The following is a 72089-nucleotide window of genomic DNA, read 5'->3' on the forward strand; positions in this document are numbered from 1 at the left end:
AGCATTGCTGAGTGAATTGGAAATTCAGTGGGACAGGTATGGGATGAGAATCAATATTAATAAAACAAAGGTTATGCGATTTCCTAGAAAGAAAAAGGCCAAGCTTAACATTAAAATAGGAGGGCAAAAACTAGAGCAGGTGGAGCAGTTTACGTATCTCGGAAGTGTTTTGGACCAACATGGTCAAAGTAGTTGGAAGGTATGGAGAAGAATTGTGTTAGGCAAAGAGAATTTTACAAGGAGGAGGGAGTTGATGACAGGGACATTGAGTAAGGATGTTAAGAAAAGGCTTGTTAAAAATTTGATGTGAAGTGCAGTTACATTCGGTGAAGAAACATGGCCAATGAAGCAGGATGATAGGCAGAGATTGGAGGCTTTTGAAATGTGGGTGTGGAGAAGAATGGCGAAGGTGAAATGGACAGAGAAGAAAACAAATGAGGAAGTACTTGGTATGGCGGGCAAAGAGAGGGGTTTGTTGGGAGGAATCCTATGGAGGCAGGAAAAGTGGATGAAGGGCGCATTGATTGGCAGTGGGATGATGAAGACCGTAATAGAGGGTAGAATGTTAGGCAAACGAGGAAAGGGAAGGAACAGGATAGGGATGTTCAACGGGATGAAGGAAGTATTCAGAGGTGAAGAGGGACTTGATGTAGAGTAGGGTGTTGGATTGTGCTTTGAAAGGAGAAACAAAATATTTATTTTGTAGTTTTGTCCATCCAAAACCTTCTTAACTGGTAGATTACCTATAGTAACAATATAATTTATGATGCCATAATATGCTGGGCATAGCAGTATAGACTTGGACCAAATCCACTCAGCCCACAAAGGGTAACTTGATTAAGTAAGTTGATTGTACAATGAATTTTCATTGGTGCACATAAGTGAGAATAATGGACAATTATTGAGGGAATGATGATCAAAATTATAAAATTAGAAACCTTTGAGGAAAGAAATATTTTTTATGCTCTTTAGTGGCCATATTATATAATTCTAAATTTAATATACACCCACACATTTGTGAGGTATGTGAATAAATTAATTATTAATATTTTTAATGTTCCCTGGGTCTAGGTCAGTGTACTTCGGAAATGGGAATAATAACCATTTTCTGAAGATTTCAGATCCATAATGATATGGATATGAAGAGGAATAAAGAAGTATTGAAATGACCACTGAGATAGTGTGAAGGTGGTCCTTAATGAGAATAAAACATTAAGGAATGTGTCAAATACCTTGGAATTTATTTCAAAGCTGATTTTGGCATCATATTATATTCAACATTTCTTAATGAAATCTTTTGTATACTTTCTGATATGCACAGCAATACAAAGAACACATCACTTAAATAATTCAAGAGGTGTTATTTAAGCCAAAGTGTGATTCACGGAGGGTCTTATACGCACGTGTACATGAAGGATGAGCAACTACTGTCAAATTACTCGAAGACCATTACATAATGACCCATGAGATATCCCTTAAACATGCAACAGAATAGATATTCGAGTTTGCTCGGAGGATTAGGAAAAATTATCCAGGCTTGAGAGTGGAGAGAAGCGGTACTTAATGCCTTGTTTGGTGAAGCAAATTCCTTTCGTTGACTCCAAAAACCAGAGGCAACCTCAGGAGAACCATAAACTTTGATTTAACTGAGAGAGTCTTTTTATAAATTTTCCATTTTCAAAGAGATGTGACAGTGCCTTTTTTAAACTTGCATACCATTAATAATTTATCTCATAAAATTAATAAAATATTTTATATCACCATTTAGAAAAATGTGAGTTATTTTTTTTTACTTTTGGTAAATGATATGAGTACAATTGCATAATAAATGATCGTTGTTTAATTACTGGGTTGGTAAAAGGTAACTAAATCACTTGGCGTAAACACAGTTTTAATAAAGACACCAAAATAAGTTTTGTCTTGGGTGCATTCATACTTTTAAGGTTTAAGCAAATTACTAATCTATATAATCCTCAAGTTCAGGGGAAGAATATTGATTCGTAGACTGTTTTACTTTGAAATATCCTTTGCTTATCCATCAAGTTCAACATTGCAAGAGACAAGATAAGTAGAATAACATGTATGAGTGCTCAAGTGTTCACAGAAGGTGGCTGAGTATGGACCTGAACATATGAACTTGTACTCAGCATTCTCTGTGAATACCTATGCCTCTAAAGACAACACAGCTAAAATTAAATTTTGAGAGTTTTCACAGTAAATCAACTCAAGAATGGGGCAATGGAGAGAATATGGAATAAAATAGACAGATGTGTTTGAAACCTTATTGTTGTGTGAATGACACTTTAAGGGAAGCATTTGGTTATTAAAAAGTACTGTGTTTTCCCATATATATCGCACATGATATCTATACAAAAATGTTCAGATGATCAAAAAAATGATGATGCGCATTATGTAATGAAAAGTGAAAAAATTCAAACAGTTACATAGCTATTCATCTTTATAGAAGAGTTTCACAAAAGTAAATTAGTATGGAAGCATGCCTTTCTAATTGCATTCTATTTTATACAGATCTGCTACTTTTACAGTTATTTCATCTCACAAATCCATGAGAAAAAGAAGAAACATAATTTCTATACCAGACATCATCCATTTTTTCCAACTAGAACGTAACTTTGATTTACAAGTACAAATCTATACAAATTCATGATAACTACAAAGTTCTGGGTGTGCGTTATACATAAGGTGCATGTTATCAATGGGAAAATACGGTAATACTGACTATTCCAATACTGGTTGTCGTTTTAACCATATGAGTGATACTTTCTAAAAAGCATTGATTCTTTGCAGCTGAAAATTTTTCCCCCAGATTTATTTGTCATTGAAGCTCAGCCATTTGTACAGTAAATGGATTCAAGTGTGGTATCCTCTTTTAAAAAGTGTAATGATTTTTTAGGATTTGACATAGCCATTGTTTGCGTGGCATATCTGATTTATGAAATGGCATCTTTTGGTACCTATGTTGCACTCATTTCTCAGACTGGGTCAAGGTGAAACCATCTCAAACACCAAATCTGAACAAATTTTATCATTTTTTATGGTTAAATATGAATGTCATACATTTTCACTTACATGATAATAAAACAAAAATCATGCCATTTTATCTAAGTATAACATTTTATACAGAAATAAACTTTATTCAGAACCCACTTTTATTTGAGCGTTTCAGAGGATGCCCAGAAAGGAATTTAAATTGATTGATTAGCTAATTAAAGCTGAAACAGCCTATTGAAGATTTTGTAGATGAGAAGTTTTTAGTAGCTTTCAACAATTATGATATCCTTGAAAACACACTTTTGAGTCAGGGGAAAAGTTTTACTACAAATTGAAAGTCTAGATTCTCTTGAAAATGTTTCCTAATTAAGTTACAGTAATTGAAATTAAATTTAAAATATTTCGCCTTTCCACATGAACCACTTTTATTACGACCTAGGTTTCGTTATGGTATAACATCATCAGGTAAAAATACAAGTCAAACACAGTATATATAGTTCTGGGCGGAGTGGAAGAGGAGGGAGGGAGGAAAGCAAGGATTGGTTGAGGTAGGAAGAGCGGGCGGAGGAGGAATGGTAACATTGAAAAATTAGCAGGCTGGGACAGGGAATTAATACATTGTTGAAAATATAAAATAACAGAAATATACATTGTTGAAAAATAAATTGTTGAGAGAGAAAACAATTTTATGCAAATATTGTTGAAAAAAAATAAAATAAATTTTCTTGGCGTCGATTAGTTGGCAGAGGAGTGGGGGAATGGGTATTGTGAATGGCGCTGGGTAATTAGGTGATTAAGTAGCAGGCTGGGAGGAGTTAATTCATTGTTTAAAAAGTTTAGCTTGGTGTCAGTTCAATTGGCAGATGGGCGAGGAAAATACAACGACGGGGAACGCGAAGAGTCGTAATAAAAGTGGTTTATGTGGAAAGGCGAAGTATTTTTAATTTAATTTCAATATGAAGAATTTCCACCAAGTGACGCCAGAAACTGTTTCCTAATTAAGTTACAGTAAAATTCATGTAAAATGCAATGGGAGGTTTAGAATCACTTTTCTATTGTTTCGTCACTAAAATGTTTTAACTCATAATTGTAAGCCTAGCATCTCTTTAAGACAAGTTCTTCTATGCCATATACAAAATGCATTCAAAAATCAATGGAGAGTGTAAAATTATTTTGCTTGTCTAAGGATTACAAAATACCTTAGAAGAGTTATTTAGAGATGATGCCATGATATGTTCATAATTCAATTTTAAATAAATTCAAAATGCCTCATAGCCCACATTTAAATATAAATTCATCTAATAAGATATATATTTAAAACACATATTTTAAATGAAGAGTTTACAAAAAATGAAATGGCATCATGTTCCCTGGATTCCATAAAAATGATAGCATAAACACTTTTTTAAATGATATTTCACGGTGAATGACGGTCAGGATGGGCAGTGTTAGGAAAAGGAGTAAAACATGGGTGTCCATTACCATCCATGCTTTTCAATATGCATGCATAAATATCAAAAATGGTAAAAGAACCATGAGAATTCCTGGAGATAGGATCAAAAATCATTTAAGTTTGCAGATAACTAAGCTTTAGTTGGCTAGCCATTTCAAGACTTGCAATCATCGCTGAGCATATTACAAAATCAGTTTGATAGGTAAGAGATGAGAATCAATAAACAAGACAAAGGCTGTGAGACTTTAGAGAAAGAGGAAGGATAATTCAACTATGAAATAGGAAATCAAAAACTAGAACAGGTGGAACAGTTTACCTATCTTTGCAGTATTTTGGAAAAAGATGGTCAATGCAGTCAGTACATAAAAAGAGAACTATGTCAGGCCAAGAAGCTTTTACTCTTTCAGAGTACCCTCCACATAGCACCTCAAGTAGGGATCGGGATACCACTGACAAAATATCTACTGCTGGGATTTAAACCTCGGCCCTCTGGGTGGGAAGCCAGTACAATAGCTCCCGCACCATTCCGATCTGCGGGGAAATATTGGTGCAATGAGCTATGAAAGATGACTACTGCTGCAGCATCTCGAGCAGTTTCTTGGAATTTGTCAAGGTAAAAACAACCTAAGTGTTTAAAAGTTGGCTTTAACCTCATGGTGGATCATGCACGACTACAAATGCCTGTGACATTGAATGTACAGTATTTCATCAAAGCATCTTGTCCCTTTAAAGCCCCCAAAATTTCATATTTTAAGAGGACACCTCGGTAGCTTAACTGGCTAAAGCACTCAACCGAACATCAAGGGATTCGGGTTCGCATCCCGGTCAAGGCAAATGATTTTTACATACTGAAATTGCTGCATCAAAAGCATTACTCTATTGTGCCTCAGGATATTATCAAACAATTTTCTTATTCTTCATGTAATTGTCCTCCATCGGCTTCTCTCTTCAAATCACTTCTCCGTTTAATACTCTCTTTCCATTTTAATACCTGCATTCTTCAGTAGCAACACATTTCTATCACCTTAAACCTTTTTCTTCTGTTCCCATTAACCAAGTTCCACATCCGTACCAAATGGGCTCCTTATATAGCTGTTAACTAATCACTTTGTTATGCTAACATTAATTGCCATTAACAGTAGTTTCTTTGGATGGAGAGCCTTCTCTATTCTAATTGTTTACTAATCCTTCTTGATTCAATGATAACTAGCAATCCTGCTGCCCAAATAGCACAACTCCTCCACCTAATTTAGTGTTTCTTTCACATGGCTTACCAGGATCACCATCCCAATGTCTGCTGCACACTAATATCTTAGTTTCCATCTTGAGGTTTGTCCTTCTTCATCCCCTTTACCATATTTGCTAGAATCTCCGTAAGGACTTTATTCTCTACAAGCAAAACTATGTTGTCCACAAGTTCAACATACAGGGTTTGTCCGGAAAATAAGTGTACTGAGCTCAGGAAAAAAAATTTATTACACTTTTATATATCTTAAGCTAATATTCCTCAAAATAGGACCCTTGTGAGTCGATACACTTGTTCCAGCGGCGTTCCCATTCCTGGAACGCTCCCGCGAAGGCATCATCGGGAACCTCTCGAAGACTCGTCGTCGACCTCTTCTCTGCCCTCCACGAACATCTTGTGCCACCGAAAGATCATGTTTCTGGACATGGCTGACTCCCCGTAAGCCTGGTTAATCATACCGACAGTTTCGGTAGACGATTTCCCAAGCTTTACCGCAAATTTGATGGAATAACGCTGCTCCAAAAACTTCGGCATCGCGTTCCGTGACGTGGGTCGAAGCGTGGAGGTTCGCGTTAACAGAGCTCCTCACTACACCACCGGTCAGAGCCGACTGCCTTTTTCAGCGTCGCTTGCCAACATACCCCCCCCCCCAATCGCAGCCAGTCAGAGCGGTGCTGGGCGCGCCTGGAGCGGCGGGAAAAAATCAGTACACTTATTTTCCGGACGAACCCTGTATTTATCCTTTCTCCTTGAATTTGTATACCATATCTTATCCTTTCCTTGATCTCACTAATTCCCTTCTCAATATACACATTAAATACCAACCTTGTTAATGAGCAGCCTCACTTTAAACCCATCCATATTATAGCTTCTTCCTTCCTCTAGCATTATCTAATCACTGTTGCCTGATCTCTATATATGACATGTATCAATCTTGTCTTTGTTATTAATTTAAATTCCAGTGCATAGCATCATAATCCAGCCCACGATGTCAAAGGCTTTCTCCTGAACAAAGATATTAAGTACTCTACCACGGATCCTAGTATACCATGTTATATTTGAGTCCCTAGCTTGATAAGGCATCGTCTGTCTGCTGGGGGAGCTCAGCAGATGGAAACATCAATAGAATACTCACACTTAAAAAACGGGCATTAAGGGTTATATTTAAACTAAATGCAAGAAAATCCTGTAGGGAGTACTTCAAATGTCACAAAATCATGACCCTTCCCTGTATCTATATGTAAGATGTTGCCGGGTGTTAAGTAGATGTGATTTTGAATGCCTGCACCAAAACCCCTTCATTGGTCAGAAATAGGGATGTTCACAAGTACGACACCAGGGGTAAGGATTATCTTCATAATGGCCATTGCAGAGTAGCAGCACTACAAAAAACCCCAGAAGTTTCAGGAAGACTGCTGTTTAATCAACTTCCTGAAGAGTTAAAAAGGAATATTCCCCCAAGAAAATAAATTCAAAAAAATTTTGAAAAATTTCTTTGTGAATAATGTTTTTAGCGTCCAAGAGTACATAGAAAGAGCCAATGTAGGGAAATCTGTTTTTTAAATCTTTAATACTCATATATTCCATGTACATTATTATTCCTATTAATTTGCATGGATGTTAATGCACCTATAAATGTAATTGAATCTTAACGAAGCCCACACAAATATGTATTGTCCTATGGCGAATAAATCTATATAACCTCTCCACTCTTCAGCATATTTTATTCTCACTATATTCTTTGACGCATGCCAGGACAGACATGATTGTTCTGAAGTTTTCACATTTTCCTTTTTTGGTACAGGGAAAATTTCATTTTTCTTCAAGTCCATCAGTGTTTCCCCTATCATAAACATAACACATATAAGGTTGCATACCTGTGTTAGACCATGGTTTCCTGTCCTTTGAATTAGTTCACAGGGTATATTATTGTTGATCCTTGGTTCCATATTTGCCATTAAATCCTCCACTACAGCATTAAATAAACACCTAAGGATAATGTCTCCTTTCTTATCATCATCAGCAGTATTCTTGCATGCATTTCTTTTCCATGATAATAATCCTCCAAATACTTTCGTATGTCTTGATTTTGTCTTCACCTTCAATCAGAATGTTACCATTGCTATCCCAAATGACATTTATCATTCATCTACATCCAATAAAATGGTTTATCATAGTTCTTGTAAGCTGCTTTAACTTTTCCCTGAACAAGTTCATGCTGAACTTCTTCTCACCGGGTCTCCGTCCATTCCTCTCTGGCTCTTCAAACTTTCCTTCCGATTTCATTTCGTAAATATCTGCAGGTTATCCGTCCTTCCTCAATCCTGGGTTTTTTTTTACTTTCTCATCTCTCTTATTAGGTCCAATATTTTGTCAGTGATCCATAGTTTCCTTTTCAGAGGTTTCTTTCAATCAATAGGTTTCCTCATAGAGACTAAAAATCCAATATTTTTTTCCAGCCATAATTTTTCAATTAATCCAGGGTAGTTACATTATCCCATTTCCTTATCTGATTTTCTGCTGGAAATTAAACCACGTATCAGTTTCCCTCAATATGTCAAACTTCCACTGAGTTTTGATTCCTCTCTTTAGCTGCTTGAATTCAAGATGGCACTTCATTAGCCCCGAAATGTGGTTGCTGTTGATATTTGCCCCTGGTTAGCCTTTGCAGGCCGCTATTTGATTCCTTGACCTCTGCTTCTTGGGTATGTAGTTAATTTGGCATCTTTTTACATCTCCTGACATGCTCAATGTGTATTACCTTCCTGGGTGGTTATGATAGACTGTTTTTGCCAAAACTTATTTGTATTACTCACAAAATTCCAAGTTTTTCCACTCTTTTCACTTCACTTCCCTCCATGTCTTTCTGTTTTACATTTTTGGCTTTATCCCATGATTAAAGTCCAGCCTCCAAGTATAATGAAATCATCTCCTTCCTTTAATTTTTTACTAGCATGCAACAGTGTTTTTCATTACTTTATCATGCACCTGCACTTCATCATCACTGTAGTCTGTCAGCATTCACACCTTTATTGGTACTGTTTCTATGTATCAATGCTTTTCATTTCACCGTAGGAAGCTCTCTATTCTCATTGCAGCCCTCTTCTGGAAGTGTGCCTCCACTCGAGCATTCCCATTCATGGAGCCTGTCTGGATCATCCTCCAGCAGCTACAACTTAAGTCTCCTTCTTCAAGCCATTTCATTTCACTCGCACCTAAGACATACAAAAGACCCCATTCAATGCATCTCTACCTTCACCTTCTCCAACCTCCTGAATGCCACATACATTCCAAGATCCAATCCTAAGTTGATTGACACATTTGACCAATGTATTCTCTCCAGTAGTCCCTACTCACAAATCCAAATGGAAGACTGGTTTACCTCTTTAAGAGTCTTTTTGTTTGAGGGACCATCTCTTAAGTTATTCAATTCAGTAAAAGAAAAAGAGAAAAATGGTGAACTGATGTTCCTTAAGATGGTGATTTGGTGGTTTCCAGCCGCATTTCACATCACAATGTGGCAGCACGTAATGTTTACCACGTCTGCAATGACTGTTAAATGAGTGCCACTCTAAGGACCACTATGGTCCCCAGTTTAACTCATTTAAAAAGGGCTGCTGCCCCCTGCTCTGGGTATTTGGTGTTAGCCACTCACCAAGTCATGGCAACTTGACAGGCTTTCACAAAATTAGCAGGCTGTCTTAATCCAGAATGGTCATTAACATCCTCAAGAGTGCCATTGCTAACTGTCAATGACTACTTATTCATCAAGGACATTCACTTATTCGTCGAGTAAATTCAATAATTCACATCTAACATCTACATATATCCAGAAGTCAACCCACCAACTGCAACTAGGTGGATAGATGGCTTAAAACTCAGCCAGGAGTACTTCATAGATGCAAATCATTTCCATATTGACAAAAGTCCCCTGGAACGCATAAGAGAAATGGTTGATGGATCCACAGTGACACCCTGTAAATATTCCCCAGTGAATTATGAGTGCTCCAATCTAACATCACCCAAATTACATTTAGACAGCTGAAAAACACTGACTTCTTTGTGATGAGCACAGAAGACTGGTAATATGAACTGGTTTTTGACAATGAATGCACCAGAATATTTTGTTTATCGATAGTGAAATATTTACCCCTGGTTCATTGCGATTTTTAATCTGCTGACCCCCTCGATGTTTTGATAGAAGTATAATTCCCTCAATCCCATCCTATCTCCAAATTTCTAAATTCTGAAGCATTGTGTGCAACAATGTCAATAGTTAAATACAAAAATTAGTTTCCCAGTAATATTACATAGTTAAACATGAATGAGATCAAACAAACCACAGTTATCAACTTGAAGATCGGTTTGATAGGCGAGGATAGAGCTTGCCTAGTACTTAGCCCAACACCACATGAAATCTGCACATCAGGGATCGAGGGCCAGTTCTTTTCCCTGTGATGCCTATGGTTTCACAGGAAGATCTTGTCCCCAAAAAACCACACAGCTTTGGTGAAGTTGAGGGTGCCCAGAGGCATCCCCAGGATGAACCTATCATGTTCTCTTGTAACTGAAGCTGCTAACAAATTGTATAGGATAACTTGACAATTGAAAATTGATATGGAATATAAATTTACCTATGATTCAAGTTATCTATAAGCCCAAATTGCAATTAAGAGAAACCATGTCAACAACAGAATTTTTATTAGATAAATATACAAAATGATTCTTTATAATTTAATTAGTTCCTATTAAGTTTTGGGAGCTCCATAAGCATCTGGCATCCTTTCTATGGTATACCTGGAAGTATGAAAATAAACATAAACATGTGAACGACAAACTAAAATTTTACCAATTTTGCTAAAATTATATATTGACAGACTGTGACATTGGTTTGACAAGTTTCAAGAAATTCACATATAGTGCCACATTCATGAAAATGAAAAAAGTTTTGACTTGTTTCTAGGATAGTTAAGATCAATTTACCCTAAGTTAAAATGTAAGAGCACAAATTTAATGACAGGTGTAAAAGAAAACAAAATGCATCATAAGACATGATGTTCTTGCTGGATGAATGCATCAATAAACTTTGTACGTACATCCTATTTGGCGACAAGGATCAAAGGTGAAGAGGTCGAGTGACAGAAAGTAGGTGCACATTTCAACCAGGACACTTCACAACTGATAATGGAGGGGATTCAATTTGTGAAGGAATCTAATGATATTATTTTAAACAAAGAGAAAAATGGTAATCCTGATGATCCTTTGCTGTCAGGATTTGTTTACAAAATTTGTGGTCATTTTATTGCCCTAGGTTGTCAGCTGAGAAGTCTTACGATGAGCACTGCTGCTGAGGTCAAATCAATGCCCATGAACTTTGGAAATATTCCTACACTTTCCATTTTAACAAAAGGACAAACTCCCGAAATACAGCATCTCTTAATGCATTGCAGCACAAAGAGAATGATGGAGTTTTACTATTTCAACAAAGAATGAGATGAGAGCATACATCACCTAAGACAATAGTATGTCTTTGAAAGTGGGCCAAGAAGCCTTGACTGCAGCTCCATAAAATAGAGAGGAGCAGTTTCCAGGCAAAACCATTAGATACGGTCAACTCTTGATTTTCCATGCACAGATTATTCCTTCTGCAGATTATACCTGCTATTCCCTTCGTTACACCTCAAAATTTTAACAAAATCACAATCATAGAGATAATTAAATTCTTTGAAACTGATATACTTTTGATAAAAACACAAGTTTCACAAATACCTGGGCTTTCTCAAAAGTTTTCAATTCAATAAAATTAAAAGTTATCAATATATTATAACGTTTAAATTTAAACATTTTCATACTTTCTTATTATCATTCCCCTCACATTCATTAACCCTGAGAATTACATATTCTCTGATAAGGTGAGCAGATACATAGCTTAACAAAGCAACAAATAAGTCATTGACCAGCTACACTGCATTATTTTAATCAGTATCACACAAAGATTATGAATCCATGTCAGCAATCATACTTCCGGAGTAGTAGTTTTAGCGGAAATGAGTGACAGCTTAAGTCATTTGCACCATTAGGGATTGATGGGAAAGGAGCAAGGGCGGAGAGAAACCCAGCATATCAGCATTAGCCTACTCTTAACGAATGGTGCCAAGGGGTCCACAGTTTAACATTCCATTCGACAGACAGTGTACTTACTCTAAGTGCTCTTCACAAAGCACCTCAAGTAGGCATCGGGATACCACTGAAATATATCGGCCACCTCCGGGATTCAAACCCAGGCCCTCTCGGTGGGAAGCCTGTACATTAGCCACCGCACCATACCGATCTCCTTTATATATATCCACTTATATCATGGCCATATTTTCTGCATATTTTGGATATACATGTTTTTTTATCATCTGTGCTTCATCATGAATCAAGAGTTTACTGTAGTTGGCCATATTATTTTGTTGGCAAAGCCTACCATCAAAGGCGGGCTTTGGCTAGACATCTGTTAGCATTGATATAGTATCGGTAATCCGCCATTTAAGGTAAGTTTGGATGGACCTTTTTATGGACTTTTCGAAAGAACAGGATGGGATTTCTAATTGGCTGGGAGTGCTTCTAGAGAATTGAACTAAATACACTTCTATCACAGAGGCAATACAGAGGGTCCATGGCCTTTCAGACACCATAGTCTAAAATAATGGAATGGGTCGATATCTGAAGGCTTCTCTGAATTAATACTAGGGAATGGAATTCACCACATTGCTATAGACATCCTTCCTCAAACTGGCGAGGCAAGCGAGTGGTTCGAAGCATGAAGAGTGCCTTGGGATGGATCACCACAGGAAATTGTGGCCTCGCAAGATCCTTCTAACTCATGAAACAACTACCCCTAACAGTAAAACTAGTCAGAATCCAGCTGAGATGGATAGGCCTACATTGACTCAGATTCATCCACTCATGACTCATAGACTCAGATTTCACCCAACAGACAGCAGAGAAACCAGAGGGCAAGGAGCACACACACACACACACCATTGGATGTTTGCTCTTTAGGATCAAGATATGCAAGAGGATCCACCAGACGTGGATCCCAGCCACAATGAATGAATGCTTAGGAAGAGTCAACTACATAGCGCAAAATGATGATCTTAACATCTGGAAAAGACAGGTAGACCAACTAAAGGTTCAAAAAGGAACAAGGTTGAGAATGTCAGTAGGGCCAAGTATCGGGCCGAGACTGGCCAGCCAAAGAAATCAGGGGATGGAAGAGACAGAACCACTGGCTCAAGGGACATTAGATATGGCATCATGCAGGATCGCCTCCTACGAAGGAGTTAGGGGTGATGCAGTTATTCCAGCACAAGAAGGAAATCAGGGGGTGAAGAAAGGATCAGTCAGGCTGGAGTTGCAGGACATTCGGGAGCTGGTATTGATTTTGATTTGAGGGTAAAACCATGGCATGTGCATATGTTGTCATGCCACCTTAATTGTTGTTCTGGTATAGTTTTTTTGAGGCTGGTGCCATATCTGAAGTTATACTCTTCCTATATATGCACGTTAGTGAACCTCTTACAGAAAAATATGAAAATTTAATGGTTTTTTTATTAACTACCCTACCCAAACAGACAGAGTTTCCACAGAGAACTTTAAGGCACTTCAGCCCAGACTCATCCCAAGCCTTTCCACATGCTAATTTCCAAGTGTACACAGCAAATGCCCAAGTGCAAGTATTTCATACCATCTCCATTTAGGCCCAAACTCTTCACAACATCTCAGCTTGACAACACCCCTCGAACCAATCTTGTCATTAAGAGTTGGCAACCAACTCATACAAAATATAGTGCTATACTAATTCATATGTTTGCTAACTTTGCCAGCATCAGGCATTGCCTCATATCTGTTTAATTATATAAAACTTGTACATAATAGGATTTCTACTAATAGAAATCACAAAACAGCCATAATATCTTATAGATACTACAGAGAAATTAGGAAATTATGCTCTCCTCTAAGTAAACAATAATCAATTATTGTATTATCAAAGTAGAAAGAACTATCATATTTGAATTAGTGACCCAAGACCGTATAGATTCTACAAGCATTTATAATATAATGAGAAGGTTATCAACATAAAGGCTAAAACTAAAATAGCTTGATTTGGTCACAAGTTATTTTAATAATAATTTTAATAGGTTAAAATTGTAATTTTTTAGTATGGCAGAATTGATTTTCTTCTAAGCTTACCTATGCTGAGCTATGTACATTATAGGAACCCCAGGTATTTTTCTTATTCTCCTCTTCAAATCCTTATCACAGGTGGCAACAATGTAACACTTGTGCTAAAGGAACAAAAGAAAGGAAGATTGAACGCAAATAAAGGAATTAAAACTAGAATTCAAGCTAATAATTGGGAAAAAAACTTGAGAACTTACTTGCGTCACTCTTTGCACAATACAATCATCAGCATAAGTGCCCTTGTGCATACAAGGCAACCTTTCATATCGGAGATCTTTAGCTATTTTCAAAGCAACTTTGTACTTTCTCCCAAGTTTTTCCAGTTCTCCCATTACACAGTCAGTTATGTAAGGAATGCCTGTCAAAAAGGTTAATTACAAATATTAATCAACATCCAAAGTAGAAAATGAGATCAAAATATTACTCGTGCGTTACATAGCTAGTCACACTGCCTACATAATACTCATTGACATGCTTTCATTTCAGTTTTCAACGTTAAATCAAGATTTTGGAATTAATGCAAGCTCTTTTTTTCTCAAAATGCAATTAGAAGATAGCATATCAATTATTTCCTCTGGAACCCCACGAATGCTAGTTTACAGCTACCCTTTCATGCAATTTTTCCCACCTCTTTTGGATGAAGCACCACCTCAATAACTCCAAGATTTTAATCTCACCCTCTAGAATAATAGCCAACCAAGTTCCACAAAATTATTACGTAAAAAAGCACATTAAATAAAAAAGGAACATAAGTAAAACAAATTCAAAGAACTGCAGAGATATCCAAAGTGGGCGAGAGCATCTCGGCAGACGAACTGGTTTTGGCACTTTGTGGGTATCAAGGAATCCAGGAGCATAGCCAAAGTGAATAATTTTCACCCTCTAAATTTCTTGCATTCATTGGTAAAACAGTTTTTAATGCAACTTGCTCCAATGAGTATGTAAATTACTGACAATGTACACTAAATCTCTAATGAGGTGATGTTAATTTTTTAATTAAACCCCAAAATATTTTCAAACTGTCCCCTTGTAGGATCTTGGGAAACACTATTTTAAAAGTGAAATAAAAGAAAATATTAATACAATGCTAAATTGATAAATACACTAAATAAAATATGATGACATGGTAGCAATGCATCAAAATAACAACAAAAAAACAGTAATCAACTCAAGGGCTGGTTTGATATACGAGGCTACAGCTTGCCTAGCAGTAAGCTACATGGATAGTGGAATTCACATAACTACAGGGCCGGGGACAAGTTCCTTTCCCTGTTCTGTCAATGGTTTCCCAAGAAGATATGGAAACTGAAAAATCACACGGCTTGGTTGAAGCTGAGGCTACCCAGAAGCTTCCCCAGGAATTGACCAGAGGCCCTCTGGTCGATAAGTAGCACACTACCTGCTGGACTGCCATGTCCCCTAAAATCACAACCGTACAAAAACTCCTCTTGGATCTTCCACCGAGTGAGTCTATTCATTGTGGCCGACGTTTAACTACTCGAATCAGGCAGAAAAAAGGAATGCGCGGAAGGAAAAGTGTGTTGAGCTGAAGCCGATGTTCGAGTCGAGTATCGAAACACTCAATACCTTGGGAAAGCTTCATCGCACAACTGTACAAATTCGTCATAGGCATTAAAGAAACTCATGGCTCTGAGCTTAAATGCTATTTTCATCTCCTATGTGATTACAATAGAATAGCCTATATCTCAATAAATTTCTTCTGTGACTGAAAAATTATGTATGCTATCATAACAAAAGCAGCAATAATACAACATTAAACCAAAATGGGGAATTTTAATTAACGTTGGGGACAACCTCATGCTTTAAACACACTACACATGTGGTTCCTTGGCATACTTTATTAAACAATCGTCCCTTTATACCAGTTAGTTATTTAAACGAAAACTAGCAGAAACGTACTTGCCACCTCCAAGAGGTTAATCTACTAGCATTAGAATTTTTACTCTGGGACCATACGAAATGAAATCGCGACGTTCTTACTATTACCGCAATGTGAAGTTAGGGTTTAAAATGTCAAGAATTAATTTGAGTATATTTACGCTATTCGACGTCTATCCGAAACTGTTATATTTATTTATACTTGGTCTGAAAACAGCACTTTTTGGCCTTCATATCAAACTATTCACAGATAACAATTACACACAATTACAACGACCAAATACTCATTATACTCACTCTTCGCATACAAGCAATCCATCATACTCTGGATGATGTCTAACTTGTATTTAATTGAAAAATTGATGAAGTTCGTATCAATGATCACATGGTAAGGTGGTCCTAATTGTGTATTGTACTGGAAAAATAGAGCAGAAGACACTTGTGGTCTGAAATGAAAAGAAGTTAGGTTGAAAAGGTCAAGGAATGAGAAGCGAAAGACGATCAAGTATACACAAAATCATTTATCACAACATTTTTACACATTAAACATCATGTGAGATTACATACACTTCTCTGACTTTTAAACTGTAAGGATCTTCCGGTTTCTTTTTCTTGGGAGCAGCACGATCCTTCGGTTTGCTATAAAATTAATAGACATTTAACCTACATAAAAACCGGTAAATAATACAAAAGCAGGCCCTCAGAACAATATACTTACATTCTATCATCACTTAAACTGATCATCCTTTTCATTTGCGCGAAGCGACTTTGTGCGGCACGCTTCGTCCGTTTCGCCTTACCCTGAAAATGTATGTATTAAATATTTTACAGTCGCAACTACAATAATATCAATCTTATCTCATTTGAACACACCATTGTCAATTTCAATTCCTACAGAACACGGTAGCAACCCGCACACAATCCACATCCACGTGAATCCCCAAACCAACAAACTACACAGAACATGTGACAATCGAAATTAACGATTGGCTTATCCAGATCCTTTGAGACATGGTTTGTTTAAAACGCTTACGTATTTCTCAGTAATTCCTGCATGGTCATATCTTCAGCGTATTAATCTAAGAAATACAATAGGCCAACAAGCTTAAAACATATGCATAGAATATGACGTAGACTGGGATAGCTGAGCTAGAAACTTATTTGGTTGTGAGGCAGTAAGATCACTAAGAGAAATTGAATGAATTAAGGCAGTGGAGATAAATGACATCCCATGAACCACTTGGGTACTTACCAAAACATGGCGTACTGGCTTCCCACCGTGAGGGCGCGGATTCAAATCCCGGCGGTGTTGAATATTTTTCAGAGGTATCTCGATCCCTACTTGAGGTGCTTTGTGGAGGGCACTTTGAGTGAGTACGCCGTCCGTCGGATGGGACGTTAAACTGCGGACCCCTTGGCGCCTTTCGTAAAGAGTAGGCTAATGCCGACGCCGGGTTTCTCTCCACCCTTCATCCTTTCCTGTCCATCTCCTATGGCGCAAATGACCTTAGCTGTCGGTCGCCTCCCCTCAAAACTACTACTACTACTACCAAAACATGGAATGAAGAACTAATTTGTGGCAATTGAGAGGGAGAAATTTGGTCTGAAAAAATTGTCGGATTAGTATTAATTACCATCCGAAAAAATACTATAACAAATTAAGTTCAATTTTGCGCAGTTAAATTTTCACAAATGATTACTTAGAAGACACACCAGTTAGGGCTTGGAATGGAGATAGGTACGTGTGATGCCATAGCAGTTATGAAATCACGGATAGAGAAGAACATAAAGACGCAATCAAGCTTACTTATTTATAGATTTAGAGAATCCATTGCATTTGCTACATTTAAAATAAAATTAATGAATGTATTAATGAGTCCGCAGGAGGAATACTTCATACAACATGTACATACCTCTAACTAGGTGCATGTAACAAACTAAGATTCAGTTTATGCAGCATTAAGAAAAGGGACAAGACAGGGATGTCCACTATCACATGCTTTTCACCAAATACATGGATGAAATCGTAAAAGATGCATGGGAAGAACTAAAGATAGGAAGGAAAGCCAAGAAGTAGAGAGAGGAAACAAAGTTCGGGATTCTATATATCAGCTAGTTTTACGGATAACTCAGCTTTAGTTAGCCAGTCATCCAAGGAGTTAAAATCGTTGACAAGTGCATTGGAAAATCTGTGTAACTGGTACAGGATGAGAATCAATGCAAACAAAACAAATGTATTTGGTATTAGATATTATTATATTAGTGTCGTCAGCATGCAACACTGGCATTATTCCATTATTAAATTGGTAAGCAGTTAGGTAGGTCATTGATGTATATCAGAGAAAGGAGTGGCCCAAGGGTTGAGTCTTGTAGAACACCTTTGTTAACTTGGTATGCTTCAGATGAATATTTTGACCCATCAAGTGATAACACTACTTTATGACTGCGATTATGAATATAGGACTTCATCCAGTTAAGAGGAATTCCCCTTATTCCTATTCTATTGAGTTTAATTAGTAGTCTATTGTGGTTTACATTATAAAAAGCCTTTGACAAGTCAAAAAACATTCCAAGAGTTTTGTGTTTAACATCTAATGAATTAAGCATGCTGTCGATTGCCTGACATATGGCAGTTGTGGTAGACCTTTCAGATCTAAAGCCATGCTGAGAATTTGAAAGTAGGAAGTTTTTTTCGAGATAAGATGCTATTTGCGTATACATGGCTTTTTTGAATATTTTAACAAATGTATTTTGGACGGCTATTGGTCTGTAGTTGTTCGAATCATTGACAGCCATGGTTTTTACAAATGGGCACTACTTTTGATTCTTTTAATTGGGATGGGAAAATCCCTTGTATCAAAGATTCATTAATTAAAAATAAAAGGGGTGCTTTTATGGCTTCAAAACAATGATGAACAACTTTACCAGGAATTTCATCTGGGCCAGTATTGGATTTGTTTCTGAGTGAGGAGACAATAGTTTTTAGATTGGTTTCAGAACAGGGCTTGGCAAACGAACATTCATGATGGTGCATTTGCAAAAAGCACATTGACAGGAGAAATAGTTAGGCAAGGGAGCTGATACGTAGTATTTGTTAAATTTATTAGCTAAAGATGAATAGCTTATGGCAGTGTTATTTTCAGGGTTACAAAGTTTTGGGAGAGTGCATTGTGGATTTTTCTTACCTCTACAGTCATTAACTATTTCCCATGCAGTTTTGGACTTATTATTGGAATTAAGTAACTTATTATCATTATAAGTTCTTTTCGTGGTAGAAATCAGCTTATGGTAATCTTTTTGAAATTCCTTATAGAGTAACCTTTGTTCATGATTGTTTGAACTTTTACTGGAGATAGCAAGTTTCTTAAGGATAGTTGAGTAGTAACAGATCTCGTCAGTTAGCCATGGCTTACATTTTGTTCTATGAAATATTTTATGATGTGTTCCTGGAAAACACAATTCAAAATCGTGTCTGAAAATTGAATAAAAGTAGTTGAAACCTTCATCTACTGACTTAAGGTCATAGACGTTCCAGTTTTGGGACTGTAGAAGGAGCAGAAAATGCTGCATATTTCCATGAGTAAGAGACTAAAAAACACATACAACAAATAAAGAACTAAGGATTGTAAATCTTTAAAAATTTCATTATCTTCTTATTTTCATTCATGCATGCATACAATTGTTTTTAGTTTCTAAGCAACTAAGAGCACATCACCTTCAATCACTATAGGGACAGAATTAAATTACAATCATCTAGTGAACAGTTTCAAAAAGCATATCCACCTTATCAGTACATAATTTCTATCAAAATGTACACCTTGCAACATGAAAACAAAATTTTTTAAACATTTTTGGAAATGGAGACATATCATTTAAAAAACTTTAACTTTAAACAGACTGCTTGTACTTCAATTTATTTCCAAATTTTTTAGGATTTATCCCATATGCTTTTAGCCTAGACTTTGATAAGGCTGAGAGATAATTTGTAGGATCATGCTGTTTCTTAATTTTCCCATCTTTGATTCCAGTTTCATTCTTCTTTCTTTTATGAGAGTTTACATCTTTTGTCTTCCTACTTTTCTTCTCTCCCTTTCCTTCATTGACAATTGCTTCTTTTACATTTAATCTTTCCTTCCCTTCACATTCTGGATCCTTGATTTCTTCTCTTACAGCTTTCCCATCAATCGACTTTTCATTGCCCTGGTCTTCTTGTGGAGCTGCTTTAACCCTTCCACCCTCGTCTCTTTTCCTCTTTTTCCTCTTCTTCTTCTTTGAAGTGCCCTCAACTGGGTGTTCCTCTTCTTCTCCTACCTCACCAACTGCCATGGCATCATCATACTCTCCTCTTTCTAAAGCACCAGAGTCATCAGCTTGAGAGAGTGATGGTTCCTCTGCCACCACTTCTTTTCTTTTACCTTTTTTGAATTTTACCTTTGCTGAATCTTCTCCATTTTCTTCTTCAGGGCTGCAAAAAGCAAAATATATAATAATAGCGCTAACAATATGAACAGGGTATCCTGTATTATTCCAAGTATAATGTGCCACCAGTAAACTAAAAATTGATGCATTAATTTAATCTTGATGAAAAAACAAATCTACATGAATAACAGAGGTAAAATTTGTTTAATGGACATCAATCCAGAAAAGCGGATACCTTGAATATAGACTACGGAAGACTTTCTTCTTCAAGTTCAAGTTGGAGCTTTTTTTACGATATGCCTGCAGATCATATTTCTCATTCTCCTCCGGTCGTATCTGTACAGTTTTCTTTAAAGTACACCATCGATTTAATTCCTTATCATCAGCACTCAGAATCTGTAAAACAAAACATTTAGATACATCTGTGATTATTAGAAAACAAGCAAACAATTAGCATACGATGAGACAAGGCAAATACAAGTATGTAATCATTTTCAACTTAAAAAAGGTATGCCACGGATAAAACTCAAAGAGTAGCCCCAAGGTACCCCTGAATTTTACCGCCGCATATACAACTGAAAAATAATGATGCCTGTGGAAACTTTTCAAAGCAATTTTCAAGTGATACTCTCATAAAGTTTAAGGACAATGATGACCCATAGGATCTACAGAGTCCATTATTATTTCAAAATTCAACCAACCTCCTCCACGGAGAGCCCAAAGTCGTTGGGAATCACTTTTCGGTACTTGAACCTGCATGGGAGGTCTCCTCCTATAATATCTTCATACTCCAATCCATAATATTCATCAACATACTTCTCAAAGGCAGTCGCAACATCACCTTTGCACAGCTTTGCCTTTGAAAGGACTGCAATGGGATCAAACTGAGGCTTTTTCTTCATGAGGCCCATAGCAAGACGAGACTGTCTGGCTCTCCAACGACGGCCTTTTCCTTTTTCACACTTTGACTTCTTCTGACATGCTGTCAACATCTCTTGTTGAAATAACTTTTTTGGATCATATTCACAGTCCATCTAGAATAAAAAAATATCAGCCAGAGAACCATTTATCAAATGCCCAGGATGGGTTATTAATTTTGAAGAAACAATTTTGCTTAGAGTGATATCATAGAATCTACCCATAAATATTTCTTGGCCAAGCTTCATGTGAATCACTGCAGCATTCAAGTGCAATCTGAATACCCAATGAGATCCAACAGGGGATTTATAATGAAGACAATTGTCATTTTTAGAAATTATTAATTTCCATACAACTACGAACAGGTCTTAGAAAAGGTTATGCTCACCTTGAGGAACAAACTTTCCTTCTTTAACATATCATACTCACACCCATTCTCTTTGAACAGCATTGATAGGGAATGGCTTCGTATGACACAGTAGAGCCCCCCAAGTGTAAGAAGGTTTCATTTAAATATGAAGTAGAATTATTTAAATAAATTTTATTGACAATTTTCTCCTAAAATTAAGCCAGTAGTAAATTATAAGAATCTTCAAAAAAAAACAATGTTGATAAGAACTAAATTGAATTGCCTAACTTATTGAATTTATTTGAATTATTAAAATAACTTGAAGATCAAATTGTATTAAAATAAGAGAGTTCAACAAAAGAAAAATTGTGTTAATTTTCTTTGGTAATTGTAAACTATAAAAACGCACAGTACACTGTCACCATTGTTCTCTGATACACATTAATTTTACAAGCTGCCAACAAAATGTATTCATTCACACAATTGGTTGTTGTCACTAAAATATTTAAATAATATTTCAGCTGATTTTCTGTGGAACACAAGCAAGTTAATGATAATTCAATTCCATAAGGTTTCAATCATGTTTCAACAGATGAATGTTGAACATGGAATTAAGTAACCAGTCCGTCTATTCATGTGTGCTGGTGATCGCCATTAGTTGACAAATGCCGGCACAGAATAATATCAACAGCCTCAAACTCAAGAGGAGGATTATGGATGGTCTCCCTCTACATTAATGGACCTTAATAAATGCATGGCTTATTCCAGTTATTCAAACTTAAGAGCAAACACACGGGCCTCAATCTTCTTTTCCTAATTGGATATTTTGCAAAATCAATCTACCAACAGAAACCTCTGCATCCATTTTATCATACGATTTCATTTTGTTTCAAGCTCAAAACTACATTTTCTTTTACTTCCACTCTTCTTTGGAGCAATTTTCAAAACTTTTTCTGCCACGCGCTCCCATAATCATTAATTATTGATGTACATGGAGGTTTGCAAAATCACATGGAAAGAATAGCCATCTACTTCAAATGCACATCTGCAAAACGTGAGGTATTAAGACGAACTCATGAATTATATTTCAGGTAACAACAGTTTATTCATAATTTTTAATAATATACAGCTGGAATATTGATTGAAATATTATAATTATTTTCAACCACATTGATTGAAAATTGCAAGCTATAAAATACTTTAGCCCACTGGTGGAATACATTGATCCCCAGTTCCTATCACGCCTATTTTATCATTTCCTCCACATAGATGCAGAAAAGCATGGGTGATAATGGCCTGGATAAACGCCCCTGAATCAACACACTGCAAATAACCTTGAACAATTCGACTCTTCATCCACCACTCACACCTGAACAGTCAGAGACATGTACATATTGAGGAGAAGTCACCCATTCCTCCTATCTACTTCTAATTTCTCCAATGTATTCATAAATTTTACCAAATCAACTCTATCAAATGCTTTCTTGAAATCATATAAACAATCCAAAGCATTCAGATAGTTTTCTATATTCCTTTCTATTAGTGACCTCATTACCGTTAAGGGATCACACTTCCTTCCCTTTTTGAAACTATAAAATCTAGTAAAAATAATCAGTTACAAGGGAATATGCCATAATTTTAGTTAGCCAATGTAATAAAAACAAAAAACTAACCATTTGATTGTTAAGTGGACATATTTTGGTAAATACAGAAAAACTTTTTAAGACTCTAATTAATTAATATAATCTCTAGGATAGCTGTAATTTGTGATGTCAACTCTTTCAGTACATTGGAATCTTGCTAATGAGCACTTTGCAAAGCAAGTAATTCTCATAACAGGCAAAAATATTGACCCTGAAATTGACTCGCTTAAGGAGCAACTTTTTGCATAACGAGTGATAAGGAGAGGGGAATTTCCGGATTCATTGCGTACCTGCTACTGCAGTGTGTGTTTAGCACTTGTTCCATTAGGATCTTAGTGTTGATTAGTGATCACACATTTTTCCAAATTTGTGTTCAAACATATTATTAATGATTTTTTTGTACAAGGTTTAATAATATTTTGTGCATAGTTAAAATTGATCCTGAAGAAAACTCTGCAAGAAGAGAGCCATATGAGAATAAAAATAAAAAATAACAGTATCAATAAAATCAAAGAAAATTTGGAACAAGAAGTGAACATGGCTGATCAAGTGTCCACTGTAAAAACCCATTGATATCAATGATTGGCCTTTTCTTCAAGAGAATGGGCAAGACTAAAGAGATAGATAGTTTCAAATAGAGTGACAAGAGTATCTATGCTATCTACTACCTTGATCAAAAAGTTCCAGGAATAACCACCGTGTGGCGCTCCCATCATTCCGATTTGAGTTCTGTTTTTTTTGTTAAATTGGTACATCTGTTGTTGATATTCCCTTTAAATCTTAGTGTCATAACTTGACATTTGCAAAAGTTACGTAGCCAAGAGTACATCTATCTCTGTGTGTGTTGGCGATTTTTTACAATTTCAGAAATGGATTTAAATTTGCAACAACAAACTTGTATTAAATTTTGCGTAAAAAACGGATTTAGTGGCGCACGGACGTTGGAAATGTTGGAAAAGTGTTTCGGCAACGATTCTCTAAAAAAAACGGTCGTTTACCAGTGGCACGAGCGGTTCAGAAGTGGTCGTGAGTCAATCGAAGATGATGAACGCAGTGGCAGACCATCGACATCGAAAGTCGGTGAAAAAATTGATAAAGTAAAAGAAATGTTGGTCAATAACCGCAAATTAACCATCAGAGAAATAGCGGAGGACTTGAACATTGCCTATGGATCCGCCCAAGACATTGTGGTTAATGATTTGGGTTTCCGTCGTGTAGCAGCAAAGTTGGTGCCAAAAGACCTCAATTTCATGCAAAAAAGAGACCGTGTTGACGTCGCAAAAGACATGATTTGCGAGGCTGAATCCGATCCCACATTCATCAAAAGGATCATTACTGGAGACGAGACGTGGGTTTATGAGTACGACACGCAATCCAGACATCAGGCAAGTGAATGGCGTTCACCAAGTGAGCCGATACCAAAAAAACCACGTCGTTTTCAGTCAAAAAAGAAGGCAATGCTGACGGTTTTCATGGATTACAACGGTTGTAGTGCATCATGATTTTTTGCCAGAAGGCCAGACAGTAAACAAAGAGTATTATTTGGGCGTTATGAGACGTTTGCGTGAAGCAATTCGCCGAAAGAGACCAGAAATGTGGGCAGAAAACTCGTGGATTTTGCACCATGATAACGCACCGTCGCGCAGTGCTATCATTATTCCTAATTTTTTGACGAAAAATGCAACAAATACCATCCAACAGCCACCGAATTCACCTGATTTGGCTCCCTGTGACTTCTTTCTGTTCAATCGAGTTAAAAAACCATTACGGGGAACGCGTTTTAGCAGCCGAGAGGAAGTAATGGAAAAATCGCAGGAAGCACTGATGGACATACCGAAAGCCGAATATAAAAAATGTTTCGAGGATTGGATCAAGCGCTGGCATAAGTGTGTTGCAGTCGATGGGGATTACTTTGAAGGGGACAATATAGATTTAGATGAATAAACTTGTATTTTTAATTTTCTGAATAAATTCCGGGAAATTTTTGATCAAGGTAGTATTCTCGCATATAGTATCTATGTTAGTATCTCATTATCTATTCTAGTATATCTATTCTCGTATTCATATTCTCGACAATGTTGAAAGGTTGTTTCTCATATGCATAAATAAAAAGTAATTGCAATGTGACCTCATTTACGAGACTATAATTGTGAGAAGGAAGTGATTTCTGCCAACCCTGTTACTTTATGTCAGGATCATCAACAGTCGAACAAGTATTTAAGGGAAGCCGTGCGTGGTTCGAGAAGTTTACAAGAAGAACTGTCATCCACGGCATTATGAGACATGAAGAAGCAGCAATCTCTGAGTCAACGACAGCTGAGAACTTCATAGGGTGATTTCAAAAAGATGATAGATTCTGTGGGCTATGAGCCACATTTTTTTAACAGTGACGAGACAGTTATCTTCAGGAAGAAGATGCCAAAGCAATGCTATATTTGAGCACAGAGAATGCACTGCCTGACCACAAGGCGATAAACGACCATCTCATACTACTATCTTGCACAAATGCAAGAGGCAATTTGAAAATCAAAAACCCCTTGTTTACCATTCGGAATCACCATGAGCCTTCAACAATTTCAAGTCCCAAACAACAAGCCAAATGTGATGTGGAGGTCACAGGAAATTTTTCTATCACACCATGCGTCGACATAATGGCATCGCCATAATGCTGCAGTGGCGATGCATTCCATAAATGTATTTAACGATCATTTTGAGTTGTATTTTTACCAAACCTTGAAGTGTTGACGAAAACAAATGTCTCTAGACGGCTTTCTAGTAAAAAGGAATTAGGTACATATCATCAATAATTAACAATTTATTTTGATTCTTTTTTTGCTTCTGCAAATCGAGTTTTCATTACCGGATGCTTCATTCCGCGATAGAAGAAAAGGTGAAGGTGATCCAAGATCCTAAACAATGCATACATAATTTTCTTTGACTAAACCTTGTACTTAATTTACTTTTTTCCGTATGGAATGCATTATTGTATTTCATATTAATTTACATGCAAAAACTTGTTTCACCAAATGAGTGTTTCACTTCACAAAAAAGATCACGGAATGGATTATGCTGGCCTAGTGAGGCTCCACAGTACTTGGCATAATGAATACCATGTACTTTTAACAAATTATGAGCCAAAATGAACATAAAGAGTACATAGGAGCCCTAAAAACAAGTTCAACATATAAAGTAATACTTTTATAATAATCAATATATGGCAGTGAGGCAATACAGCATAAACTTAGATGAAGACCAACATAAACAGCAAACCAGGGAGAGAAAGAGAGAGAGACTGATACAGCAACTGGAGTTAAAAGTTCCTCTACATCGACAGAAAAGAGAATCAATGCCAAAAACTTTGTACATGTACACAATAATAATGACTAATTAAGACTCCAGCCCTGTTATTTTTGGGACAATAGTAGCACAAAAAGACCTCAGAAAGGCATTACAACAATATTAATATGGATGCATTGGCAAATAATGACTTAATATCTAGATGAAATGTGATATGTCATGGAGAAATATTTAAAAGGGTATTCAGAAATCTTACATTGAAATTGGGATCTTCAGAATGCAAACCATTGTCGACAGCACCCGAGGAGTGGGGATAATTCTGGTCCACAGAACCGTCTCCATGTGTTTCATCCACTCCCCAATTGTCCCATTCCTCTGAAATATGAATCAAATTTATCTAAAACATATCCTCGCCTACTGCCAACAAATGAGTTCAATGGAAACAACAGTTCAATTAGCAAACTTTAACTTATCATCTTGTTTTATTACACATAGCAGCATGAAATTACAGACTGCTGATTTTGAAATTGCAAGAATAAGGATCAGAACACATTATCTTGCAACAATTGTAAAAGCAAATACGTAGTATAATTATCTTTCAATATATCATATTGATGCAACCTTTTAGTAAAATCGTCAACCAAGGCTTTTTTACACAATTAAAATGGCAACAACCATTTGAGATTCCAGTTTGTCCAATAATAAACCATCTTTGCCTACATGCCACGTTAACTTCTACATGGTAGGGGCACATGTAGCTGTATAAAACATTGTCACAGCCTTAAAAGCCAGCAAGGCAGTACAGGGTGCAGAGCATAAATCCGGACAAATTTCAATTTGGATTTCCCTCCATAATGTACTTCCATTAGGGGGTCGCAATTGGCATTCTTGAAAGATATAGGCATCTAGTAAACAGTCACAAACCTCAAAATGGCCGAGATGATAAGTACAAGTGCGGAGGAGAAACGAAGAGCCACTATTACCAAAAGTGTTCATGCTGGGTGTTATATTTGGAAATAGTTTGATTCTCCTGGTGGTACCCCACATCAACTGTTTACGATATTGCGGCCAAGTATAATTCTTTGGAGCAGCAGTCTGGGGAAGGCATCGCTAACCGAGCAAAGAAATCTCATTAGAGGAAACACGTGCTTATCCGGATTTAAGTTCTGCACCCTGTACATTATACTACCTTGATCAAAAAGTTCCCGGAATAACCACCGTGTGGCGCTCCCATCGTTCCGATTTGAGTTCTGTTTTTTTTTGTTAAATTGGTACATCTGTTGTTCATATTCCCTTTAAATCTTAGTGTCATAACTTGACATTTGCAAAAGTTACGGTCGGTTTTCGGTATGTCCATCAGTGCTTCCTGCGATTTTTCCATTACTTCCTCTCGGCTGCTAAAACGCGTTCCCCATAATGGTTTTTTAACTCGATTGAACGGAAAGAAGTCACAGGGAGCCAAATCAGGTGAATTCGGTGGCTGTTGGATGGTATTTGTTGCATTTTTCGTCAAAAAATTACGAATAATGATAGCACTGTGCGACGGTGCGTTATCATGGTGCAAAATCCACGAGTTTTCTGCCCACATTTCTGGTCTCTTTCGGCGAATTGCTTCACGCAAACGTCTCATAACGCCCAAATAATACTCTTTGTTTACTGTCTGGCCTTCTGGCAAAAATTCATGATGCACTACACCGTTGTAATCCATGAAAACCGTCAGCATTGCCTTCTTTTTTTGACTGAAAACGACGTGGTTTTTTTGGTCTCGGCTCATTTGGTGAACGCCATTCACTTGCCTGATGTCTGGGTTGCGTGTCGTACTCATAAACCCACGTCTCGTCTCCAGTAATGATCCTTTTGATGAATGTGGGATCGGATTCAGCCTCGCAAATCATGTCTTTTGCGACGTCAACACGGTCTCTTTTTTGCATGAAATTGAGGTCTTTTGGCACCAACTTTGCTGCTACACGACGGAAACCCAAATCATTAACCACAATGTCTTGGGCGGATCCATAGGCAATGTTCAAGTCCTCCGCTATTTCTCTGATGGTTAATTTGCGGTTATTGACCAACATTTCTTTTACTTTATCAATTTTTTCACCGACTTTCGATGTCGATGGTCTGCCACTGCGTTCATCATCTTCGATTGACTCACGACCACTTCTGAACCGCTCGTGCCACTGGTAAACGACCGTTTTTTTAGAGAATCGTTGCCGAAACACTTTTCCAACATTTCCAACGTCCGTGCGCCACTAAATCCGTTTTTGACGCAAAATTTAATACAAGTTCGTTGTTGCAAATTTAAATCCATTTCTGAAATTGTAAAAAATCGCCAACACACACAGAGATAGATGTACTCTTGGCTACGTAACTTTTGCAAATGTCAAGTTATGACACTAAGATTTAAAGGGAATATCAACAACAGATGTACCAATTTAACAAAAAAACAGAACTCAAATCGGAACGATGGGAGCGCCACACGGTGGTTATTCCGGGAACTTTTTGATCAAGGTAGTATTTCCAAAAGGAACTGCAATATGAACACAAAAAACTAATTAATGTAATTTTAAACTCGCCTATGTCCAACTCCTCATCCATTCCTGGAAACACTGGCTTCACGTTCTCTTCAGTGGCATAAAAGGCATCATCGGAAAATATCTCCTTCATTCTCTTGTCATGTTCTTCTGGATCAAAATCGTCATTTAGATCATCTCCCTCAAGAGTTATATGAAAAGGAGCAGAAATATTTACCAATTTACTGAGAATAATCGTGACTAAAATAACATAAATTCACAGGTAACATCACACAAGAGTCATAAATGGTTCATATCAATTTTTATTCTCTCTGCCTCCATTTTAGGTGACTCAACTAAGCTGCGTTGGATGAGGCTCTTCGAAAAAGTATCCGACCTTGAATTTCCCATCGCAGAGTCATAATGCTACACCTGCGCTGAGCTGTCTCCTTCCACGGTGCACAGTGGAAGGAGACAGCATGCTTGAATTTCTCCCTGCCTTCAAGTGAGCCAGTTGCCGCCTCCTGGCAGCCGAGTGAGGTACTGTCGTATGTGTTCATTGCTTCTCAATTTCTATCAAGATGACTGAACGAGTTGATTTCGTTTGGTCATTCCGTTATCAAGGTGTTCGGAAACTCTGGATTAGTGTTGGTAGTGTCCAGCAGGTCCTGTGCTGGAAATGATTCATGGGTGTACGTGTAAGACCCAACAAAATCAAGTCGTTTAGTCATCTTGAGAGAAATGGAAAAGCAAAGAGCGAGTATAACATCACCTCACTCAGTGGCCAGCAGGCCGGCTCGCTCGAAGACAAGAGAAAAAATCAAACGTGAGCATTAAGCTATATTCGATGTTTTCAGGCTTAACTTTGTGGAAATCCATCATCACTGAAGTAAAATAACCAATGTATCTTTCCATCGAATTTGCAGTCCCGGTGCACTGCAAACACTGCCCTGGCACCAATACCGTGTGCTGGAAAATCAGTTCCTTTTTCGACAGGTCTCGTAGACATAACAATAGAGAAGAAAACACCATTCCACTCTATTACGCTTCAAATTCAGAAATATATCATCATGCTGACCGGCTGATGTACAAGGTAAGTCATTAAAAATCATGATTGGCTCATCATGAAACTTAATGATCATTTTTTTCCCTTTACACCTGAAGGTGTTTATTTTAAGAGGTAATATAAGTCTCTTTAATTTGACATTACAGGCAGTTACTAGTTTCCCATTTCTCATTTTAAATGATTCAATAATGGCCTACCTTGAACCCTAAATCTGCATTTCCAGTGATGCTGCATATCTGCTTGAGTCGTTCTTCTATCTCCTTCTGCTTCAATTCCTTTGCTTTGCCTAATTCTTCCTTGAGCTTCTGTTTCTCTATTTCTTTCCTGGTTCTTAGCTCATCTCTCTTCTGTTTTCTTTTATCATCTTTCTTCCTCAAGCTGTGATCCAATGTTCTCGGATAACGCTTAATCTGAAAAAATAAGCATGAGCCCACACTGACAAGGCAGAGAACAACACAGACCAGTATGTAGCATGCTCATCCCTAAGCCAAAAGTGGCTTCCTGAGTTCAGAGGGATTTACAAAACGCCATTTGGCTCTTTGTAGTCAATCATGACATAATGAAATATAAAGTGCAGTCCCACCCATTAATATACAGGTAGGCTTGTATATGATAAAAATTCAGACGAGAAATTTCATAATTTTTTATTTTTTTTCTGGATTTTAGGATTTAAAACACTACGAATAAATAAGGAAATTTCAAATGCAAAATTCATCATTAAAACAGGAGTATTTTTGCCATCCTTAAGTCCACGCATCATGCAAACAAACCACTGATTCGCAGTTAAAGGTAACTTTTTTTTAATCATTTGCTACCATTTTAGTTTTTAATATGACCAGAATTCCAAGGACAAATTTCTTAAGAATTGCTACAGAAATTTTTGAGATGTGTTATTCAATTATCTCTAAAGAAAACAACTTCCAAATTTCATTACAATAAGCAACCCCTGCTGCATCAAAATCATACATCTCCATCACCTTCAATACATTTCAAAGTTATGCACATATACTCCTTAACATGGAAGTGCCAAGAGCAATTCCAAATGTAAGCCACTTATTGAAAAAAAACCATAAACACAGTAATCAGCCAGTAGGTCGGCTTGGTAGGTGATGGTAGTTTACCCAATACTACTGCTAGGCTTAATGGTGTGTGAAATGCACACATTAGCAGGGTAAGGGGGGGGGGGGCAGTTCCTTTCCCTTGGAGATGGCTATGGTTTCCCAGGATGATCTGGTACCCAAAAAATCACAGAGCTTGGGTGGAGCTGCAGGTGCCCAGAGAGGCTTCACCCGGGAATCGAACCAGGGCCATCCGGTCAGTAGTCCAACTATCTACCCCTGGACTACCATATACCTTATCAGCTTATTATGGAACTCTAAATGTTACCCTTACTCTCTAGCCTGTTAAAACAGTGAAAAATGTTATAGAGTGATATCACTTTTTCACTCCTGCACCTCACATTGTATTTTATATAGTGAACTATATGATCCACATATTTCTTGGTTTTTCAACCATGTACCTATGACATGGCACAAAAAATGGAATCCTTCCAGCAGGGCTGAGAGCATTTGACCGAGGCTGATGGAAGACTGACTTATGATAGTCTACAGACCTCAAGCTTTCCATCAGCTGCAGATAAACACTCCTATCCTCGTAGCATCACTGCTAGGGCTTCCTCTATCTCAAAAGCAGCATTTATCAGCGACATTTATTGGCTGAGCTCCTGACTGTGCTGACAACTGAATGTCAACTAAGTTCCACTTTCTCTTCGCCACCTCTCAATGAAGATCTTAACAGAAATGTCATTATTAACATGTCGGTAGTAGCCAGGGCTCACCAAACTCCTAGTATAAACTTATGGACAGCCAATATCTTGAATTTTTTAGTGAAGTCATCTATTAACAATTCTATATTATATACTGATGCCAGAGTTGATTGCATGTCAAGACTGGCGAAAATGTTAACATCCTTCAACATTAATGCCAGCACAGTAAACTAACTACTTCTATTAACTTTGGTTAGCCATAAACATTGCTGAGGTGCATTAAACAAAACAGATGACTTGCATGTTTCATTATACAATTTGAATGATAAGTCTGTTTGCAATTACTCATACAATATGAGTTATCTGGTTAAAAGAATCTTGAAGTGATTTTTGCCCCTATAATGACAAAAGTAAAGTGAATCACCATCACGCAAAGTATGGTAGGATTTAATACATTATTTGACATGAATAAATTCTCTTCCACTACCTATGAGTCAAGCAATTCACTATTAGGCCATAGTCATACAATTCCGTTAATATTGTTTTTTAATCAATGTCTGACACATTTTTGCTTACATAACAAGATGATAGAGCATGCTCTATCATGAAAAGACCTCATTTAATCCAGCAGAAACATCATCATGATACTCTAAAACAATTTTCTGCCTCCCTACACTCACAACCCATCCATTGGTGTTCTATGGGAGGCTACCCCCATCACATGTGCTATTCCTTTCAAGGAGATAATGTTAAAAGGACTTTGCCAAGGCTTCATAAATAAAAAAGGGGTACATGATAAAGAAGCTCTGGGGAATGGGATAAACATTTGACCTAGACAAGGGACGCAGACCTCCTGAGGAGCGTTCCTACAATCTAGGGAATTATACCAATCAAAGTATTCCATTTCTCTTGAAAAAATTAAAAGAAACTGTTCCATGCCTGTTTTGGGAGTTAACTTATTCTCAAAAATTTAAAATATGACGATCCATTCACACACTCAAATATTCGCAATCCCCACATTTTGCTTTTCTCCATTCCCCAGATTTATGCCATTCTATGAATCAAATTGATAACATAGCCAAGGGAAGCTGCCTATCTTCATAATTGCTGTTGAATCATCAATTTTTACCTCAATTTCAATAAAAATTGAAAGTTAAACTTGTGGTAGTCAGAGGTTTCTCGGTGTCCAGTCGATGCTTAAAACAAAATGATAACTTTTGGATTCTTGTGGCTTTGATCATCATACATGAAAGCCAAAGTTTACCAACTTATACACATAAGGTGAGTTTTTCACAACTAATGATTACATTTTAAGTTTGTAGTTTAATTAAATAATTTCACAAGTGCAGTAAATTAAGATTACCCTTCCTGAATAGCTTTGTGCAAATGTTTCTAGTTTATCGCTCATAATGAATGGTCCATGACTAAGTCCATCCTTTAGTGTTTTTAGATTGGTGACTTTTTCTAATAAAACAGGTGTTAAAATCTATATTTTTTTAAATTACTGAAACAATATCCAAATGGTTAAGGAATGATCAGCTACTTACAAACTCTTGATCAGGTTCTTCAAATCTGAAATTGAACTTGTGTTCAAATTCTTCCATTGCCTCAATCTCCGCCTCCTCCTGTTCCAAGAGTTCACCATTCGGTGCACTTTCACCAGAGGAGCTGTTTTCATCTTCCTCCTTTTCAATCACATGCACCTTGCCTTTCTTAACCCCTGGCTGGAACCTGGGCAGGTGAAGAAGAATTCAAACTCACTCATGTTCCATAGTTTTCATAAAAACTCCTACGTGAGTATTCTATGGCAGTCATTAGAGTCACGCCACTGGGGAGTGTGATATAATGGTACACATTAACTTTAATTATTTAAATTCACATATTAAAAACAAGTAAAGTTAAAATTGACTTAACTTGCACTAGCCATTCAACTCTTTAAACAACCATCATTTGGTAATCCCAGTCCCCACACCCTCATTCATTTCTGTCCATTGATTTTCATTTCTGGGCATTCTAACTTCATCGCGCAATGAAGGAACTTTAATATTTATGAGATCAGGGAAAATAGCAAGAAACTGTCATGTGATGCATCCCACCACTACTGCACCTCCCAGTGAGGGGATTTGTTTTCCAAATGTAAGCATCAAATGGATGAATGAATGGGGACCACACGTGCATCTCTTGTCCCTAAGTATGAGAGGCTATTTGGACGAAGCAGATGCACTAAAACATCCAAAGAGAAAGTGTGCGAATCCAAATTAGAGCCATCATGAGCCAATATCTTTTAAAGGTTGGTAGCAATACAACATAAAATTATTTAAATCTGTCTTTGGTAGAGCTCATACATTGCATATACAATAATTTTGAACATAATTTTGGGAACATTTCACTCCCATTCCTAACAGAAACATCAATTTGTATCAGTTAACCTCATCGACACATTTGTGTTATGCACACAGATCGCCCCAATTAGTTTAGTTTTCTACCTAAGGAATTAGGAATACGTAACAAACATAATGAAATACATTTACAATTGGATTTCAATATAAACAATCTAGCAAAAAAGTTCTTATGATTCAATTTGGCTGGTGAAATTTCAAGTTTTAAGAAAATTTCCTCTGGCCATAATAAATTATCACCTCTCATTCAAAAGGAAAACAAAAATTTGCTGTGATGGTTTGTGGGAAAAGAAATTCCATGACAGTGTCCAACCACAACCTCTTTCAACCAGAATACCCTTCTGTAATAGTTAGCGAGAATGTTACTTCCCGGCCAGTGACCTACTACAGAAATACACACTCAGACCCAAAATGGGATCCTTCACAGAGATCAATGGACTCCGCTAAGGATGCCTGGGTTATGATCACATGCATAGCTTCCGTGGATGTTTACGGGGATAAATTCCGTGCCGGGAAAAACACAGATACACTCACGAACACTCAGGAAAACACTTACTCACACATTGAAAAAGGTCCCAACTACTGGGAGAACATTACTGAAATTGAGCAAAGCCAAGGGATAGCAAAAGACAAGGGTGTGCTTCGGATTTGAGTACTTAGGCCACAAGGCCGTCCGCATCAGCAAACTGAAGGAAATAAACACTCGTAACAGAAGGTTATAAGTGACTCAGAAAACAGACAAACTTTCGATGTATACCCATAGATGAAGGAGTAGGGGGAGAGAAATTGGAAGAACCAATTAAGGTAAAGATTGGTAAAAGAAAAGATGATACCAATTAAAATTAAGCAGTGTAGATAGTTAATGACTTACTAGTTGTATCGTAAAACCATGAATTTGTTTGAATTAATGGAGAATGTGGAATCCTCAGGGCTAATGAATGCGAGTAAAACGGTAATGGGAAAGTGCGGATTATACAAAAATATTGAAATTAAAACATTAAATACCTTTGACAACTTTGGATTTTGTGATCGAAATTGAAGACTTTTAAGAAAGCTGAGGCATTTCAAACTTGAGCGTATTATTTTTAAGTGCATCAAAGTTTCCAAGGATTCAATTATCAGTATGATTGTAATTTTATTTAATTATGTTTGAGGGGCTGGGAAGAGAGAATAACAAGGACAAACCACCAACTGGATAGTCAGCAAACGAGTTATCAAGACTTAACTGTATTCTTTTTAACAGTTCTCAATAATAAGTTCTGAAAAAAACCAAACATTTCCATTATACTCATGCAACCTGTTCATATACACTAAATTCCATATTTTCAGCTTTAACAATTTTATCATTTGGGGAAATAAGAGAATTAAATGTAACCTTTTTGGAGTAACAACATCTCATGATTTTCATGCTTGTTCTTCAGATATTGGTTCAATTAAAAAGGCAAAAAAGGCCTGATCACAATATAAAACAGGATGGATACACTGTCTGCATGAAAATACTAAGTTCTGTTGGTTATATAAGACAAAGAACCAATGGGCACATTTTGCGTTCCTACTGAGAAGTTAATAGCACCACTAACAGCAGGATTACATTTTATGGACCCCAATTATTCAATTGAGGTTATTAATACAACTGGCACATTAAATAAGGTACCACAAAAATTCATTTTATAAGCTCCTGAACGGCCAATATGAGCAAAAGTTACCAAGCATGAATTCCTTTCCATGAAGTTGATGTGTTCATTTTCTCAGAAATCCCTGGAAATGATATTGGATGGTAACTCTCTACGTGCGTTGCGCAAGCATCTCTTACTTTTTTTGTAATATGTAGTCCCTGAGGAAGACTTCTTCTGGATCAAGAGTTGGATCATTCCAATATGAACGTAAGTGGGACAACTTATTTTCTTCATCAACATCCTTCAGTTCTTCCTTGTTACCAAGCAACCACGCAGCATACTCATCTTCTTCCTTTTCCTGATTAACAAATACATACAATTATCTTTTCTATCCCCAGCAGACATGCTGAACCTAAATTTAAAAATATCTTTACAATGCACTGGGCAGGGGGAAAATTTTAAAATAAGAAAAAAGGAAACATGGCTTTTATAATGAATCATCCCAAACAGCATTGAAGTACAGTATGAATATACAGAAAAGGTAACGGTTATTTTCTGAAAACCTCTAACACATTATATGCACATTCAAATTAAAGCATTATAATATTGTAGGATAAAACATGCATAGTAACTCAGGAAGATGAGGTTTGTAAATTAGCAGGCAACCATACATGTTCATTTAAGAGCCATTGCAAAGATCCATTTAACTCAGAGGAGAAAGAAACGACAAGATCAACTAAAAGCGCTATGCATATTCTATGAAATTACAGTATATTATCCACTAATTTTATTTATTCAGCACTACTGTTAAGGATTATAAAATTTTATTGACCTTTAGCATCTTAACCTAACAAATAACGTTGAACATATTTACAATCTTTCGCATCACTAAATATTAAGCATTCATAAAATCTTCATTTAATGGTATAATTGATTGAATTGCCATCATTGCACATCTATTTAATGTTCATAAAAATTGTATTGTCATACACTTTAAAGTTATATAAATGTTCAAATGTAACATTGTAAGCATGTTGAATAAATATTTTCTGTCGTGTAAACTTAAAGTACAATTATCATGCAAGAATTATACTACAGTAAGCTTCAGTTCTTCGAGTTCAAAATAATAACAACTAATATACTTTTATAATAACTCTACTCAGTGGCCAACCTTGTCACCACTTACGAGGGGGGGGGGGGGTAAAAATTTCTCGGCCTGACACAAGAGATGGAGCTCCAAACAGCAAAAATTTGATTCCTGCCTGGATGCACGTTTCAGTAGTTCATAAGACAAGCTTCAACTTGACCTCTCAAAAAGTCTGTTTACACTTACAGAGTGCGTTCCCAAAGTAATGCAATTGAATTTCCCACGCCTCTCCTATTGGTCGGAGTGGGATCGAACCACTTGGAGTAGGGGGGGGGGGGGCGGGGGGGGGAAGCCAAGCATTGCTACGAAAATGGTCTCAGTGCTCTCCAAGCTGTGAAAATGTCAGGGCATCTATTGTAAACCTCTGCTCGCCCACCATGTCACGAAAAAAAATGGAATTGACAATCAAGCAACGCTTCGCAATTACTAAGTTTCGTGCTTAACTGAAAAAATCTCTTGAGGAGACTAAGAAAATGATTCGCGAGGCTTACTTTGGGGACTCTGCTCTGTCCCACTCTCAAGTTTCGAGGTGGCTAAAGGCCTTCATAGGAGGGCAGAGAGAAGAGGTTCACGACGAACAGCCCTCTGGGCGGCCGTCAACCGGCAAAACCGACTACAATTGTGGCTCGTGTTCCACAATTGCTGAACTAGGACCATTGATTGAGTATCAAGATGGTTGCCAATGTACTACACTTGCAGTCTACTGTCGTGTTTCGCATTGTTACTTGTTGAGTCATCAGGACAAGAAAAGATATCTCCGCTACCAGGCCACTCCATTACGACAACGCACCATGCACAACGCACCATACACAACGCACCATGCACAACGCACCATGCACAACGCACTACGAGTTCCTGGCCAAACACCAGGCGCCAACGCTGCCCTTCCCCCCCCCCCCCCCTATAGTCCTGACCTCGCCCCAGCAGACTTCTCTTTGTTCCCTCGGCTTAAGGCAGCCCCGAAAGGAACCCGTTTTTCGTCCACAGAAGAGATCCAATCAGCCAAGACCATGAGAGAGGTCCCTGAAGACCCCTTCCAGGGCGCGTACCGGTCATGGCAGAGTTGCCGGAAAAAATGTGTACATGCCCAACGACAGTACTTTGAAGAATTTTTAAGTGTTTGTGCAAATCTGTTCAATAAATTACTATAAAAAATAATTGCATTACTTACAGAATGTACCCTGTATTGTTGCAGTAGACGTCTTTTGTGTTTTTCATTAAATCAGAAAAACTTGAATTGCATGAGGTTATAAAATTCCTCGGTTTGGATGAATTAACCCCTAAGGAAACTCATCCTAAGTTGACAAAAGTGTATCGGGACTGCTCCTTCAATGTCAATGATGAAAAGAGGGCAACTGAATTTAAACGTGGTCGTACATACCATGACGGTGACCCACATGACGGACAGCCAAAAACCACAACCACACCAGAAACCATCGGAGAGGCGCATGATATTGCGTTGGATGATAGGCGAGTGAAAGTGAGTTAGCCGATGCCATGAGGGTATCAGAAGAAAGGGTACAAAACATGCTGCACAAATAATTAGGGATGCAAAAGCTCTGTGCAAAGTGGGTGCCACACTTGAGGAATGCTGATCAAAATCAAATTAGTGTAAGATTTTTGCAGCAACATTTGGACCGAGTCAAGAGGGAACCGATTGATTTTGTACGGCGATCTGTCACCATTGATGAGACATGGGTCTACCACTACACGCCAGAAAAATAAAGCAGTCGAAGCAGGGGGTAGAAGCTGGTGGTTCAGCGCCAAAGAAAGCGAGGTCAATCGCATCAGCTGGAAAAGTCATGGCCAGCATGTTATGGGATGCAAAAGGGATCCTGTAATTGATTACCTTGAAAAAGGCAGAAAAATTACAGGCGAATATTACTCCAACTTTCTTGATCAGCTGGATACCAAAATTCGTGAGAAGAGGCCTGACTTGAGGAAGAAAAAAATCATCTTTCAACAGGACAACTTGCTGTCACCTGCTCACAGAGACGCATTGGTGATGGTAAAACTACTGGATTTGGGGTACAATTTGCTCGGCTATTCTCCCTATCCTCTTGATTTAACACCCTCAGACTTCCAACTGTTCCCAAACTTGAAGAAATTTGTTTCTGGGAAGCGCTTGGCATCCGATGAAGAAGTTAAGAGGGCTGGAGATGGATGTTCTCAGTCTCCCGGGCTCTCTCTTCCATAAAGGAATACTGATGCTGGAGAAACGCTGGACCAAGTGTGTTGAAGTCAAGGGAGATAACGTAGAAAAATGAAATCATTTTTTTAAACTGAAAATCGCAGCCTTCCATTGTCAGTCTGAGAACTTTTCTCTTTAACCTGGTATTGTAACAGAAAATGAATCATCAGCTTCTATACAATGACTGGCATTGCAGCCAACGTGCAGCTGAAAACATTTCAAGTATACATAAATGTTTTCGTAACAACATGAAGGGAAGTATGTATATTTATTTATGCATATGCCTCGCTTCATGTTAGCACTAGGCAGTCCAGAGAATTTCCTCAATACAGCCATGAAATAAGATATGATGCTATTTATAATCAATGATAATTAATATGTAACTGGCATATATAATAATGAGTTATATTAATGAAGAATTATACACTCGGAATGATTTATTAATTAAATAAAATGAACCAAGACAGTGAGAGCTGACCATAAATGAATAAATGAACTTTTGACTGGAAAACTTTCATATAAAAATGACTGGAAGTTTAATGAGAAGTATGGTATTCTTGGACCCTCATAAAAAATATATATATCATGCATATTTTATGAGGATCCAAGTATATATGATCAAAGCAATCAACAAGCAAATCATGTGAGAAGATATTCAAAAGCTTAATGATAAAACGAGAAAACACAGGTGAGATTTTTGAGGGACTAATTTCTGAGTTGTAAAACTTCCCTAACATACACAGGTAACCTGTGCGCAGAAATACAGTGGGCTTATTCTCTTCAAGTAAATTCAATGAGGAAATATGAGTTTTGTCTTTTGGTTCCAGAACCCATGTTATTTTTATCCAGATATGAATGAGTTTTCAAATAATGGGTATCATGTATAAAAATACTGTGTTTGTAGGCATTAAAATATTATCACAAAGAGAATAAATTATATTTTTAGGCATATTCATGCACTCCACGAAGAGAAAATGAGAGCTATGCTAAATCTGTATCAGCTCCTTCAACTACTAATTATTTGCCATAAAACTTTATGTACTTCTGCAAATCAACAAAAAAGAATGAGAAATGATTATGCATAGATTTATTCAAAGTAAAGTATCTTAGATTATGATTGAAAGGATTATTAACTGGAATAGTTTGGGTGGCGTGGCGGCCATTCACTTCTTATAGGTGAGATGGATTTGGGGAGTCATGAATGATTAACTTAAGTTTTAACAAACACCCACTTCAAGCACTGAATCCAAGAACCGCATAGTTGACCAGTTTCATCATTACCTCAAGATTTTTGAGTCTGTTCACTGCTTTGTCCTTCCAAGAGGTGTTATTCTTGAAGGATGCCAGTGAACTTCTAATTAATTATACATAACCAGGAGGAAAGACTTCTGCACTGAAGTCCCAAGAGATTTTCAAAGGACAGAGTTTACATACATTTCAAAGAAGAAATGCACGATACTGATTCGTACGGTGATGGTTTTTGTGGAATCACTATCAATTAATAAGAAATTAAAAGTCTTCACATGTAACAACAAGGCTAGGATATCTCTATGATGTTAAAATTAAAGTAAAATATTATATTTAAATGACACAGTACAGTAAGCAGCTAATGTAATGAGACATTTTTGTCAGACAGCATCTCACTACCTGTAGGGAAAATTTAAAATAGATTATGACACCATGCATTCTTCAGAATTGCTACCTAAGAAAATAAATGTCTTTGGGGGAATTAAAAAATTTCAATAATGATTGTAACTCAAAATAATCAAAAATGTGTTCAAATGAGTGACTATCCTACATCCACTACCAAGAATTTGTCCTGCACTGAAAGAAGTGGATTTCATGATTTTATGTAATTATACAAATGTACACGTGTATTATGTACACGTGTATTCCAAAAACTTTGGGTAATTTCAACTGGGATATTACAGCATACCAGCTCTTGATGAGACTTGACTTTCTTGGAAAACAGGCCTCCAATTCCTATTCCTTCCTTGCAATCATCTCCTTCCGTGTGAAGTACCTCCTTAAAACTTTTCTTAATGGCATCTTGCTCTTCAAAATAGGATGGGGCTTGATCTGTATCCCTCACCCTTTCTTCAGGCTCTTCATCTATGTGGGACACCAGAATTACATTTTAATCATGTGAGTAAGGCTTATCAATATTAATCATAATTTAAATATTAATAACATCATTCAAAATTACGGATAGAAAATTAGCAAGTGCATAAACTGTACAAAAATTTACAACTATAAAAACAAGGACACAATTGATGACAGAAAACAAACAGAAAAATACTAAAATAAAAGAAGGTAAAGTGAAAACCTATACTCTTCCCTAGCTGTAATTAAGGAATTGTTCAAGAAAAATCCCCTGTGATCATGATCACAAAACTTTAGAGAAAGCCTATTGTCTTCAAATTTACTCACCCACTGGCCAATGTATGCATATTTTGAATAACTCTTCAGTCCTATAGCAGGTTTCCCAATCATTTACATGATTCCAACTATTTTCCTAGCAAAAAAGCTAAAATTATCAATGTTAGCCCTTTATTGGGAACACCTTCATTCAAAAATACTAATACCAGCTAGTAGCTGAACAGTCTAAATACAGTCTACCTGATATTCATAATGCCTTTGCCTGAAATATGGTACAGTGTTTTGGTGTTTAAAAATGGGGTTCTTAATGTTTAAATCATTCCTCCAGTAGAACTATTACTTTATCCTAGTGGCCATTCAACTACCACCATTATTTACTCCAGTTGATCAACCTATTCTTTTCTAGTTATTTTCCAAGAATTCTTGTTGGCACTTTGACCTGAATAATGACCAAGTTTGGAGGTTCAGCTTTAAACTTATACCAACAATATTCTATTGCTAAACTGCCCAGTTTACTAAGCTTCTTGCTACCTTTTTGTTCAAGGTTGCAGCTCATGGGGAGGGAGGAGGCTGGTATTTAACAATTTCCACAGAATGGAAGACCTCCAAATATGAATTTTTTGGGCATTGAACAAAAATATTATTTTATTTTCTCAGTAGCCCCACATGTATTAAACAATTCTCATACCAATAAGGATCCCAAAAGATATTTTCATTCTTTGGCTATGAACATGGCAGCGTTTTGAAGAACATTCACCGGAAACACCAAATCATAAACAAAACTATGATGTGTCGTAGGGGTGGACAACACAGAGTTCAGTGCCCCTGAGTGAATACACCAGTGGTTGATGGGTCAATCATTTATTACAAACAATTGGATTACAAAGGTAACTTACTAATTGAGCGGGCCGGTGTCGGTGAGGTCAGAACACATAGGATAGGCACGCAGCCTGGACTCATACAAGGGAGACCGGGAAGGACACTGGGAGGAGAAGGGGAGAACAAGGTTGGTTGTTGCTTCTGGTCTCCTAAGAGGGAGACCGGAGAGAGCCGTGGGAGGCGAGGGCAGAGCAGGGTCAGTGCTTCTGGTCTCCTACGAGGGCGACCAGAGAGAGCACGAGCAAGGCAAGGGAAGGACAGGGCCGGTGCTTCTGGTCTCCTACGAGGGAGACAGGAGAGAGCACGTGGGAGGCGAGGGAAGGACAGGATCCCGACGCTGAGACCCGCGAGCTTGTAAGGCCTGGCCCATGTACAAGGAGCAGCCTCAGTCATTGCCCAAACAACGGAGTAGGCTAGGGTGCGGCGGGGGTTGATTGGAAAGGCCGGGCGACTACTGCTTGATAGTCCTGGCAGGTGCCCACCTCATATCATGTCACTGGTTGTGTGTTTTGTCCGGCGACAGCTGAACTAAAACCTTAAAGCATGCTAGGTCTACCTCACCAACAATGTTAATGGAGGAGTCCAAAGCATACAACCTGTTTTGGCTGGCACTTATCAGAGGAAGAGGCGGTACATGTAGGACTACTAATAATTCTCTTTCATCCATTTTTGTCTGAATGCATTGCTTAACCTTTCTGGCAGGGTGGACTTCATATTGTCCAATGCTCATTATCATTACTCCTATAATCTGATTATTGGTTGACGGCAGCTCTCCATTAATTCCTATCAAATGCTAATTAGCTTAAGCCCAGATGAATCTTACAGAGTGGCTATCTTCCCCTTTCAGCCTTCAATGTTTTGTCACTGTTTCTCCCTCAACCATCCTCCTGAAGCTTTCCCCTTCCATTTTTAACAAATAAAAATTAATCCTTATAGCCCGTTACCCTTTGCTTTTTATTACATTGTAGAATATGTCCTGATGTTTAACCTTGTGTGAAATTTTGTTTGTTTAGCATAAAAATAGTCTTCACAGCATTACTATTCATAATCCTTATTACCACTGCGTATAGTAACGATCAACAATGTCATTTCATACATAGAATGATTACTCATTACACAGTCAGAAATAGTATTACTGAGTGCCTTGTGGGACCAACATAACAGAATAGCATGAATATCAATAACTATTAACTACCAATACATTTAACAACAGGAAAAGGCTTTCAATTGGCACATTAGGGATTAGCACAAATGGCACAAAGGACATGCAGGTCTAATTTCTGGTACTAGTCATTAAGGAGACCATCCACATCTATTATACAAAGAATTCAAAGTTGCATCATTCAGCATCTCTTTAAGGTTAAGAGAATAAGGGTTGTCCTAATCACTTTTGACATTACATAATGGGATGCTTACTTCACCATATCAAATCAACTGTCAACTTAAGCTTAATGAAGAATTAATATACATACAAGTGCAGATGATATGCAGCTGTGTTGCCAGCCATCTCATTTCCTTACTTTAGTGATTATTATTACTTTTTATTTGCCCAGAGATCACAATACACAAATACCAGGTGGGTGGTGTATGTACATGATATAAGGCACGTCAAAGAGGAGCAAAGACACACGCTCAGTTAAGATACATAAGAAAAGAAATGATGATCATAGTTACATAAATGTTTGGTACAAACCCATGAACATTGGCTGTAAAATGCACATGCTATATCAAATTCAGAAAAATCATTGATCACCAACATGAATCAGACCATGACCATTGCTGGAAACTAAAAGTATGAACTTACTGGTCGAGAATGTTGTTGAGATATTCATCGACCAAGTAGAACATATTGCACTGTAGATATCTTTTTAATTTATGCCTGAATGCAGCAGTTCCCTTTGTATCCTTGATACTTTTGTGTAGTTTGTTATATAATCTGATACCCATTTCAGTGGGTCCTAATTTCAATGCTTTAGTTCTTATATTCCCATAAAGTAAGTCATCCCTGCCTCTGGTGTAATGATGATGATAGGCAGAGTTAAGAGAATAGTTGCCAATGTTATTCTTTATATATAGAATTAAAAACATAATGTAGATGCACGGGAGTGGTAGCAAATTTAATTCACGGAAAATAGGCCTTGATGGAGGATTGTGAGGTTTCCTGGTTATTATTCTAATAGCTTTCTTTTGCATTTTAAAGATGTTTTGAGAAATAGCATCTGATCCCCATGATATTATACTGTAGGTAATATTTGAATAAATTTCCCCATAGTATAAATAGAGTAGTGCAGTTTTACTTGTAGTTTCATGCAGGTGTCTTAATAAATGGCAAGTTGAACTGAGCTTGTGTTGAAGGGCTTTTACATAAGTATCCCAAAGAATATTTGCACACAGAGAAATCCCTAGAAATTTGCATTCTGTCACACGCTCAATTGATAGGTCATTGATTTTTACCAGCAGATCATCTGACACGTTCTTATTGCATGTTAAGTGTACTATTTCACTTTTATTTACATTCAAACTAAGAAGGTTGTCTGTACACCTCTTGTTTATGGCAAGTGTGACAGACTTAGATTTTTCCTACTATTCTTGGACTTGCAAGATTTTGAGAAAAACTGTTCTTGAAGATTAACCTTAAACGATCTCACCCACTATAGCATTATACATGACCTACAATGCAGACTAACAATGATATTGCCAATGTACATTATTCTTTGGAATCTAGGCCAACGTTGTATCCTCTCTCTACCATAAAAACAGAAAATATAATCCAACATGCGACCTTAGAAATAGTGATACAACGATGCCCTTTGACTACATGTGACAAATTAATCAACCATATTGATTTTTTTGAAAAAACGATAACACCTGCAATAAAATGAAATCGAACCGAATGTGAATTAAAAAATCGTATGAGCCACTACTGATTGACCCGAAACTTCCTCCTTGTTTTTCTAATACCATGCACCATGGATATTATGGAATATTCCGGGGGAAAAGCAGCTGACAGTCGAATCACAGAAATGCATTTAGATGCAGTACCCTTATAAGTGAAGCTACACGTAAATTGTGTACATAATACATTGAACATTAAACGTACCTTCGTCCGACAGTATGCCACCTTCTTGAATAACTTTCCTTTCGTAGTCTCTCAGGAACATTGGTTTACTCTCAGTTTTATTTCCCGATCCTTTTCTAACGAAATCGACGTTTTCAAAAAACTTCATGCTTTTGTCATAAATTTTTGGGTCTCTTGATTTCAAACATGAAAGTGTGTGGTAAAATTCTTTGTCGAACTCCTGCGGCACGCCCTATTAAAATAAAATTTTTAACAACACAAGGTTAACATAGACAACGATAACTTAGTCTCAATCATTTACCATCGAATCGAAATCGTCATCCGACGAGGAGCTACTGCTCTCTTCTTCACACCTTTCCAAAGCATCCTTGCCATAACGGTCCTTAACTGAAAACACATATGTTCATGTACTAGGGAATTGACAGCTATAGTGCTAGCATCATGTTGTTGACAAACAACTTACACTTTTGGAGTTCTTCTTTCCTTCGCCAATTATCATATTTCTCCGCGTAGTTTTTGTTGATGTTAAACTTCACTTCTAATTCGTCATCACTACCTTCTAGTGGTCGCGCCATACCATACAAGAACGACAAATGATCACTCTAGGTCCGTATTTAGCCTGCCCGAGAAACTACAATGATTACACATTAGTGAACCAGTATGGTAGTTGTTATTGTCACGTAGCGCATCTTTACTCGGAGAATTAAAGTCCAACGAAATTCAGGAGAGATGACAACTTAACGAGAAACACACATGCTCGCACATGGGTGTATCCGTCGTTCGTCTGCATTAGTTTCTAACTTACCCGTGTCGCTAGCAAAATCGGCGATTTTACACTTTATGGCGGCATAAGCAAATCAGGCCAGGCGCAGGAAATTGAGAACGACAATTTGCATCAGTGCTAACGTGGAAAATATTCGGTCAGATAAAGTTTATTGAATATTCCTTTTCTCGCCTTTACACTGAATTTTCATTAATTATTCTCTTCACGAATGATGATTTAAAATTTGTTCATTTTAATTAAACAGATGTGGGGGTAACTTCCCAGTAGTAATTACAGTCGCAGACTTAGGATTACAAATTCATAGTTTTACGAATAATATGTGAAAGAAAAAGCATAAACATTGTCTTTGCACTGCTTTTAATTAATTTGCATAGTTTCTCAAGCAAGAAAAATGAGTACACTGAAATTATTTCTTACATACAATCTGGGCTGTACTTTGATTTTTCTAACAACAAATTTCATATTCACAATCATTTTCATTTAAAGAGTAGGGATATTGAATAGTGGCTTGGAGACACTTATGATGATGGCCTTGATGGCTTCATAAGTTGGTGCCTTGACAGAAATCATGACAGAAAATGGTCGAAAGAGCCCAGCCAGTTGTTTTGCAGCATTTTGGCATTTGTCTGCACCTATTACTGTTTCCTATGAAATAATCGCCTCTGTTGCCTTGCCCTCATTCCAGCACTGCAAGCAGGGGTAAGGATAATCTCTATAATGGTCATTGCCAAGTAGTAGTGCTACAAAATGCCATAAGTTTCTGGAAAACTAATATTGGACTGACTTCCTGAAGAGTCCAAGTATTTACTTCAGCAAAATAAATATTTTCAAATTAATGTTAACAGACCTTTTGAAAATAACTGTCAATTATTGTCTAAGAGTATATAGTATGAGTCAATGCTTTGTAATCTATTACATCTGTAATGCAATCTAATGCATTTGTAAAGCCGATCTTCTAGAAAAACCCTTACCAATATTGTACTAAGGGGAATACATCTATCTATCCAACTCATTAATTCTTGGGACTCCCAATTCAAAAACAGGTCTATCAGAGGGATAATATTGGAATAAATCCAGGGTGCCTGCATTGCAGAGGAATATATAGTAGATAACTAACAGGAAAAATTGTGGTGTCACCAAAATCAATAATGAGCAGGATCCTTCAATAGGGCCATAATAGTTATTGATCATCAATCTTGAACTTGGCTTCGGGCAGTTATCCACTCAGTTCAATTGGCTACCTAACCTTTTTGTATCTACACACTTCTACTTGATATGTTAGTTGGAATATGTAATACGCATAGACCTTTTCAGAGTTTCCATTACGACTTCTTCCTTTCCTACTTTTCTTTCAACTGAATATTTATTACCATATTTTCCCATCGATAACACACGCATTATCCATACAAAAATGTTCAGATGATCGAAAAAATGACGATGTGCGTTATGTAACCAAAATTGAAAAAATCAAAGCATAGATGTTTTTTTACACACACACATCCGATATAGACGTATTTTTACATGTGATGCAACCCACTACTCTTCAATCCCCCGCACACATACACAGCGCCCTCACTAAGTTCCGGCCACCTTCCCACCTTGAACCTCAACCACTCCCTCCAAATCACCCAGTTGAAATCTTTATCAATCTTCTCCTGTCCAAATCATCTAGTCCTTCTTTCCTTAAATATCTAAACCCGAAACCTAATCTCTCCCCGGCCGAAGTAGCTGAGTTAAAAAAACTAACACGCAACCCCAACCCAGTCATCACTTTTGCTGACAAAGGTTCGACAGTGGTAGTCCTTAACACTGCAGACTACCTACAAGAAAGTGACAGATTACTCTCCGACACGTCTTCCTATCAACATATTCCAGCTGACCGCAACCCTGCATTTCAAACAGAAATAATCGCTTTCCTTCGTGACAACAGCCCTAAGGAGAATCTTTCCCCCAGGGACATCTCCCTCCTTTCCCCTTCCCAACCTCACACCCCTCACTTCTACATCCTTGCTAAGATCCGCAAACCCAACAACTCAGGCTGCCCTTGAGTCTCCTCTCGTAGTGCACAGACTGAAAGAATTTCCGCCTTCGTGGACTACTATCTCCAACCTTTAGTTCACTCCCAACCCTCCTTTTTAAAAGATACCTACCACTTCCTCAGATTGCTCCCCTCAACTTCCCTCCCTCCTGACACCCAAATCACTATGGCTACAATCGATGTCACCTCCTTGTACACATCCATTCCTCACCAGGAAGGCCTTTCTTCCCTACGCCACTTCCTCTGCAAATGCCCTACCCCTCACATCCCCAGCACCGAATTTCTCATTGACCTTTTTAATTTGATTCTCACCCGCAACTCCTTTTCTTTCAACAATAACTATTACCTCCAAATAAAGGGCTGTGCCATAAGAAGTAGATTCAGCCCTTCATATGCAAACGTCCACCTGGGTGTCCTGGAAGAGAATTTTCTTTCCAATTATCCTCTGCAACCCCTCCTGTGGCTCCGATACATTGATGACATCTTTCTACTCTGGCCAAATAGCATAGATTCCCTCCATTCCTTCATCTCCCAACTCAATGATTCCTCATCTCTGTCTTTCACCTCGACCGTTTCATCCCCTCAGATCACCTTCCTCGATGTCAATATTTCCCTCAGCAATAACAAATTCCTGACCTCCGTTCACACTAAACCTACTAATAAGCAGCAATATCTTCATTACGACAGTTGCCACCCATTTGCAACCATCCCAAATCCCTTAACAAATACCTCAACAACCTTCACCACTCCCTCCTCTAATGAGAATACCCTGATTTTCTCCTCCATAAAAAAAATACTCAAACATTCCTACACCCCCAATCCTGCCTCAACCACAGACTCCCACCCTCTCTCAATCTGTACTACCTACCTCCCAGGCATTCAGTCCCTCAAATTCATCCTCAAAGACCTGTTCCCCATTCTCAAAAATCACAACACTTCCTCAAACCTTCTTCCCAAATGCCCCTCTGTCACCTTCAATCGGCCCGCCAACCTAGCAGATATCCTCAAATCCACCAAGCCGCTCTCAAAATCCCCTCACACCCCCAGAGCCATACCCACTCCATTTCATCGAGGAAGATGTAAAACCTGCCCTATTTTCACCACTCCATCCCACCTTTTAACTCTCTCCCACCCTTCCCCCCATCCCTCCTGCAATTCCAAATATGTTGTTTATCTTCTGGCCTGTAAACTCTGCCCGGCCTTTTACATAGGCCAATGTTCAACACCCCTGAACCTTAGGATTAATAACCACCGCGCCTCGTGCAATCCCTCCTCCCCGTCCGCGGGTCTTCCCATCCATAAACATGATCATAAAATCCCCTTCGACCAGTGCTACAATATTCCCATCCTAGCGCCCCTTCCCACATCCAATAACCCTGTAAAATTAAAAACTCTTGAAATGGCAATCATTTGGTTCTGTACGGCCTATCAGCATCCGGGCCTCAATGTCTTTCACTAATGAGAATGGTCTGAATTGTCACTTTGTGGAAGCAATGCGTATCAGAGCGGTTAATACTTCGTTCTTCCGCATGATTTTTGGTGTGCGTGGCCTTTGCTTCGACTTGCAGGGTCTTGATCAAGACTTTGTAAGTTGGTTCCTGGGTCTCGGATGGTGCAATAGTTATGGTGAGCAGATTATTTTCTTTTCCGATTTTGTGTCCATTCCACATCCTCCCTCTCACTCCTTGCCTATCTCCGCTCCTCTCTAGCCTCTCCTCTCCCATTCCTCTCCCCCAACCTATCCTCTCAACCCTCCTCTGCCTCTCGTTCTCCCCTTCCATTTCTCTCGCACCCCTCACCTCTACCATTCCAGCAGTCATTACTTCTATATCTTCTGATGAAGACGGAGCAGAATTTTGTCGAAATGATCAAAAATTAAAGTGTGATCTTTTTATGTTTCTATATTGTTTCTTACTGCCCAATTTATTATATATTAGAGGAGATAATCTCGTGTGTTCCCGCAGGGGAACATTTGATAGTGATGGAGGATTGGAATGCGACGGTAGGCGAAGGAAGAGATGGTCATGAGGTGGGGGACTACGGTTTAGGCCCGAGGAATGTCCAAGGGAAGAAAGCCGTTTAGTTCTGCAGGAGACAGGGGTCGGTCATCACCAACACTTGGTTTAGACACCACAAAAGACGCAGGTATACATGGAAAATGCCAGGTGATTCAGAAAGGTATCAGCTAGATTATATTTTAGTTAGACACAGGTTTAGGAACAGTGTGATAAATTCGCACAGCTTCCCGGGAGCGGATGTGGACTCGGACCACAATTTAGTTGTTATGAAATGTAGCATCCGTTTCAAACGGTTAAGGCAGGGGTGGCGGGTAAGAAAATCGAATGTGGAAGCATTAAATGGGTTGAAAAGGAAGGAATACAAACAGGCGGTAGAGAAAATAATGGAGGATGGTAAAGGGCTTATTACTATCGAAGAAAAATGGGAAATGATCAAAAAAGGGTTGTCTAAAGCCGCAAAAGACACTATTGGAACCGTTAACGCTAAAAGGACTAGGAAACCATGGATCACGGATGAGATGATTACAAAGATAGATGAGCGGCGAAAGTGGAAGAATATAAATACAGAATTAGGCAAAATGAAGTACAAAGAATTGAACAATAAATTGAGGCGGGCAACAAATAAGGCAAAAGACGCATGGTGGAAGACGCAGTGCGAGGATATGGAAAGTCTCCAGAGGAAGGGTGAAATCGGTGCGCTGTACAGCAAAGTTAAATCGTTATCAGGAAGTAAGAAAGGAAGATCTATGCTAACAGTCAGAGATAAGGTGGGTAAGATAATAGTTGACACAGGAAAGATCCAAGAGAGATGGAAGGAATATATAGAAGAACTGAATAGTAAAGAACTTAGGCCAACAAAGTTAGACATAGAAAAGGAACATGACGTAGAGGAAGATAGCCTAGGTCAAGGCATACTCGACGATAAGATAGCAAGGGCATAAAGGGAGATGAAACTAAATAAGGCCGTGGGGGTAGATAGCATTCCCATGGAACTTTTAAAATGCTTAGGAAAATGTGGGAGGAACAGGGTATATGGGCTGATCCGTAGTATTTATGAGGAGGGAATCTGGCCGGAAGACTTTGTGAGATCAGTTTTAGTTCCTATTCCGAAAAAGGTAAAGGCCACGTCATGTGAGGACTATAGGACAATTAGTTTGATATCCTACGCAGCTTAAGTTGTTCTCAGGATCATAAACAAAAGGATAGAGAGTAGGGCAAATGATTACTTAGGGGATGATCAGGTTGGGTTTAGGAAGGGGAGAGGTACGCATGACGCCATTGCAGTAATGAGATTATTAATGGAGAGGAATATAGAACACAACCAGGAGGTATTTGCCTATTTCGTAGATTTCGAAAAAGCGTTTGATAGAGTGAATTGGGAAAAACTAATGAGTATTCTGCAGAAAATAGGAATAGATTGGAGGGAAAGGAGGCTAATCCGCAACCTGTACATGTCTCAGACTGCTCAGGTGCGGGTGGGAAATGGGGAGTCCGGATGGGCAGTGTTAGGAAGGGGTGTAAGGCAGGGTTGCCCATTATCACCGTTGCTGTTCAACCTGTATGCAGAGGAAATGATTAAAGAGGCATGGGAAGAACTCGAGGTAGGAATGAAAGTGGGCGGGGAATTCGTAAAATCAGTTAGGTTTGCTGATGACCAAGCTTTAGTTTGTCAGTCAGCCAAGGGGCTGCAAGCATTGCTGAGTGAATTGGAAATTCAGTGCGACAGGTATGGGATGAGAATCAATATTAATAAAACAAAGGTTATGCCATTTTCTAGAAAGAAAAAGGGCAAGCTTAACATTAAAATAGGAGGGCAAAAACTAGAGCAGGTAGAACAGTTTACGTATCTCGGATGTGTTTTGGACCAACACAGTCAAAGTAGTAGGGACGTAAGGAGAAGAATTGCGCTAGGCAAAGAGGCTTTCACAAGGAGGAGGGAGTTGATGACGGGGACTTTGAGTAAGGATGTTAAGAAAAGACTCGTAAAAACTTTGATATGGAGCGTAGCTATGTACGGTGCGGAAACGTGGTCATTGAAGCAGGAGGATAGATGTAGATTGGAGGCTTTTGAAATGTGGGTGTGGAGAAGAATGGAGAAGGTGAAATGGACAGAGAAGAAAACAAATGAGGAAGTAATTGGTATGGTGGGCTAAGAGAGGGGTTTGTTGGGAGCAATCCTATGGAGGCAGGAAAAGTGGATGAAGGGGGTGTTGACTGGCAGTGGGATGTTGAAGACTGTGATAGAGGGTAGAATGTTGGGCAAAAGAGGAAAGGGAAGGAACAGGATAGGGATGTTGGACGGGATGAAGGGAGGAAGAAAGTACTCAGAGATGAAGAGGGACCTGATATAGAGTAGGATGATGGATTTTGTGTTTTGTTAGGAGTAATAAAATATTTGTTTGGTAGTTGTGTCCATCGAAAAACCTACCTTAACCGGTAGATTACCTTAAAAAAAAAAAAATTGACGACATTTGATATGGTTGTACCATTTTTCAAAATGAATAAAGTATTATTATTATTCTGATATTCATTTTAAAATCAAAGAGAGCAGTCATTATATACTGGTTTAAAATGAACTTTATTTACGACCTTGGGCCATAAGAGGAAAAGGAGTAGCATTACTACCACTAGTATCTGATGACTTATCAGAATGACCACTTTTACGCAGAAGCACACTTTAAATGCTGATGATACATTCAATTAAAACATCAGATTAAAATTAGGCATCCCTAATGCAGTTTTGATGTTGCATCAAAAGGGATTCATTTTGGCATTGATGAGAGTGATGGATGATAAACATCAACCAGAGCTGACTCGCAGAAAAAATTGCTGCCAAACTCAATTGCAGAAATTCTTCATCCCACTCCTCCTGGATCCAAAACTCACGCCAAGATCATAATTAATCAGTTAACTTATTAGTCTTTAAAAATCAGTCAAAGCATTGATGAGGAATCACTCAAGCTAATTGTTTTACAATATCTGCCATTCTACCTCATAAAGTGACCTGCATTCAAAATATTGACTCATTTGTAAATCATGATTATCAACTCCCCAGTAGTATTACAAGCTACTATATTAAAAAAAAGTTAATGCACTTAAGGAAACACTTAGATGAATGGGGAAATAATTGCTCTCAATGTGTATGCCAATTGTATCAATTGGCATGGTATTTGCACAGACTCAGTTGAGCAAACTTGTTTTTCAATTATTTTGGGTAATTTTCTAGATATTTTTGAACACTGCTTTCCTAAAAAATTCTAAATGAATGAATGAATGTTGTTAATGAAAGTTCTGTGAAAGCCGATGACTTGGTCACCGATAATATACCAGCGTCAAATATTACTCCATCTTTGTGACTAAGCGACAACAGTAATAATCCTTTACCAAAGATACCTCCAAACTCCCTTTCCATTTTGTGTGCAAACGTCCAATGCCTTAGGAATAAACATTCTGTAGTGGAAGCAGCTGTTAATGTTAAGTTCTATGATATTTTATGCTTCTCAGAACATTGGTTGTGCAGTGAGGAAATTCCTCTGTTCAACATTGAAAACTTTAATCTGGTAACATCCTATTCTAGAACTGTGGCTAAAAATGGTGGAACTGTCATTTATGTGAAGAAAAACTTACTGTGCAAGAAGCTTGAAGTAAATCAGTTTTCTAGTGAAGTTAATTGTGAATTATGTGCTGTTACCATAAAGGAGTATAATGTTATTATTGTGTGCGTATATCGATCCCCATCAGGTGATATTAATATTTTCTGTGATAAATTGGAGCAGAGTCTTATGTGGTTCTCTAGGCTGGGTCTCGAAATCATTTTATGTGGTGATTTCAACGTAGATATACGTCATTCATCCAGTGCTTCTATTGCTCTCACTTCTCTGATACAATCATTTAACTTATATTGTGCAAATAGGGAACCAACAAGACTTGACTCCTGTCTGGACAATGTTATTACTTGCCTAAACACTGAACAGTACTGTATCAGGGTCATCGACCCTGGTTTATCCGACCATCTAGCTCTTAATTTCCAATTCTCAAACAAAAAGTGCCAAAGTAACACAACAGGTAGGACTACCCATACTTTCTGCCATCCAATTACCTTTCATGGGATTGGTGAATTGAAATCACTCCTATCAAACATAACCTGGTATTCTCTGCTCACCTTTGCAAATGGCAATGACAACTTTGCTTGCTTTTTTGAAATTTTTTTGTCCTTCTTCCAACAGTGTTTCCCCAAGAGACTTGTGAATCATTCATATAGTTCCAAAAAGTCCCTGAAATGGTTCACTCCCGAGCTTTCTGAATTACGATTGCATGTAATCCAGCTGCGTCAAAAGTACACTCGCACTGGCAATGATGAGGATAAAAGGACATGGAGACAACTTAAATCCTTTTATAACAATCAAATAATACATTCTAAACGTAGCTTTAACTCCGGTCATATAGGTAATGCTACTAACCATTTAAAAGCAGCCTGGCAGGTCATAAATAAGGAGATTGGTCACTCGAGGGGCGACCTGGACCTTCCATTTAAGCCTGATGACCTGAATAAGTTTTTCATAGAATCAATTGCTGACCTTGTGTCAAATTTTGATTCAACTCCAAGCACTGCCTTGCCTCTTCTTAATAATTCACCAGCAACATTATCTCCCTTCAAATGGAAATGGATTACGGAAGACGAAATCCGTCAAATTATCAAAACCTTAAAATACTCTAGATGTACTGATGTCTATGGGCTATCGGTCAACTTAATTAAAGATCTTGTGGGTTTCATAGAGGTACCCCTGGCGCTAATTCTAAATTCTTGCTTTCAATCGGGCATCTTTCCTGATGCTTTGAAAATATCAAAAACGATACCTATTCATAAAAAAGGAGACAAAACGTTACCGTCCAACTATAGGCCTATTTCTTTAATACCGGTATTTGGAAAAATTTTTGAAAAGGCTATTAAGGTTCAGGTTTATGAGCACTTTCAAGTTAACAATTTATTCTCTCCTTCGCAATTTGGCTTTCGTAAAGGCTACTCCACTACTTCAGCTGTCGAGTCCGCAATTAATCAAATTCTAAATGCTTTTCTAAGTAAATCCTCCATTGTTATAACTGCATGTGACCTTTCTAAAGCATTTGACTGTGTTGCTCATCCAATTCTTCTGGAAAAACTTCATTATTATGGTTTCAATGATCTTGAATTACAATTTTTTGAGTCCTATCTCACTGATCGATCCCAATGTGTTTGCACTAATAACAATCTTTCCTCACCCCTGAAATTAGTCTATGGAGTTCCTCAAGGATCAGTCCTTGGCCCTCTTTTATTCCTTATTTTAATTAATGACCTACCGTCAAATGTCTCCTGCAAGTCCATACTCTATGCTGATGATACCACTTTTGTTCACGAGTCTAAGAATGTTAATTCTAGTACTATAACCAATTGGTGTTTATCAGAAGCATCAAACTGGTTTTCTGCAAACGGTCTGGTTTTAAATAATGATAAAACTCAGTCCCTGGTCTTCTCACTAAGTACCATATCTAATCCCCCGAGTACCATTAAATTACTTGGTTTCGAACTCGACCAAAAATTGACTTGGGAGCCTCACATACTGGGCAGACTTGGAAAATTGTCAAAGGCTGTGTATATGTTACGTAAACTCAAATATATTATTCCAAAAGAGTTCCTTATTCAGGTATACTATGCTTTATTTCATTGCCACATTGACTATGGTATTGTACTTTGGGGCCACTCACCTTCCACAAATATGTTATTTAAGATGCAAAAAAAGGCAGTCAGAATTATTTCCTTTTCACCCCCAAGAGAACATTGTAAACCTCTGTTCTGTAATTTGGGCATCATGACTCTGCATAGTCTGTATATCTATAAATGCCTATGTAATGTCAAGGAAAACCTTAGCTCTTTCGAGAAAAGGTCTAACTTCCATTCTCATAATACAAGGAACAGCGATACACTAGACATTCCCTATTGCAGATTAGCCAAGAACAGCAATTCTTTCAATATTCTAAAAATTCGTTTGTTTAATAGATTGCCCTCTGAGGCTAAAGTTGTGAGTGTGCCCAAGTTTAAGAAAGTTATCCGGAACTGGCTGACTAAAAAAGCATTCTACTCAGTAAATGAGTTTTTTGATTCAAAAATTGTGTGGTCCATGATAGACATACAATCATTTGTCTCACCAAATGTATTTTGACTGTAATATGTAATATTTGATTTGTAATATGTGTTTATGTAACCATAATCTCTAAACTATGTATCTTTATGACGAAGACTATTGCAAAACTATTTTGTTTAATGTCCAATAAAATTATTATTATTATTATTATTATTATTAAATGCATGCCCACTAAAACTGAAAATAATCTCTGGTGTACTGGGGAGTTATGAGCGCTTAGAAATGATTAACTTAGTTACTATCACTCTTACAAAACCAGTGGAAGCCTGCTTGTCAAAGAGGCTTACTAGAATACAAAAGAGGTTATTATAACTCGATTAGATGTGAGAAAAATAAAGCTTATAAGGATTTTACATTCAATGCAAAAAATAAACAAAAGGCAGCATGGAGAGTAATCCATCCAGAAGTTGGACATAGCAATACAAAAGAAAATCTTCCTTTTACCCCATATGCTGTAAATATTTTTTTCTTAAAAGCTGTTGAAGACAACTTGTTCTCTCCAAACATTGATGCTACCAATATGCCCCAAAATCTTCCTCCAAATAGTTTAAATTTTAAATGGAATTTTGCTACTCCACTTAATATTATAGTGACTGTTAAAAACTTTTAAAAACCCAACAGTTGGGATATTTATGTCTGCCTAGTTCCCAATTCAAGGAAATTATTGTGTTCATTGAGGAACCACTGTTACTCAACTAATGTTTTGAGACAGGAGATTTTCCAATAGCTCTCAAATATTCCAAAACAGAACCTGTCCATAAAACAATGATAAAGATGATTTAACTGACTACTGCCCCATTTCCATTGGCCCAATATTTGGTAAAAGTTTTGAAGCTATAATGACAAATCAAATATGTGATTTTTTTCGCCAAGTAATGTTTCCCAAATCATAATATGGCTTTTGATCTGGGAAATCTACACTTTTGGCTGTAGAGTCCATTTGATTATGTCATTAATGCATCTGAAGAGAAGTAATCAGTCTCTTTGACCGCATGTGATCTTTGTAAGGCTTTTGACTGGGTGATTCATTCAACAATACTATTAAGGCTAGAATATTATGGTGTCAAGGTTGTTCCAATGAAACTAATGAAGTTATATTTGGATGATCATCATCAATTTGTTGAACTTGATGGCTGTAAATCTGCAGCTCTTTAAGTAAAATGTGGTGTCCCACAGGGCTCTGTGCTTGGACCAGTACTTTTCACCACCATTATTGATGATTTTCCCTGTCATATGCAATCTAAATCTGTTTTATATGCTGATGGCACCACTTATGTGCAAAAATGTCAACATCTAGAAAATGCAAAGGCACAATGTAGCGCTACCCAAAGACAGGCTAAGGAATGGTTTGATATTTATCATTCACATTGAAATACGAAAAAAAAACTCAGCATATTGAATGCAGTCTTAAATCAAAAATAACTGATATTGATACTGCTAAAATACTAGGAATTCATATTGACACAAAACTTGACTGGGAGACCCACATCAGTCAGATCTGTAATAAATTGAGTAAGGCTGTTTACATGTTAAGAAAGCACAACTTGCTCATTCCAGATGAGTATCATTTAACACTTTAACATGCCTTCTTTCAATATCATTTGAATAATGTTCCTGAGTTCTGTGGGCATTCTTCACCAGTTAAACAAATCTTACTACTACGAATGAGAGCTATTTGCTCTCTTGATAAGACACCACCACGTGACTCCTGCAAGCCTTTTTCTTCAATAGTTAATGGAATCATGTCCGTATTTAGTTTATACATTTGTTAAGGCTCTGATTCATGGTAAAGTTAATTTATATACTTAACAATTAAAATCTCAAATCCATTACACCATTAGTTTTCAAACATTGCTGTAATTGAAAAAGATTTTGAATTTTCAATCCATCAAATACCAAAGCATAAATTGACTTGTCGGTCTGCACAAATCCACTGATGGAAATTTGGCTACTTTTATAGGAAATTTTTAGGAGTAATAAAATATTTGTTTGGTACTTGTGTCCATCCAAAAACCTACCTTAACCGGTAGATTACCTTAAAAAAAAAATACATATATATATATTTATTTATTTATATGTATGTATATATATATATATGTATGTATATATATGTATTATATATTATATATTATATATATATATATATATATATATATATATATATATATATATATATATATATATATATATATATACTCATATATATATTTATATGTATAATACATATATATATATATTTATATACATACATATAAATATATACATACATATATACATATATATGTATGTATATATACATATACATACATATACATATATATACATACATATATATACATACATATACATATATAAACACAGATGTAGATTTTTAGAATATAGAGACACAAAGAAAGGACACTCACAATTTGTTATTTGACGTTTCGACAGCACGGCTGTCGTCTTCAGTATTTGATTCTGAAGACGACAGCCGTGCTGTCGAAAATCTCTATCTGGGTTTTTATACATTTGTGCGTCGCCGAAGAGCGTTCCATTTCGAAGATTATATATATATATATATATATATATATATATATATATATATATATATATATATATATATATATATATATATATATATATATATATATATATATATATTTACATACATATAAATATATACATACATATATATGTATGTATATATATATATGTATGTATGTATATATATATTTGTATATACAGATACGCGGCCTCTATACACGTTCAAGATGACTATGAAGCCCTGGGCAGGCAGTATCTATACAAATTCATGATGACTACAAAGTTGTGGGTGTGCATTATCGATGGGAAAATATGGTACTTAACATTCACCGAAATACTTTATCTTCTACTGTCAAATCATATTTGTCTCATAGTGATTTTTGTCCACACCCCAATAAAATAATGAGACCTTACTCTAATTATATACACATTATAAAATACTTCCCTGCAGTAAAAATTTTCTCATTACAATCTCTGCCCCCTGGGCTATTCTAATAATTATTTTCTTCATCATCGCATATTTGGATACCCAAGAATCATAGCACTTCCACAACTTCAAATCCTGCATTGGCTTCAGCAACAAATATTACAACAGAAATAATAAATCATTATCAAATGACCCCATTACTCTACAACTGGTCAAATCCATGGGTCTGGGGGTCTGCAGTTTGGCTTTTATTTGGTAAACATCCACACTAGATACCAAAGAGTTCTTGCTAATATTTAAAAGCCTGCCATTAATCAAAAGCTGGTTAGAAATTTCCAAAGTACTGAATAATTTATTAAATCTTGGAAAGACTATTAGCCATTGAAGGTGGAAAGCATTAATCAGTAACAATAACAATAGCTCTTTTATCTTGAGTGAAGGAATGAAAACAAAAATGTGCTTTAATCCAATACATTCTACAATGCCACTCACTCACTTCCATCAAATCTTTGCTCTTGGATAACTTCTTTTTCATTTTCATCTCCAATTAATTCTGCTAGCCACAGTGAGGATGTGTGGGAAGTAGTGATACATTAAGTGTTAAAACATAAGGGAAATTAACGATTAATATCATGATATTTTAGTATTTGGCAGTCCAAATTGGCATGAATGTTTCCCACCATAGTTGTCACAAACATCAGCATTAAACTTGAATGATTTGTATTTGTTGAAGCGTTTGTCATCCCAGTGATCCTTAAGCTTACAGTGGCTCCTATTTAATAATAATATGTATCTCTCAGTTAACAATGTTTCATATAAATGGCAGCCTTCCATTGTATCCGGTCTCATATTGTTATTAGGTCTAGTTTGGCAGGGTACTAAATGTCACAATAAAGAACAGATATCAGCAATATTCCACCAGATAAGATTCATTGTACGACCGGGTTTCAATGTATTACATCATCTTCAGTTACCAAAATGAAGATGATGTAATACCTTGAAACCTGGTTGCATAATAAACCTTATCTAGTGGAAAACTGCTACTTTCTATTCCTTATTATGTTCCAATTCCACCACCTCACGCCTAAAACTCTCAATTCACTACAAGTCACCATGTATTCAAGGTGAGATCTAACCAAAGCAAAATCATTCGTACGTTTTCCCACAAATTCTTTGACAGTCATTTCCTTAATGCAATTTCCTATAAACATAACAGTTTCAGGTTTAACTTCGTGGAATCCCTTTATTATGAGAGAAAAAAAAACAATATTTCCACCAAAATGATTTAATATTTCACGACCATGGTTTCGATGCTGCACATCACCAAAACCATGGTCGTAAACTATTAAATCTTTTTGGTGGAAATGTAGTTTCTTTTCACCCTCGCAATTTCCAATGTTAGGTCTGATGTTAATGTGACTCCCAAGTATTTCATTTGGTCCTAAGAGGGATCTCACGTCTACCCATTCAAATCCGTACGTGTACATATTTTTTTAACGAAAATGATTAACTGTGCATTTTTTCATATTAATCGGAGACACCTAAAACCAGATGCCAATGGCCTTGAGATCTCGAGAAAGTCTTAAAAGCCTGTTTAATTACTTTCAATTGAATAGTTCACTATCATTGGCAATGATAGAAGCCCTTTTTAAAAATTTGTTAACTATTGAAATGTAATGAAATAATTGACTTTGTAATTCCACACACTTTATTTAAAAAACACACGACCCAGGTTTCGACGTTGAACGTCATCATCAGACCTGATGATGACGTTCAACGTCGAAACCTGGGTCGTGTGTTTTTTAAATAAAGTGTGTGGAATTACAAAGTCAATTATTTCATTACATTTCAATATGTTATGCAAATTCCACAAAGTTACGCCTGAGACAACAAATTTGTTAACTAATTCCAACAGTTATAACTATTTTTTGGACTAAAAGAAAAACTTATGAACATGAACTTTGTCATTCATTTTCATAATAATAATAATAATAATAATATTTTTATTCATCCAAGAGACACTGTGCATAGTAGCTCTAGCAAGTGTATAGGACATGTCATGGTTTACAAAAAATAGAAAGTATTACAAGAAACAAGTGTTACAAGGATAAAAGGAAGGAATGAACATTTATGAATTAGGTCTCAGGTATTCTTTGATGCTGTAAAAACACTTATCAGAGAGGTATTCTCGGACCATTTTCTTGAATACTGGTTCACGCTCTTCTTTTTTAATACATATAGGTAGGTTATTATATAATTTTATACACATTGATTTAGGACCATTTGCAGCCATGGTTAAGTTTGTGGATTTTACATGCAGGTTGTTGCATTGTCTTGTATTGTACAGGTGAATGCTATTGTTCGTTTCAAAATCTGCACTATAATTTTTAACAAGCATTATAGATTGATAGATATATACACAGGGAGCAGTTAACAATTTTAACTTTCTAAAGAGAGGTCGACAGTGTGCATAATAATTTTCATTGCACATAATTCTCACCATCTTTTTCTGTATCTTTAGAACACTGAGAAGGTGAGAGGGCAGTCCCCACAATACAATTCCATAAGAAATTCTTGAATGAAAAGATCCATAGTACAACATAATCAACACATTTTGACTTACAGTGTGTCTTATTATGGAGAGTAAGTAGTACACAGAATTTAACTTTTTAATTAAGTTCAAAACGTGGAAATTCCATTTGAGGTTACAGTCTACATGAAGTCCTAGGAACTTAAAATTACTTACAAAATTTAAATTACTACCATATTTTGAAAAAGAGTTATCAATTGTGCTGTGCAGAGATGAGAAGACCACTGCATGAGTTTTTTCAACATTGAGAACCAGATTATTACATTTGCACCATGTAGACATAGTTTTCGTCAGAAGATCACCAGCCACAGCCAGATCCCATAAATTTTTACTGGGTGTCATCGCACTCACATCGTCAGCATAAATAACACATTTTTTAGAACCATTTAACTGCAGCTGCCCAGGAAGATCATTAATAAAAATTAGAAAAAGTATAGGTCCAAGCACTGACCCCTGTGGTACCCCTCTGTTGACCTCCAGGGGGGTGGAGAGGTAAATTTCTCCATCATTTTTGTAGGCCACCCTTTGTTGCCGATTTGCAAGATAGGACTTTAGCCAGCTCAGTGCTACTCCCCTGATGCCCAATAGCTCACATTTTGATATCAACTTACTGTGGTCTACAGTATCAAATGCTTTGCTCAGATCATAGAAAATTCCCAAAACCTTACATTTAGAGTCAATCTCTTGAATTATATAATTGATAGCTTCAAAAAGAGCAAGATTAGTTGACTTTCCCTTGCGGAAGCCAAACTGGTTGTCTGATAGCACATTTTGGCTTTCAAGATAATCAACCAGTCTTTTGCAGAAAACACACTCGAGAATTTTACCAAATTGTGAAATGATAGATATTGGTCTATAGTTTTTTAAATCGTTTCGGTCCCCTTTGTTCTTATAAATTGGTAAAACCTTAGCCATTTTAAGGGAATTCGGGTAAATGCCCTCAGCCAAGGACTGGTTCACCAGCATTAGCAGTGGTGCTAGAATGAGATCTCCACAGTCTTTTAATAACTTTCCAGTCACACCATCAATGTCAGCAGAGTGTTTTTTCCCTATCTTATTGAGATAATAGCATAATTCACTCACATCACAGGGTTTAAGATACATTGATGTATAAGTTGCATTATTGATTGACATGGGCCCTGAAGGCACAGGATGTGGGGAATTAGGTAGAGACAGAAAAGCTTTATTAAAAGCATTGGATATTTTACCTGGTTCCGTGATTAAGTTGCCAATGTTATCATTTACCTGGAGAGGCAAAACCATGGAATTTAAGTTGCTGTTGCTTTTTATGATTTCCCATGCTACTTTTGAGAAATTAGAGGCATTCCTAATCCGCCTATCATTATACTCCTTTTTTGCCTGCTTTATTAAATACCTGAACTCTCTTTTTTGCTGGGAGTAAAGCTGGTATGTTGTGCTGTCACTAGAAGATTCAATCTGTAAGTACATAGTTTTCAATTTTTTTGACATACTGCGGATTTCGGGCGTAAGCCAGCTTTTCTTATTACCTCTCCTAATTTTAACTGGCTCGTAAGGAAAAGCAAGGTTTAGGTAATGTATGAAGTAACTGTAGAAGACTTCGAAATTTTCATTAACATTGGCCAACTGAAATGACCCCACCCAGTTGTGCTGGTTAAGCAACACCCGAAAATAGTTAACATTCGACTCACTGAAGTACCTCTGGTATTTAAAGGCCCTGGATGATGATGATGAAGCATTTTCACACAAATAAAAAGTAGACAAAATCACGGAGTGATCTGACACTGCAGGATCAAATACTTTGGTTTCAGTACTGCTTTCAGGATAATCTGTGAAGACATTGTCTAACAGAGTTTTACTCTTTGCTGTTATCCTGGTAGGGGAACTTACTAGTGGTTTCATACCACTAGTAAGTAATATCATATATTCATATAGTGGTTCCATAGGAGGGCACTTCTGTCACATACTGACATTATTGATGAAGCAGTTTCAAGACATGCTGGCAAACATATGATATTTTGAGGTGAAGTGCTTCAGTATTTGAGACCCAAGTTGAAATTGTTCTAACAGGCAAACAATTACCACAGCAAAAATAAACTTGAAAATGATAATGAAAAGACTTAAAAAGACCCATTTGTTTTTAGTGTTTTATTTCAGCAATATGCTAATATAATTATGTGCTTTTTGGCTTGTCCTGAACTATTTAATTGTAAAAAAATAACAGGACGGTTACAGTATAATTATCATCAAGTACTCATGAAATGTGACGGAGTCGCAAGCTAAGCTGGACACATTTCTCATGAATTCAATTTCACTTGAAATATTATGACTGTCAAAAAAAATAATGGTCATTCAGACTTGCACAATTGACAAATTTTCTGAATGAAAAGGAAACTTTCTATCAAATTTTCTTTTCAAAAAGAAAAGGAAATTTGATAGAAAGTATAAAATGAGAATTCAAGAAATTATTAATATTTTGGATAATCTACTAGCCAACAATATATATTCTTCCAATTTTTAAGAACTATTCTAATGAGATCAGGGGTGTGTATTTGATGCATGCCATTCATTGTCCTATAATGATGACATAAAGCCAACATGCTGAAGATCATCATAACTCAATATTTACCCATCGCTGATGGCAGTGTTGCACAATCATGCTTGGAAAAACAAGACCATTGGTGGGCAAGTTATACCAATGGATTTTAAAAGTAGGAGTTCATGATAATTTCAATCATATGCTAGAGATTCGGCATTGCAAATACCATTTAACAACAACTTATAGATTTTTGGTGCCATTATAAAAATATCCAACATGAAATGCAAAACAGTATTATAATAGTCTTCCATTTCCGACAATGTATTTATTTAAGCCTGAAATTTATTAATTCACTTCAACAATAACTAAATATCTCAACATATTTAAAACCAGAAGAAAGGATACAGCTGTTTTTTATTAAACCAGACATTGAAGGCATGCAAAAAGTTGGCACTTCCATTTATCTCTCTAAATTATGTGCTAAACAAATTTTAATTACAAATAACCAATGTAATTCATTATTTGGACATGAAGAAAGAAAAAAAAATCATTTGTTGCATTTTCTCATAAATATTGCTATTGAAATCTTAATCAAGACAAAAGCAATAGGCCTGCGGGGTCAACAATTTATAAGAGAATTAACTGAGAGACACCTACACCAAAAAAGCTTGATAAAGGTAAAACCAATTAATTATATGACTTTATTAGGTTAAAATCAATAAAAATCTATTACCATATATGCAACTATTAAGGAGACCTTTATTTAGGAGTGTCACTAGAGAAAAAAATCTGTGATGGAAATTCTGCATTGACACATCAGATTTACTAAATACTGTTTGTAATGAGCATAGCAAAACAGCCGAAATCTCACAAAAATTATAATAATTTACAGTAATAAAACTTGATACAGCAATGATTACACAAATGCATTGAAAATGGTTTATTGTATCAAATATAATGGAGCTCCATTCAAGACAGGAAGATTGCTAAGTTAAATTTTAAACATATTTTACTGAATAAACAGTATTGATAAAACAGTGATTTCATTTGAATTAAAATATGAAAAATACCTATAAATTAAATTAATACATACATATCATAAAATATTTGTTATAATTAAGTAATTCATTTTAGAGATGACCAGTCGTCAGAATCCACCTCTTCACTCCTGAAATACATGACATATAAATATTGAATGAGACAGACATTTCAAGTAAAATATTAATGGAAATTATGAAAAAAATAATGATAAAATGATTTTTAAATATACAAATTTCTTGATTTTTAAGGGGCCACAGTTATATTTTTCACAAGGACTCAGCTGGTTGGAAGAGGGGACTTTCCAATGCAGTCCACAATAAATAACAAAAAAATCCATAAAATAAAGGAGGACTAATTGGTTAATTTCATCTGCTCTACTTAACCTAATACTTCTGGAAATTCACTGAAATGTCTTTACAACACTTTCAATTTATTTCCTCAACAACGCCAATGGCATCCTCTACCAACTGGTAGTAATTTTCCATGCTCTCTAATCTCATGCTGATTGCCATGAAAATTATTTTTGCCATAGGAAAAATTAGACAGTGAAACCACGAATTTGCATGCTCCAAATTTACATAATTTCAGATTTTACACAATTTTTTATGTTCCATAGGGATCTTCACGAAAGTGTATGCAATTCAAACCTCACATTAACATTTATGAACCCAGAATTAACATAAATTTTACAATCTGAAAGGTAAAAAGGGCAGTTTTTGTATGCATCTTGAATATTTCAGCAATGGTAACCCAATTGATAATCATTGCCAATCAGAAATTCAATTGCTATTTAAATTTGGTGCCTTCCTTAAAGTTGTCAGAATTCATACACACCCCACATTTCACTACCATCCCTAACCCCGACAACTAACTTTCATGGGCAGAGCTACTTAATACACAACAGCTAGTACCGCGAATGAGGGACATTTTTGCATTCACCTGTTTCATGGGGACTCTAGATTGGAATAATATGTTGTAATTTTTACAATTCTTCTTCAGACAAAGGCTTGTGTTGAATGCATTCAAGCATACAATAAAAATAACTTGTATTTATTTTCTAATGTTTTGAGTGATTTTATACCTAGTTATGATTTAAAAAATCACAATAATTACAGAAAGACCTTTGATAAAGCACAAGGGACTGTGAAACCTTTACACCCACAAAGGAGTGCGAAACAAGAGCATTTGAGGGCCTGCACTCGGACATTCTCACATATAAACATTAGGCAATATCATGTACGTCATGCTCAGTTAATCCTTAGGAGCAGAGGATGGCATTGGGGATAGTGAAAGAAAGGCCAAGTTTAGAAATACTATTTTAAGGATTGTGGTAAGTATATGGTGAGGTCTGTGGGACAGTATATGATGCAATTGTGGTAGAATAAACTAACATAATTTTTGCTAAGTACTCAAGAAAATATGCCATTCAGTTAAAAAATGCTTAATATTCCAACACCAATGGTATTATAATATTGACATTGTTACCTTGAGGGGTTAAAGAAGAAACGAAGAATTAGTTTGTGGTACATGGGCAACTTGAGCTTTACAGTCGTCACAAGAACTGCACCCAAGTCACAACAACCCCGATCACTACTTTGACAAGATGAAAGATTTTGCCTTTCAGCAATTAAGCTGCCCTTTACTGAGCTGAATCCACAAGTTGAAGGGCTTAAACATTTAAACTAGATTTAGAGTTTCCAGTCTCAAAAAACATATTACCACGATTTCCTGCTGATAATGCACGCCTGTTCTCACCAGCAAAATGTACAAGCTCAAACATTGAAGTACCATTTAGGGTAATGCTCCTAAACACATCCTTGCATGCTTCATAAATCACCCATGTTTCCATGAGCACACCGCGACCTCCTCTTGCCTCCATTTATAATATTTTAGATAGGTAATCTAACACTTAAGTCAGGTTGTGGATGGACAAAACTACAAGAGTGCTATAATACGTCCTTAGTAAATCCAAGAGATGGCACTCGCAGTGGCGAAAATAAATTTTTTCCATTAAATAACACTCCTGACTAGTCAGCCGTATCCATTATATGGTTTCATTTTTGTCATCGATTCAAGTAAACAACTTTAATTTGTTCATAAAAATGGATACAATGAGTTTCGAGCAATGATTAAACACTTGAAATTGAAAGGGTTGACGCCGAAAGAAATCAAAGCTGAGTTGGACAAAGTTCATGGCACATCTGCTCCTTTTCTTTTGCAACTGTTTACAATTGGGCGAATGAGTTTAAACGTGGCCGCACATCCACAAAAGATGAATGCAGATCCGGAATCATTGTGGAAGTGTCTACCCGCGAAATGATTGACAAAATCCACCATATGATTTTAAGTGATCAACGACTCAAAGTGTAGAAGCGAAATAGTAGAAGCCATAGGCCTATCACAAGGTACAGTAGCTTCAATTTTCACGTAAAATTGGGCGTGCAAAAAATCTCGGCAAGATGGGTACTCCCAGCGGAGAATAAACGCAATCGTGTGGTCGACTCTGAGGTTGTTTTGGCGCTTTTCCGTCGCAATCCTGATGAGATTCTGCGTCGATATATAGCTGTTTATGCAACATGGATACACAACTGCACTCAAACAGTCAAATTAGTGGATTTTTGAAGGCGAACAGGCTCCGAAGAAGGCGAAGACGGCGGGCAAGGTTATGGCCACGGTCTTTTGGGATGCTCGCGGAATCATCTGCATTGATTACTTGGAAGAGGGAACAAAGATAACAGGAGAGCGTCATTATTGGAACAGCTGAGCAGAGGAATCAAGGAAAAGCGTCCTCATCTGAAAAAGATTCTCTTTCATCAAGACAATGCACGGGTGCACACCTGCGCAGTTGCGATGGCCAAAATTATGGAATCAAAGTTCCAATTATTACAAAATCCACCGTATTCACCAGATTTGGCCCCCATTATTATGTATTTCCAGACGAAGAAATGGCTTGGCGGACGAAGGTTTACGCCTAACGAGGAAATAATCAATCAAACAAATGCCTATTTTGAGGAGCTTCCAAAATCCTACTTTTTAAACGGCTTAAAAAAATTAAAAAAACGTCTAGAAAAATGTACAGAGTTGGAAGGAGATTATGTTGAAAAATAAAATAAAAGTTGCCCAAAAAATGGTTTTACATGCCCTTCCACCACATCAAGGTTGTAGTCCATGGGAGGGCCATTTATAATATGCACCTCTTTTTTTTTCCAATCTTGCTACTGCTTGAATGATCTCACCTGTCAGACTCTCCCAACATGCACCTTGTCAAGGGAACCTTCTTCTTCCCTACCATTTATCTTTTGGCACATATTTTGTGCAGATAAGGTTAAATCTTTACATTGTGGATTCAGAGACATTCTCCCTTTCACCATTCTTACTGCACACCAACTTATTAACATACAAAATGAATGCAGTTCATGGCTCAAGAACATATATTTATTTTGCCATGTTGTCATTTCATCCTTTTTCCTTCCCCTACTTTTCCTGTATTAGCTGCAGCGTCATCATTAATATTTTTTGTAAAATATTGGGTTGGCTAATTTGGGAAATGGTATCACATAGTAAAGATAGAAAGGATAAAAGGATAGGGGAAGAAGACTACTGTCAGCAGCAATCATCCCCTACTTTTTCTAGGTCAAGGAATATCTCAATTTCTGCCTTCGGAAAACTGCTGACATCAGCAGTCATATATTGAGACAATCCATTTGAAGGCTGAATGGGCTCTTTACATGGAAATGGGAATATGACAACATAAACACCTTTCACTGCATTTATTACACTCCAAATTCTTTCTCTGATCCCACAGGAGGTTATTCCAATTGCTTGTGTTTCCGTTTGATGGTCAAAAAGTGTACCTCACCAAGTGGCTGTCAAATCTACTTTGAGTATAATACATAATTTACAGGTAAAAACAAACCCTACCACATTACACTTGAATAATTGATACTTTGCCAGGATCTTGCGGAATGATTAGGAAAACATGTAGCCATGAAAATTAAAAACAGCACAGTTATGCGCAAAGTACACAAGTTCCAGAGCTCTGCATTTCTACCTCAACATGGCTATCCTGATGAATTTGAGCTCAACTGTCAGATATTTTCAGGAGAGCAGGAAGTGCATAATTTTTATCACTTCATATCTTAAACGATTTCAAGATAAACTATGTATATGTTCGTTCAAATGAAAATACTTTGTAACTTCCACACAATTTTTATTCGTACTACCGGTTTCAACGCTTTGGCGTTGTGGAAGTCGTCTGGAAAATTGTGTGGAAGTTACAAAGTATTTTCATTTGAACGAACATGAACCTCCACAAAGTTGAGCCCGAGACCATAGAATTCATCGTACATATGTTTGTGGGTCACATGATAATTATATTGTTTGCAAACTAAGAAGACATATTTCATATGATCCATGCAAAAATTATAACTAATATCCCAGGACTGAGATTGGAGACAGTTCAAAGAATATAATGGCATTATTTATAGCAAAGCGGAATCAGAATAACCAGGTTTTAATAAAATGCTTGCAGAAAAAAACTATTACAAACAGAAGATTACAGAAGAAATAAATGCATAAGTTAATTCAAGCCCTTTCTTTATTATGACCTTTAATAGTCAAACATAATTCTTATGTTTCAAAATTATTTTTCAATTGAGCTTATAGTTTGGTTTATATTAATGTCATTATATCATTTTGGTGTAATTATTCAAGTATATATAAGTGCTTTGCATGACTTTATAGAACTTACATTTAAATCAAATTTATTCTATGCAAGTAGTTCAAATATTCAGAAAATGCGTACACAGTTTAATGTGAGCATAGAATTGTGGCTAACAATATGCAAGAATGATGTACAAATATAATGCAAAGCCAAGTATGCGAAATAGGTACATACCATCAAGTCTTAAACACCTTCACTTCTTTCAAACGTTTTCTCTTTTTGCTCACTAGCTATTCTTGCCAGGTGTGCATTCTCTGCTCTTAGTCTTCTCAGCTCTGTTTCCATTTTATACAATACTTCATCACCCAGCAATTTACTTATTGATCTCTGATTTAAAGTTTCTTTCAATTGTTTGATTTCTTCCCTGCATATTTGAAAAAACATTTTTTTAATTCGGGTGTTTCAAGCACCAATTGCTGGTGATTGTGGCTTTTGTAAACACCCAAAATACTCTAATGACCAGTGAAAAACCACAGCATGATTGAATATGTACTTTATAGAGAGGGAAAATGTACTAAAATCCATCTATCATTTTAAATATTAAAGTGGATTAAATCTCTTTTACACATCATGAAGTCAACAAATGGAAGAATGGTTTAAATTGTGGAAGCATAAAATATGGTTAAAGAATGATTTACAATTATTTGTCCGGATCAAACAAATACTCAACCAACAATGCCTCTTCTCATAGCCCTTTGAATTTTTAAGAAATGTATTTTAACAATAATGTAGAGCTAATGCTTGGGATGAACTAATAGATGTAATTGAGAGTATTGTTGTACAAAGTGCTATGAAGACAATATTTTTAATGAAATACGCTAAAACTGAACAATATACAATATTTTCAAATGGATCACTAAGTAAAAGGAGTTTAAAAACTCACAAGCAATGAATAATGAAAAATTGGCACAAAATATTATCTTTTTGCCACTGAAAAACTCTGATGCAAAGAAATGATAGACAAAATAATTTAGCTGACCAAATACAACTCTTTTTGGTTTATCACATTCCAATATCTAACTGTATTCCATTGCTTGTCATTTGCAAGTTCTACAGGCCAATTTTTCCCATAGATTAATGAAAAAGAGCACTATAACTATGTATCACAGATAAACCAATTTACGAGCCACTCTTGGCTATTCAATTACAAATAACGTCACTCATTTCAGAGGTGTTCAATTACCTTCCTCGTTCCAATTCAATTTCGATGAATTTATAATAATCCAAAACTTCTCCATTGGTCCTGCCCAAAAATTCTCTCTCACTGGTGTTTTTGTTTGCTGAACTTTGCACTGTTTGCGCTGCTTCCAACTCCTAGAGGGATAGAGTAAATGCTATGAGAGGCATAGAAATGATTATTGATTTGCAACATCACAGTACTTGATAATTTAGGATGTGTATAAGTACTGAAATCAAAGAGAGCTGGAGACATGGTCTGAGTTTGGTCTAAGCCCGTTTTATATAAATGGCAGAAATGGGGCCACACTTCAAGGTCATATTATAAGATGGAGTACAACACAACTCTAATATCATTTAACAATGTCATAAAGAACATTCCTGAACATTTCTCTACCATAAGTACTGTTTACAACACACATCCAAAGTGCCAAATGTCTTTGAATTATGTTCATTGCAGTACTAAACAATTAGATAACTCATTAATGCTAACACTGAATTGTGTCATTTTCTTGGTTTAAAGAATTAAACGCAATTCACTTTGTGTGTTCAAGAGGTATGGAATAATCCCAC

At 36.8% G+C, this 72089-nt stretch overlaps 3 protein-coding genes across 3 annotated transcripts in view; all 3 read right to left on the bottom strand.

Moving 5' to 3' along the window:
- Window positions 1-10395: 10395 nt before the first annotated feature.
- On the bottom strand, window positions 10396-16876 carry Bka (FCF1 rRNA-processing protein Bka). Its single transcript, XM_071598184.1, has 7 exons — window positions 16713-16876; window positions 16558-16640; window positions 16407-16478; window positions 16137-16285; window positions 14138-14298; window positions 13950-14044; window positions 10396-10508 (listed from the first exon to the last, which is right to left on the bottom strand). Exons 1-7 carry the CDS (start codon window positions 16713-16715, stop codon window positions 10460-10462), a joined length of 612 nt encoding a protein of 203 aa, XP_071454285.1. The 5' UTR covers window positions 16716-16876; the 3' UTR covers window positions 10396-10459.
- Window positions 16877-19462: 2586 nt separating this feature from the next.
- LOC139700280 (protein KRI1 homolog) lies at window positions 19463-46269 on the bottom strand. The gene is made up of 12 exons (XM_071598915.1): window positions 45963-46269; window positions 45801-45886; window positions 45521-45731; window positions 41099-41274; window positions 36022-36182; window positions 33357-33540; window positions 30242-30454; window positions 29042-29180; window positions 26722-26840; window positions 20960-21292; window positions 20494-20654; window positions 19463-20304 (listed from the first exon to the last, which is right to left on the bottom strand). The coding sequence occupies exons 1-12, from the start codon at window positions 46072-46074 to the stop codon at window positions 19728-19730; spliced, it is 2472 nt and encodes an 823-aa protein (XP_071455016.1). The 5' UTR covers window positions 46075-46269; the 3' UTR covers window positions 19463-19727.
- A 19383-nt stretch (window positions 46270-65652) lies between these two features.
- Window positions 65653-72089, bottom strand: part of LOC139699447 (protein Spindly-B-like) — a 37689-nt gene continuing 31252 nt past the window's right edge. The window contains exons 7-9 of the mRNA XM_071598185.1: window positions 71524-71654; window positions 70515-70704; window positions 65653-65744 (exon numbers count right to left, since the gene is read on the bottom strand). Coding sequence (XP_071454286.1) covers window positions 70524-70704; window positions 71524-71654 — 312 coding nt within the window. The 3' untranslated portion in view covers window positions 65653-65744; window positions 70515-70523. The remainder of the gene's footprint in view (window positions 65745-70514; window positions 70705-71523; window positions 71655-72089) is intronic.

This window comes from Hetaerina americana, unplaced genomic scaffold (genome assembly GCF_022747635.1).
Source record: "Hetaerina americana unplaced genomic scaffold, ioHetAmer1.1.p SCAF_10, whole genome shotgun sequence".
In the NCBI taxonomy this organism is placed as follows: Eukaryota; Metazoa; Arthropoda; class Insecta; order Odonata; family Calopterygidae; genus Hetaerina; species Hetaerina americana.

Bases quoted from the DNA above. Each gene is read 5' to 3' on its own strand.
- LOC139700280 (XM_071598915.1), bottom strand. From the start codon at position 46,074: ATGGCGCGACCACTAGAAGGTAGTGATGACGAATTAGAAGTGAAGTTT. The intron at 45,732-45,800 runs GTAAATGATTGA...TTATTTTAATAG, and splicing joins ATGACGATTTCGATTCGATG to GGCGTGCCGCAGGAGTTCGA. The intron at 29,181-30,241 runs GTAGGCCATTAT...ATAACTCTTGAG, and splicing joins ATGCAGATTTAGGGTTCAAG to GGAGATGATCTAAATGACGA.
- Bka (XM_071598184.1), bottom strand. The intron at 16,479-16,557 runs GTAAGTATATTG...TTAATTTTATAG, and splicing joins AGTTTAAGTGATGATAGAAT to CAAACCGAAGGATCGTGCTG. The intron at 14,045-14,137 runs GTAAGTTCTCAA...TTGTTCCTTTAG, and splicing joins TTGTGCAAAGAGTGACGCAA to CACAAGTGTTACATTGTTGC.